Here is a 70032-nt window from a genome sequence, read left to right on the forward strand (position 1 = left end):
ACCCAGCCAGTGACAACCAAGGATCCATGTGCACATCATGAAGCTGCTTTATTCGTGGCAGTGTGTTTTTGTCTACTCGTTTATTGATACTTTGAATACGTCCAATTAACCACAGCATTAATATAAAGGCAGAATCTGTCATTATATGCCGTGGTTCCCAACCTTTAATGGATTGTGAGCTCAGTTTGACTTCACAAAGCTCTGGGGACCACAGACATCCAAAACACATAGAGCTTTTTGCTTGATGCTGGGCGCATCACGCATTAATGAGACACACCGAGATACTGCAAGTGTGATCGTTTTTAGCATGTGCTACAAGGAACTGGATACCGTCTTGTAGCTTAATTAAGGCATATTATTTATATATTTTATTTTGGTCAATAATTTAAAATTTCAGGGGACCCCATTTGGACTCCATGCGGTACCCCAAGGTTGGGAAAGCCTGCATTATCGAGTCGGACTCACTGAATATTCAACTCAGATGAATTTCAGTTGGCAGGCTGTCCTGTGTGAAAACAGCTTAAGAGACATCCATAACCAGAGAGATCAAATAGTGCTGCAATCACATGAACATTTGGTGCTTTAGTGCGCTTACGAGTCGGTTTTAAAGAAAAGGGAAGTGAAGAGAACGAGGAAGTGTGATGAATGCTTTGAATGGTCGTGAATAAATCAGATCTTGTGTGGCGATAAGCTGCTCTGTCATCAGATGAACATATAAGGGAAGAAGATGAAAATGGAAACGGGCCAAAACAAGACAACATGCCACCAACCGAGAGAGGAGCGGTGCGAAGTAGAATATCAGAGAGTGTGCAGATGTTTTCACACGGGGCTCCCTGACGAACATCAGGGAGTAAGAACAAGACAAGTGAGGATCTAGAGGGGAGGAAACGACGTCAATAAGTGCAAACAAACAGCTTTAAGCACCCACCTGGGGGAGGGGTTACTGCCCTTTGTGATGTCATGTAGGGAAAATCTCCAAAACGGCCTGTTTGAGCACACATTTTCTGAAAAGTGGAGCAGGCAAAAGACTTAGAGGATGGACTTTTCTCATAACTGGGGGGTGGTTTGTAGATGGCCTAGAGACACATTAGTGTTTAATTGTATTTTGGATAATGTGTGACCTTTAATACATCGTCATCAACAACTACATCAACAGCTGCACCACTTCTGCCTGAATGTATTTTTTATAGAGCTATCCTTCATGACACACAACATGAAACTTTATCACAGTGTTGTTTTATGTTTTTTTTATTTAGACTTTGTTTTATTACCATACAATCACAATTCACATTTTGTACAAGGTGCTAGTGCTAAAAAACACGATAAAAAAATAATTAAAAGAGTATACAGTTCATTTTACAAACACATACATGTATATAAACCTAATGTTCACGACACAGAATCTGAATGACTGACAGTAGTTTAAGGACGTTTGTCGTTGATTTCATAAACTCATCTATGTTACATTTATTGTGGCACTGCTTTTTCTCCAACCAGGTCAATGATTAACTGTGTGTTACAGAACAGTTAATCATTCACATATATGGATGTTGATAAGGAGTTTTGTTTTCCACTTTTGGCTTGTCTTCAGTACAGTAGAGAATATTTGGTCTGACAGGCTCAAGCTTGACATGCAGGCTCGATCAGAATTCAAGATTTTAAAGGCATGTGAGGCGGTTTCTCTGAGAACTCGGTTGTGAAAAAAGTTAAATAAACCAAACCTCACAAAAGGGCCTATCACAGCCTGATCTGTTGCCTCCGACCAGTTTGATGGATGTCTGGCATTCCTGAAATGTTTGTCTTATGACTGCATACTCTCACACAGTGAATGAAATTCCCAAACTTTTTTGTTCTCCTGATTGTGCCTGCGCAGACTGGCAGAGAGTGTCTGAAAGCACCATGGCAACAGCAAGCACGCCTGTTTTTATGCCTCTAACCCCTCCTAGCAAAACATATATGAATAAAAGAAACGTTGGCAGGAAATAGTTGCATTTCCTTAAAATACACACACATATACACACACACACACACACACATGGATTAAAAGTATTTCATGATTCTAACCCTTCACTAAAGACATGGAATGTGAAGAGGGAGTAAGAAGGAGGCTGATAAGCTGCCAAAAGCTACAGTTATTGCGTGGGCTAAATCATCACATTATACATGTTTGTCCTCCATAAATCAACATCAGAGACTCCGTGGTGTTGGAACGGTTCCCAATGTGGTTACTTTAAGACAACAGAGCCTGACCTGGACCCCTTTTACTCCTGTTGTCAGCGGTATATGAGTCTTTGTTGACATTTTAAACTTGATTGGAGCTTGTTTACTTGGTAGATTAAGGGTGAACAAAGCGCTTACAGTTTCTGTTAAATCACAGTGATACAAGCTTTACCTGGTTATGTACATGGATGTTTGCATTAGGAAAAGTTAAAATGCTGATGCGGGCTCAAGCAAACAAGAAGTGTTGATTTCAGTGGTCGTCTGTGAGAGTGGTCTTGGTTTCTCCTGCACAGAGAGAGGAAGAGAAAAAGAAAGGAAGAGGGAGGGTTAGTAACAAACTTATTACCATGTTTGGTTGTTTGAATTTGCAACAGTTTTTGATGCCACTTGTTTTAAAATAAGACAATCTGAGAATCCTTAATGATGCATTGTATCAAAAAGTATTGAAGCTTTAATAAAAACTAAAGACCTTCAGTCACAAGCTGTTTTCACATCTGCCTGAAAATCAATATGCACGGTGCAGCAGTCACAGTATATAAACGTCACTCCCCCCCTCCTATTGGCTTGAGCTGAATTCTCCTGATTATATCCTGCTGCGTTTTCACATCAGCTCACTCGGCTGTGGAGAAAAATGGGCTCTGGCAGGTGGCAAGTGTTGAAGCCCTAATATTTTGAACACAAAGCTGCAATGGCTCATTCAAATTCACACTCGTGTGTCATGAAGATGTGATGGTTTTTTATGTCTAACAAACAGACAGCAGAAGTGGTGACTGTCTAAATTGCACAAACACATTGCTGCCAATGTATTATGTGCAATTTCAGACAATGTGCAGGAGTTTGCTTGTACATTTTTGGCAATAAAAAATGGAAATTCAACCAAAATTGTGCACTTGGGACTAGGTATCGAAACTTTTTTTTTTAATGTCGTCTAATTCTTACTAGAATTATATTGACGTTTAAAAAGTGACAATCCAACTCAAATGTTTGAATTATATTTACCTGTAGTCAGACTTTCTTGAACATCCATCCTGAAAAACAGATGAAATGTCAGAGTGTGAATGAAGATTAAATCGTGACTTTAAACACAAAGACGTTCTCGAGACTCATCTTCCTCCATGTGTATCATGACTTGATGGTCACCTGGAAAAAACCCAATATATAATTATGGTGGAGGACAATGGGCTGTAAAAACAACACCATGTAAATTTATTGACATCACCCTACACAGCCAACTCATAAATCAGACACTAAAGGGAGCCCATCAAACACCTGGAGCCCAGTTAGAACACCGATGGTTGTACATGTAAGTCGTTATGTGACAGAAGTTATCAACAGTTGAAAACAAGGCAGGAGGACATGCATGGACAGGCCTCGGAATGACATGTGAAACCTATTTGTGGTGAGTTATTTGGTTACATGATGTTTCAGAAGATATAGCCCAGGAGGCCCCACATCGCCTCGTTGAATTAAAAAAAAAAAAACCCTCAAACTATTAAAGACACAGTCTGATTTAAGAGGTTTAAAATGTCTACCTGCGTAATGATTTCTCTTGTGTTCAGCCAAGTCCACAACGTGCAGTTTCTCTACAGCTTTCTGTTTTTGCTTTGTGTGGGTTTACACTCCTACTAGCTACACTAAGGTAGACTACGGTGAAAGTTGTGATGTTCTTGTTCTGAGTCCACTCTGATCAATCTGAGAGCTGGAGCTGAGGCGGGTTTTAAAGGTGACATATTGTCCTCCTCTTCAACCAGTTTAAATAAGTCTCAGAGCTCCTCAAAACATGTGTGAAGTTTCATGTTCTAAATCCACTCTGATCCTGTATTTGATCATGTCTATAAACCCCTCTATTACAGCCCTGCTCAGAACAGTCTGTTTCTGTGTCTGTACCTTTAAATATGTAAATGAGCTGTGTTTGACCACGCCCCCTCTCTGGAAGGGCTTGGGTGGCTCGGGCTTTCTCGCTCCATGTCCTATTGTTTACGGTGAGAAGGCAGACTCAGAGGGCAGAACAAACACCTAGCTGTGGGAGTGTCACCCACCTGGGGGAGGGGCTACTGCCCTTTGTGATGTCATGACGGGAAAATCTACAAACGGCCTGTTTGAGCACACACTTTCTGAAAAGTGGATTGACTTTTCTCTTAATTGGGGGGTTTGTAGACAAACTCGGGACAAAAATTAGTGTCTGACACCTTCAAAAGTTCTCGTGTTATCCATTGTCAGGAGTATTTATTTCCTTTTGGCTCTGACAGGAAACAAAGGGCACACTCACACTAGGCAAGCACGTTTTACCACAAAGGCCAGTTCGCTTTGACTAGTAGTGTGAGTGATCCGTTTCGTGCTTGATAATGGTACTTTAAAGAGGACATATTAGCCCCCCCCCCCCCATCCACCTTTTCAAACAGTCCCCTGTGGTCTAAATGAAACATCTGTGCTGTGCTTTGGTCAAAATATAACATGAATCAAGCACCAGAGGAGGTTTGTGACCCTGTATAAAACAGCTCTCTCAGAACGCTCCGTTTTGGTGTGTGTGTCTCTTTAAATGTAATGAGCCCCCGCTGAGTTTTCCCCGTAGACATCACTCCTCTGTAGAGAGAATAAAAATGGCCGACCTGTGCTAAAGTTTTGTTTTAGTCTGGGGGTGGAGTCCATGTGTGGAGATATTAGGGGAGGGTTTTATTTATATTTTACCAGAATCCCACTGTGACATCGCAAGGAGAGCACATTTGAAACAGAGCATTTTTCTCTGTGTTGTAAGACTTATGCAGACCACAAACAAAGAACTGGATGGGTTTATTTCACATTTTGTGGGTCAGTAGAAACTCAGGTTACCCAAATATATGTTCAAAAACACTGTACAAGTGGACTTTTCATAACACAGTATGTCCCCTTTAAGGTGTTACAACAATGCATTTGCAAAGTCCAGGATGCAGGACAGCATCCAACATCCTCCTCTGGTGCAAAATGACATAGGTTTCAATATATTAATACCATTTTGAATTTCAAGAGATTTAAAGTTAAGATGGCTAAATGTTAAATAAACAAGAATGCATTTTCAATGGTCAGTTTTTGGATTCAAGCTGCCATGTAAAATATACAGATATATATTTAATGGTACTCACGCCAAGATCGTCTTTTGTAAAGTAGCAACACTAGAGACCCCACGATCAGAGACCCGACGACCAACACAGAAGCCACTATCAAAATCATGTTTGAGTCTTCGGCGCCTTGTCCCAGCCCTGATTAAATCAAATAGAAGAAAATAAAAAGTTACAGATGTAATACTTCACATGGATATAAAGATAGAACATAGAAGAAGATATTTGGAACCAGGTTGGCGTGTCATGCAGTGGTGGGAAATTCCCCCTGTGATACTTTTAGCTGCAAACATTCACTTTCTCTTTCTCTCTAGGGGGGGAGGGGGGGGTCTGAGTTAATGATCTGCCCTCCCAGACAAAGTAGAAAGTAAAGACAACGCCTGGAGGGGATTTTGGTGTTGAAAACGCGCGACTGTCGACTGCAAAACAGATATTAATCAGCTGATGATAAGTGACCGTTTACTGCATTCAGCAGATGTGGGGACTTGTAACAGCTCGGCTAAGGTCACTGCACAGATATCAACGAACCAGTTCATGAGTTTTCCCATCAAAGAGTATGAACAATGGATCAAAACTTTCATGAAATCAAGAAGCTTGACCCCCCCATGGTTTAGAGAAAGTACTGGGTCACACTTGGAGACTTATTGATGTCTTACAAGATGGAAGGAAACAAAACTGAAGCAACGTGGGAGGAAAAGTTGCTCCGACTTGTTTTTTTAAGGAAGCTTCAGCCTCTTTGTGGTTTAATGTTTACAAGTTCAGTCTGAGCTGCCAAGATTTTCTTTTCCCCTGCATAATCAAAACACTCCTGGGGATATTTTGCTCTTTGGACTCAGCTCTCATAATTAAAATAACAGTTAGTGTTCAAATCAAGGGTGCTGCCAAATAAGCCCTAAGGTTCACCCAGGTTCTTCATATTCTAGAAACAAACAAACACCTGCAAATCCGATTTGATAACGCTGAATATTCACCCTTCTTTAACATCTTGATTTATAGAAATATGTCGTATTTCAGGAACGTCTTTATTCAGCTTCTGGCAGCCTGATTCTGTGTTTTGAGTTTGTATCGGACTCACACAGTTTCCATCTTCGACATCTATAGCCGCCTACAAACAGGGGCGTGTCTAAAAAGGGTTGGCGTGGGCCCCCCCTTGAAATCTGATTGGCCACCCCGTGGTGCCTGGTGAACGGCTAGGTCGGGAGAATCTCCGTAGCGGTCCTCCTGCAATTATCTAGATATCATCTGGAGTGCATATGTGAAAACAGCTTTAGTGAGTACAGCAAAGTCTGGACTGTTCAGTGTTTGTGCTGACGGGTGAGATAAGGCCGGGCCGGCTACCTGAATGAATAAATTAAAAAAAAAGGGAACCTACAAGTCACCATCATTCATGTCTTCAGTTACAAGATTTTGATTGCTAGGCCTCAATCATTTCCTCAGATCAATTCTATGTCCATATCGTACCCTGTTCCATTATTCACCATGTACCTTAATAACTTATCATTTAGTATTTGCCTACTTGCACATAGTTCTGTATATATATATTTATTTCTCGTTTACTGCATATAGTTCTGTTTACATCTGTTAGTCCGATCACTGTCCACTTATATCTACTTTTTTATATTTTGTGTTTTTAAGTTAAGTTTAAGCTTTAAGTTTTATTTAAATTGACACTTTCTATTTAGGTTAAAATGTTTCGTTTACTTGCACTGTTGTTAATTTACTGCTCTGTGTGCCTTTGAATTGCCCCCCGGGGACAAATAAAGTTTTTTGAATTGAATTGAATTGTACTTCTGATAAATCATCCTGGCGTTCCTCCCTCTATGACGGCCCCCTGGGTTCAAGTTCCTCTTAGTTGAGCGATCCTAAAAGAAGACCGTAACGATTGCGTAACGGCATTGACGTCGGTGTTGCTTCAAAAAAATGTTTTGCATGACATAACATGTGACTGTAGCGAAAAGAAATCTGACAAAAAGTACCGGTTGTTGTGTGAAGAAGGAAACGAGTATCATGTGTGGTGCTCGACAACGGATACCTCTGGCCGATGGTTTGTTCTGCACTGTGAAGGATTTCTCCGCCTCTTCGTCTCCTCTGGCGTTGAACACTTTGCAGGTGTAGTTGGAGAAGGCAGATCCTCCCTGTATTTTCAGCGTGCTTGAGAGGATAAACAGACCATTCTCTGTCTTCAGCACCTCCACCTCGGGTTGCTCTAACCAAGGCTTGTTGTCTTTATCAAACCAGCTGAGTCGGCCTTTTGGGTAGCCGGTGGACTTGCATGTCAGGGAACCGTTGGTGTCGAGATCAATGTCCTGAGGTTGAGGCTGAATAGTTGGCACTCCGTATTTGGCTTGAAGGAGAACATGGAGATGAAACATGATTATTAATCTGAACTTCAACCCTCGACATCAATCATCACACTATTATTTTACCACTGATATTTGATGTGTGATAAGCAAATGTACTTTATGACAGCAGACATCTTATATGTCATAAAGAAACAGAAAGTAGCAAAGACACCGAGCAAACATTGAACAGTCTCTGTTGAAGGTAAATACCAGCCTGATGGGGAAGGAAAGTCTCCCGTTCTCCACACAATCTACATTCCATCTAGCTCACTTTTACATCTTTCCTGCAGTCCATCTTCTGTCTTTAATCTTATAAATGTTTACACAAACAGACACAAAAATGAGCTCTCAGGGGCTGCTTCAGAGATTAATCATTCCCTCAAAATGATGTGTGTGTGTGTGTGTGTGTGTGTGTGTGTGTGTGTGTGTGTGTGTGTGTGTGTGCCAAAAAGCTGAGACAAAGTTTTATCTTAGAGCTCACCTGTGACGTTCAGTCTGGTTTGGTTGATGTTAAAACCATTGTTTGTGGACACATAACATGTATAAACTCCCTCGTCCTTAACAGCAGTTTTGTTAATGAGCAGGGATACGTCCGTGTTCTTGTTGTTCCAGGACGGTTCAGCAAATGAATATCCAGGCAACGATGTTAGTTTTCCATTTTCGTATTTAAGTACAGGTTCTTCAACCCCCTCTCTACTCCAAGTTACCACCACGATTTCAGGATCTTCTACCTCTTTTGAGTAGTGGATTACACAGTCAAGTCGTGACTCCTGCTCATACTGTCCGAAGTTTTGAGTCTTGCAGTGAATTTTCACAAAGGCTGTGAAGAAAGAATCACATGAATACCAAGAAGAATCAAATATTTTAAACTCCATACGACGGAGGAACTTACCAATACTCTTCACACTTCCTATACTGTTGAGGACAGCGAGCGTTAAGAGCAGAAAACCAGCGGAGGCCATGTTCCTTTACCTGAAATGAAAGTAAAATAATTGAATGCTTTATGCTGCATTCATGTGGTGTCGGCAGGGTTGGGAAGTAACGGATTACATGTAACGGCGTTACGTATTTAAAATACAAAATAAGAGTAATTGTATTCCGTTTTAGTTACAGTTTAAATTGGTGTATTCTGAATACAGTTACTTTCTCAAACAAAGGATTGCCGGTAGGGATTACTTTACGGCACTACACGCAGGTTGCACTGTGCAGATGCAGAAGCAGGTGGCATTATGTGCGCAGGTGCGCTGCAAGTCAGTGCGCGAGAGCACTTTCCACACAACCGAACGACAATGGCAGAGGATGAGAAAAACGACCAGGAGGAGGACAAAAATGCATTTTTGGCATGGAAATTCAGAGGTCAAGAAGGCCGCAACATCACAGTGTTTACATCTTTCAAATGACAGAAAAATAAATGGCATGCATTAATTTTTTAATTTGATTCAATATTCTAATCGTTAAGGAAGAGGAACACCTTGATTAAACTAAAGGCTATTGTTGCCATATAGCCAAACAAAACTGAACATTCACAGCCTCTGCATTGTATAGAATTTCAACATTGACATTTATGTCTTCCTATTTCCCTCTTTTCGCCAACATTATATTTTTTTTATATTTCCTTTTTCTCGGGTCGCGCGTCTCTCCCCCAGCTCGCCCCCTCCGGTGCGCTCCTCTCCATAATGCGCTCGTCTCCTTCTTCTAAAGCCCGCTGCTGAGCACTCTGTAGGACGCTTGGATTGGGGGACCTCACCACTGTTTGTACCCCCGTCTTCGATACCTCTTTCCAGGGCATTTATATCCGATCAGACACAGCGCTGGCCAGCTGTCCGGTGCGCAACAACGGCGAGTGTAGAGCGTCCGTGCCACAGAGGACACAGCTCACATCTCCTGCGCAATGTATGACACTTCATTCTTAAGATGAAGGGAAGAAAAGAGAGGCCCTGTTTAATGCCGAGGTTTTCTTATAACCAAAATATTCTTTGTAATATTGAGATTTATCTGCTATAACTCGAAAGTATTGTGCGTTTATTTGCCTCTCCCACTAATACCTATTTTGCGCTTGCAGTCATCCTGCTTTCTGTCCAAACGCTCCGTGATGTAAACCAGTAGAACACGCAAAAAAACTAACTTAAATATTACCGCCTCCACAAGGTTTGCACCTGATGTCATTCGCGCAAATCTTAGTAGATCACCCGCAAAACGCCCACCAACCAAACGTGCAAACTTTTGGAGTGAACACGCAATTTAGTACTCTTTACTTGGGAGCTTAGTTAAATCAGGCCCTTATAGTAGAGGAACTTGGGCCCCTAAAAGTTGAGAGACCCCTACCCGAGGTAGAACAAAGCACGACCATATTTTTTCATAACTTGAACATGTCTAGTTTATGAAACGGATTGTTGTATAAAAATATTTTACTGCAAAATAACTTTTTTTTGGTGTTTTATGCATCTTACCAAAAAACGAAAACAGGTCAAATTAGGGCTTCTCCAAAAGGGACAGCTCTAGCCTTATCACATGTATCTCTGGGAATCAGAATCAGAATTTCACCAAATATGGACAGGATGTTCACAGATAGTTATTAGTTACAATTATGCAAAGTTTTTATCAATACTATTTTCATTTTTTGAATTTTTCACACTTAAACACACATGTAGTTTAGGCGGAAATTGAAAATTGAAACAAATATTCAAAAGGTATGTATATCAAAGTCTGTCATTTTTTAAGTAAGGACACCAAACATTAAAATATGTCATTTTTATCTTCTTTAGACTGTTATCTCAACATAAAAGCAAGTTATGTGACTTCTCACTTGACCCTATGCTGTCACCAGCCCCTAACAGGAAACTAGTGCAGCCAGGATTTCAGGGCGACCTGGTACAATGGGGCCCTATGGATGTGTATGTGGGAGGAGGTGGCCACAAACAATAGATTAAGACTCAACAACAAGACACAATATAATTGTATTCTGTAATATATATATAATTAAACATTTTATAGTTATTTCTAATACATTTTGTCTCATATTTTCTATCTTGTATATGATTTATATGATGACACTCAGAGTCAACCTGCTGCTTTCAACAATATTATCACCTATGACATTGTTTCTATTTCATTCTAAAAAATTAAAGCATTGTCTTGACATCAGTTGTGAAATATTAATGATCTAAAAAACAGTATTGATATATATAAGCTTGAGTTCTTAGAAATTAAATATACTTCATATAGTCTATTTGTATATCGGCCATACAGCCTGTTGTAGTTTTTTTAATGTATTTCACTCATATAAAGATGGTGTGTCGTCACCATATCTCCTTCTTTTAAGAAGAACCCTAGTTACTCCAGAGGATACACTGGATGAAGGGATAGTTTTTATAATACCCTAAGTATGATAAAGTGTTAAAAAAAAAAGCTACAATAGTTATTTTTGTTGAATGATTTATCAGGCAACCAATGGAGCTGGGATACAAAACAATTCTTATGATGGCGTAAATGTGTGTAAGGTAAATTAGGATGACAATCATGCAGACATGTTTATAAAAAACGTCTTCAAACCTCATTATATATAATGACATTTGAGTTTTAAATGCTAATTACAAAGGACGATTTCCACGTTTAGACAAACTGACTGCGAACCTGAGAGCTTAACATCTTGCAACTAAAAACCTTTGTCTCACACTTAAGCATCCCCTGTGGACAAAGTTTGACCTCTTACCTCACAGGAGCTTTAAGAAAACAATTGCTGCAGAAAATAACCATCAACAAAGTCAACCAACCAAACATCACAAACAAATCAAGACACCATAACTAAATCAAGACACCATAACCAAATCAAGACACCACAACCAAATCAAGACACCATAACTAAATCAAGACACCACAACCAAATCAAGACACCATAACCAAATCAAGACACCACAACCAAATCAAGACACCACAACCAAATCAAGACACCATAACTACATCAAGACACCACAACCAAATCAAGACACCATAACTAGATCATCAATAGAAAAGATTGCAGATGGTTAAACCTTTCGCAGGCATCAAAATCACTTGTACACCCACTGGCTTTAGTCTGATGAGCATTTAGCGTCTGATCAACATTGCCCTGCCTCCAAAGATAATAGTCCCCTTCGGATTCTCCATTCATATAATCTATTCTAAGAAAAATGACAACATATAACCAAACTCACAACCTTTTTGTTTGAAAATACATTTAGCTATGTTCTATTGTCTGTGGCTGGATTGCCTGTAGATGGTAATGACTTTTCCTTGCATTTTGTTGTTTTGGCTGCATGTGGTTATTGTGTCAGTATTGTCTACTTTTTGTCGATTGCCTTTATTTTGCTGTATTTGATTGTGTTGAATGCATTTCTACAGTTCTACAATTTATATAGCAGACACTTTTATCCAAAGCAACATACATCAGAGAGTAAGTAAAACAAAAGCGAGGATCTAGAGAGGAGGAAAACAATGTCAGTAAATGCAAATTAACAGCTTTAAGTCAGATCGGACACTAATGCTGACAGGCAGTGCACAGAGGCAAAGCACAACATTGACAGCAGTTTCTTGGGAGCTCAATCAGTATAGAAACCATCTTATAAGTCGTCGTTATCAAACAAAAACTATCATCATCAATAATAATTAGGTTACGTTGTCTTGATTTGGTTGTGTTGTCTTTGGTTGTGGTGCCTTGATTTGGTTGTGTTGTCTTGATTTGGTTGTGTTGTCTTTGGTTGTGTTGTATTTGGTTGTGATGTCTTGATTTGGTTGTGTTGTATTTGGTTGTGTTGTCTTGATTTGGTTGTGTTGTCTTTGGTTGTGTTGTCTTTGGTTGTGTTGTCTTGATTTGGTTATGTTGTCTTGATTTGGTTGTGTTGCCTTTGGCTGTGTTGTCTTGATTTGGTTATGTTGTCTTGATTTGGTTGTGTTGTCTTTGGTTGTGTTGTATTTGGTTGTGTTGTCTTGATTTGGTTGTGTTGTCTTTGGTTGTGTTGTCTTTGGTTGTGGTGTCTTGATTTGGTTGTGTTGTCTTTGGTTGTGTTGTCTTGATTTGGTTGTGTTGATTTGATTTGGTTGTGTTGTCTTGATTTGGTTGTGGTGTCTTGATTTGGTTGTGTTGTCTTTGGTTGTGTTGTCTTTGGTTGTGTTGTCTTTGGTTGTGTTGTCTTGATTTGGTTGTGTTGTCTTGATTTGGTTGTGGTGTCTTGATTTGGTTGTGTTGTCTTGATTTGGTTGTGTTGTCTTGATTTGGTTGTGTTGTCTTGATTTGGTTGTGGTGTCTTGATTTGGTTGTGTTGTCTTGATTTGGTTGTGTTGTCTTTGGTTGTGTTGTCTTTGGTTGTGGTGTCTTGATTTGGTTGTGTTGTCTTGATTTGGTTGTGGTGTCTTGATTTGGTTGTGTTGTCTTTGGTTGTGTTGTCTTTGGTTGTGGTGTCTTGATTTGGTTGTGGTGTCTTGATTTGGTTGTGTTGTCTTGATTTGGTTGTGGTGTCTTGATTTGGTTGTGTTGTTTTTGGTTGTGTTGTCTTTGGTTGTGGTGTCTTGATTTGGTTGTGTTGTCTTTGGTTGTGTTGTCTTGATTTGGTTGTGTTGTCTTTGGTTGTGTTGTCTTGATTTAGTTATGATGTCTTGATTTGGTTGTGTTGTCTTTGGTTGTGTTGTCTTGATTTGGTTGTGATATTTTGATTTGGTTGTGTTGTCTTGATTTGGTTGTATTGTCTTGATTTGGTTGTGGTGTCTTGATTTGGTTGTGTTGTCTTTGGTTGTGTTGTCTTTGGTTGTGGTGTCTTGATTTGGTTATGTTGTCTTGATTTGGTTGTGTTGTCTTTGGTTGTGTTGTCTTTGGTTGTGTTGTCTTTGGTTGTGGTGTCTTGATTTGGTTGTGTTGTTTTTGGTTGTGTTGTCTTTGGTTGTGGTGTCTTGATTTGGTTGTGTTGTCTTTGGTTGTGTTGTCTTGATTTGGTTGTGGTGTCTTGATTTGGTTGTGGTGTCTTGATTTGGTTGTGGTGTCTTGATTTGGTTGTGTTGTCTTTGGTTGTGTTGTATTTGGTTGTGTTGTCTTTGGTTGTGGTGTCTTGATTTGGTTGTGTTGTCTTTGGTTGTGTTGTCTTGATTGGGTTGTGTTGTCTTTGGTTGTGTTGTCTTGATGTAGTTATGATGTCTTGATTTGGTTGTGTTGTCTTTGGTTGTGTTGTCTTGATTTAGTTGTGACGTTTTGATTTGGTTGTGTTGTCTTGATTTGGTTGTGTTGTCTTGATTTGGTTGTGGTGTCTTGATTTGGTTGTGTTATCTTTGGTTGTGTTGTCTTTGGTTGTGTTGTCTTTGGTTGTGGTGTCTTGATTTGGTTGTGTTGTCTTTGGTTGTGGTGTCTTGATTGGGTTGTGTTGTCTTTGGTTGTGTTGTGTTGTCTTGATTTGGTTGTGTTGTCTTTGGTTGTGTTGTCTTTGGTTGTGGTGTCTTGATTTGGTTGTGTTGTCTTTGGTTGTGTTGTGTTGTCTTGATTTGGTTGTGTTGTCTTTGGTTGTGTTGTCTTGATTTAGTTATGATGTCTTGATTTGGTTGTGGTGTCTTGATTTGGTTATGTTGTCCTGATTTGGTTGTGTTGTCTTGATTTGGTTGTGGTGTCTTGATTTGGTTGTGTTGTCTTTGGTTGTGTTGTCTTGATTTGGTTGTGTTGTCTTTAGTTGTGTTGTCTTGATTTAGTTATGATGTCTTGATTTGGTTGTGTTGTCTTTGGTTGTGTTGTCTTGATTTAGTTGTGATGTTTTGATTTGGTTGTGTTGTCTTGATTTGGTTGTGGTGTCATGATTTGGTTGTGTTGTCTTTGGTTGTGGTGTCTTGATTTGGTTGTGGTGTCTTGATTTGGTTGTGTTGTCTTTGGTTGTGTTGTCTTTGGTTGTGTTGTGATGTTTTGATTTGGTTGTGTTGTCTTGATTTCGTTGTGGTGTCTTGATTTGGTTGTGTTGTCTTTGGTTGTGGTGTCTTGATTTGGTTGTGGTGTCTTGATTTGGTTGTGTTATCTTTGGTTGTGTTGTCTTTGGTTGTGTTGTCTTTGGTTGTGGTGTCTTGATTTGGTTGTGTTGTCTTTGGTTGTGTTGTCTTTGGTTGTGGTGTCTTGATTGGGTTGTGTTGTCTTTGGTTGTGTTGTGTTGTCTTGATTTGGTTGTGTTGTCTTTGGTTGTGTTGTCTTGATTTAGTTATGATGTCTTGATTTGGTTATGTTGTCCTGATTTGGTTGTGTTGTCTTGATTTGGTTGTGGTGTCTTGATTTGGTTGTGTTGTCTTTGGTTGTGTTGTCTTGATTTGGTTGTGTTGTCTTTGGTTGTGTTGTCTTGATTTAGTTATGATGTCTTGATTTGGTTGTGTTGTCTTTGGTTGTGTTGTCTTGATTTAGTTGTGATGTTTTGATTTGGTTGTGTTGTCTTGATTTCGTTGTGGTGTCTTGATTTGGTTGTGTTGTCTTTGGTTGTGGTATCTTGATTTGGTTGTGGTGTCTTGATTTGGTTGTGTTGTCTTTGGTTGTGTTGTCTTTGGTTGTGTTGTGATGTTTTGATTTGGTTGTGTTGTCTTGATTTCGTTGTGGTGTCTTGATTTGGTTGTGTTGTCTTTGGTTGTGGTGTCTTGATTTGGTTGTGGTGTCTTGATTTGGTTGTGTTGTCTTTGGTTGTGGTGTCTTGATTTGGTTATGTTGTCTTGATTTGGTTGTGTTGTTTTTTGTTGTGTTGTCTTTGGTTGTGTTGTCTTGATTTGGTTATGTTGTCTTGATTTGGTTGTGTTGTCTTTGGTTGTGTTGTCTTTGGTTGTGGTGTCTTGATTTGGTTGTGTTGTCTTTGGTTGTGTTGTCTTTGGTTGTGTTGTCTTTGGTTGTGGTGTCTTGATTTGGTTGTGTTGTCTTTGGTTGTGTTGTCTTGATTTGGTTGTGTTGTCTTGATTTGGTTGTGTTGTCTTGATTTGGTTGTGGTGTCTTGATTTGGTTGTGTTGTCTTGATTTGGTTGTGTTGTCTTGATTTGGTTGTGGTGTCTTGATTTGGTTGTGTTATCTTTGGTTGTGTTGTCTTTGGTTGTGTTGTCTTTGGTTGTGGTGTCTTGATTTGGTTGTGTTGTCTTTGGTTGTGTTGTCTTTGGTTGTGGTGTCTTGATTTGGTTGTGTTGTCTTTGGTTGTGTTGTGTTGTCTTGATTTGGTTGTGTTGTCTTTGGTTGTGTTGTCTTTGGTTGTGGTGTCTTGATTTTTTTGTGTTGTCTTTGGTTGTGTTGTGTTGTCTTGATTTGGTTGTGTTGTCTTTGGTTGTGTTGTCTTGATTTAGTTATGATGTCTTGATTTGGTTGTGGTGTCTTTATTTAGTTATGATGTCTTGATTTGGTTACGTTGTCTTGATTTGGTTGTGTTGTCTTGATTTGGTTGTGGTGTCTTGATTTGGTTGTGTTGTCTTTGGTTGTGTTGTCTTGATTTGGTTGTGTTGTCTTTGGTTGTGTTGTCTTAATTTGGTTGTGGTGTCTTGATTTAGTTATGATGTCTTGATTTGGTTGTGTTGTCTTGATTTGGTTGTGGTGTCTTGATTTGGTTGTGGTGTCTTGATTTGGTTATGGTGTCTTGATTTGGTTGTGTTGTCTTGATTTGGTTATGTTGTCCTGATTTGGTTGTGTTGTCTTGATTTGGTTGTGTTGTCTTTGGTTGTGTTGTCTTGATTTGGTTATGTTGTCCTGATTTGGTTGTGTTGTCTTGATTTGGTTGTGTTGTCTTTCGTTGTGGTGTCTTGATTTGTTTGTGTTGTCTTTGGTTGTGGTGTCTTGATTTGGTTGTGGTGTCTTGATTTGGTTGTGGTGTCTTGATTTGGTTGTGTTGTCTTGATTTGGTTGTGGTGCCTTGATTTGGTTGTGGTGTCTTGATTTGGTTGAGTTATCTTTGGTTGTGTTGTCTTTGGTTGTGTTGTCTTTGGTTGTGGTGTCTTTATTTGGTTGTGTTGTCTTTGGTTGTGTTGTCTTTGGTTGTGGTGTCTTGATTTGGTTGTGTTGTCTTTCGTTGTCTTGTGGTGTCTTGAATTGGTTGTGTTGTCTTTGGTTGTGTTGTCTTTGGTTGTGGTGTCTTGATTTGGTTGTGTTGTCTTTGGTTGTGTTGTGTTGTCTTGATTTGGTTGTGTTGTCTTTGGTTGTGTTGTCTTGATTTAGTTATGATGTCTTGATTTGGTTGTGGTGTCTTGATTTAGTTATAATGTCTTGATTTGGTTACGTTGTCCTGATTTGGTTGTGTTGTCTTGATTTGGTTGTGGTGTCTTGATTTAGTTGTGTTGTCTTTGGTTGTGTTGTCTTGATTTGGTTGTGTTATCTTTGGTTGTGTTGTCTTGATTTGGTTGTGGTGTCTTGATTTAGTTATGATGTCTTGATTTGGTTGTGTTGTCTTGATTTGGTTGTGGTGTCTTGATTTGGTTGTGTTGTCTTGATTTGGTTATGTTGTCCTGATTTGGTTGTGTTGCCTTGATGTGGTTGTGTTGTCTTTGGTTGTGTTGTCTTGATTTGGTTGTGTTGTCTTTGGTTGTGTTGTCTTTGGTTGTGTTGTCTTTGGTTGTGGTGTCTTGATTTGGTTATGTTGTCTTGATTTGGTTGTGTTGTCTTTGGTTGTGTTGTCTTTGGTTGTGTTGTCTTGATTTGGTTATGTTGTCTTGATTTGGTTGTGTTGTCTTTGGTTGTGTTGTCTTTGGTTGTGTTATCTTTGGTTGTGGTGTCTTGATTTGGTTGTGTTGTCTTTGGTTGTGTTGTCTTTGGTTGTGTTGTCGTTGGTTGTGATGTCTTGATTTGGTTGTGTTGTCTTGATTTGGTTATGTTGTCCTGATTTGGTTGTGTTGTCTTGATTTGGTTTTGTTGTCTTTGGTTGTGTTGTCTTGATTTGGTTATGTTGTCCTGATTTGGTTGTGTTGTCTTGATTTGGTTGTGTTGTCTTTCGTTGTGGTGTCTTGATTTGTTTGTGTTGTCTTTGGTTGTGTTGTCTTTGGTTGTGGTGTCTTTATTTGGTTGTGTTGTCTTTGGTTGTGTTGTCTTTGGTTGTGGTGTCTTGATTTGGTTGTGTTGTCTTTGGTTGTGTTGTCTTTGGTTGTGGTGTCTTGATTTGGTTGTGTTGTCTTTGGTTGTGTTGTGTTGTCTTGATTTGGTTGTGTTGTCTTTGGTTGTGTTGTCTTGATTTAGTTATGATGTCTTGATTTGGTTGTGGTGTCTTGATTTAGTTATACTGTCTTGATTTGGTTACGTTGTCCTGATTTGGTTGTGTTGTCTTGATTTGGTTGTGGTGTCTTGATTTAGTTGTGTTGTCTTTGGTTGTGTTGTCTTGATTTGGTTGTGTTATCTTTGGTTGTGTTGTCTTGATTTGGTTGTGGTGTCTTGATTTGGTTGTGGTGTCTTGATTTGGTTGTGGTGTCTTGATTTGGTTGTGTTGTCTTGATTTGGTTATGTTGTCCTGATTTGGTTGTGTTGTCTTGATTTGGTTGTGTTGTCTTTGGTTGTGTTGTCTTTGGTTGTGTTGTCTTTGGTTGTGGTGTCTTGATTTGGTTATGTTGTCTTGATTTGGTTGTGTTGTCTTTGGTTGTGTTGTCTTTGGTTGTGTTGTCTTGATTTGGTTATGTTGTCTTGATTTGGTTGTGTTGTCTTTGGTTGTGTTGTCTTTGGTTGTGTTGTCTTGATTTGGTTGTGTTGTCTTGATTTGGTTGTGTTGTCTTTGGTTGTGTTGTCTTTGGTTGTGTTGTCTTTGGTTGTGGTGTCTTGATTTGGTTATGTTGTCTTGATTTGGTTGTGTTGTCTTTGGTTGTGTTGTCTTTGGTTGTGTTGTCTTGATTTGGTTATGTTGTCTTGATTTGGTTGTGTTGTCTTTGGTTGTGTTGTCTTTGGTTGTGGTGTCTTGATTTGGTTGTGTTGTCTTTGGTTGTGTTGTCTTTGGTTGTGTTGTCTTTGGTTGTGGTGTCTTGATTTGGTTGTGTTGTCTTTGGTTGTGTTGTCTTGATTTGGTTGTGTTGTCTTGATTTGGTTGTGGTGTATTGATTTGGTTGTGTTATCTTTGGTTGTGTTGTCTTTGGTTGTGGTGTCTTGATTTGGTTGTGTTGTCTTTGGTTGTGTTGTCTTTGGTTGTGGTGTCTTGATTTGGTTGTGTTGTCTTTGGTTGTGTTGTGTTGTCTTGATTTGGTTGTGTTGTCTTTGGTTGTGTTGTCTTTGGTTGTGGTGTCTTGATTTGGTTGTGTTGTCTTTGGTTGTGTTGTGTTGTCTTGATTTGGTTGTGTTGTCTTTGGTTGTGTTGTCTTGATTTAGTTATGATGTCTTGATTTGGTTGTGGTGTCTTGATTTAGTTATGATGTCTTGATTTGGTTACGTTGTCCTGATTTGGTTGTGTTGTCTTGATTTGGTTGGGGTGTCTTGATTTGGTTGTGTTGTCTTTGGTTGTGTTGTCTTGATTTGGTTGTGTTGTCTTTGGTTGTGTTGTCTTGATTTGGTTGTGGTGTCTTGATTTAGTTATGATGTCTTGATTTGGTTGTGTTGTCTTGATTTGGTTGTGGTGTCTTGATTTGGTTGTGGTGTCTTGATTTGGTTATGGTGTCTTGATTTAGTTATGATGTCTTGATTTGGTTGTGTTGTCTTGATTTGGTTGTGGTGTCTTGATTTGGTTGTGGTGTCTTGATTTGGTTATGGTGTCTTGATTTGGTTGTGTTGTCTTGATTTGGTTGTGGTGTCTTGATTTGGTTGTGTTGTCTTTGGTTGTGTTGTCTTGATTTGGTTATGTTATCCTGATTTGGTTGTGTTGTCTTGATTTGGTTGTGGTGCCTTGATTTGGTTGTGGTGTCTTGATTTGGTTGTGTTATCTTTGGTTGTGTTGTCTTTGGTTGTGTTGTCTTTGGTTGTGTTGTCTTTGGTTGTGGTGTCTTGATTTGGTTGTGTTGTCTTTGGTTGTGTTGTCTTGATTTAGTTATGATGTCTTGATTTGGTTTTGGTGTCTTGATTTAGTTATGATGTCTTGATTTGGTTACGTTGTCCTGATTTGGTTGTGTTGTCTTGATTTGGTTGTGGTGTCTTGATTTGGTTGTGTTGTCTTTGGTTGTGTTGTCTTGATTTGGTTGTGTTATCTTTTGTTGTGTTGTCTTGATTTGGTTGTGGTGTCTTGATTTAGTTATGATGTCTTGATTTGGTTGTGGTGTCTTGATTTAGTTATGATGTCTTGATTTGGTTACGTTGTCCTTATTTGGTTGTGTTGTCTTGATTTGGTTGTGGTGTCTTGATTTGGTTGTGTTGTCTTTGGTTGTGTTGTCTTGATTTGGTTGTGTTGTCTTTGGTTGTGTTGTCTTTGTTTGTGTTGTCTTTGGTTGTGGTGTCTTGATTTGGTTATGTTGTCTTGATTTGGTTGTGTTGTCTTTGGTTGTGTTGTCTTTGGTTGTGGTGTCTTGATTTGGTTGTGTTGTCTTTGGTTGTGTTGTCTTTGGTTGTGTTGTCTTTGGTTGTGGTGTCTTGATTTGGTTGTGTTGTCTTTGGTTGTGTTGTCTTGATTTGGTTGTGTTGTCTTGATTTGGTTGTGGTGTCTTGATTTGGTTGTGTTATCTTTGGTTGTGTTGTCTTTGGTTGTGTTGTCTTTGGTTGTGGTGTCTTGATTTGGTTGTGTTGTCTTTGGTTGTGTTGTCTTTGGTTGTGGTGTCTTGATTTGGTTGTGTTGTCTTTGGTTGTGGTGTCTTGATTTGGTTGTGTTGTCTTTGGTTGTGTTGTGTTGTCTTGATTTGGTTGTGTTGTCTTTGGTTGTGTTGTCTTGATTTAGTTATGATGTCTTGATTTGGTTGTGGTGTCTTGATTTAGTTATGATGTCTTGATTTGGTTGTGTTGTCTTTGGTTGTGGTGTCTTGATTTGGTTGTGTTGTCTTTGGTTGTGTTGTGTTGTCTTGATTTGGTTGTGTTGTCTTTGGTTGTGTTGTCTTGATTTAGTTATGATGTCTTGATTTGGTTGTGTTGTCTTGATTTGGTTGTGGTGTCTTGATTTGGTTGTGTTGTCTTTGGTTGTGTTGTCTTGATTTGGTTGTGTTGTCTTGATTTGGTTGTGTTGTCTTGATTTGGTTGTGGTGTCTTGATTTGGTTGTGGTGTCTTGATTTGGTTGTGTTGTCTTTGGTTGTGTTGTCTTTGGTTGTGTTGTCTTTGGTTGTGGTGTCTTGATTTGGTTGTGTTGTCTTTGGTTGTGTTGTCTTTGGTTGTGTTGTCTTTGGTTGTGGTGTCTTGATTTGGTTGTGTTGTCTTTGGTTGTGTTGTCTTGATTTGGTTGTGTTGTCTTGATTTGGTTGTGGTGTCTTGATTTGGTTGTGTTATCTTTGGTTGTGTTGTCTTTGGTTGTGTTGTCTTTGGTTGTGGTGTCTTGATTTGGTTGTGTTGTCTTTGGTTGTGTTGTCTTTGGTTGTGGTGTCTTGATTTGGTTGTGTTGTCTTTGGTTGTGTTGTCTTTGGTTGTGGTGTCTTGATTTGGTTGTGTTGTCTTTGGTTGTGTTGTGTTGTCTTGATTTGGTTGTGTTGTCTTTGGTTGTGTTGTCTTGATTTAGTTATGATGTCTTGATTTGGTTGTGGTGTCTTGATTTAGTTATGATGTCTTGATTTGGTTGTGTTGTCTTTGGTTGTGTTGTCTTTGGTTGTGGTGTCTTGATTTGGTTATGTTGTCTTGATTTGGTTGTGTTGTCTTTGGTTGTGTTGTCTTTCGTTGTGTTGTCTTGATTTGGTTATGTTGTCTTGATTTGGTTGTGTTGTCTTTGGTTGTGTTGTCTTTGGTTGTGTTATCTTTGGTTGTGGTGTCTTGATTTGGTTGTGTTGTCTTTGGTTGTGTTGTCTTTGGTTGTGTTGTCTTTGGTTGTGATGTCTTGATTTGGTTGTGTTGTCTTGATTTGGTTATGTTGTCCTGATTTGGTTGTGTTGTCTTGATTTGGTTTTGTTGTCTTTGGTTGTGTTGTCTTGATTTGGTTATGTTGTCCTGATTTGGTTGTGTTGTCTTGATTTGGTTGTGTTGTCTTTCGTTGTGGTGTCTTGATTTGTTTGTGTTGTCTTTGGTTGTGTTGTCTTTGGTTGTGGTGTCTTTATTTGGTTGTGTTGTCTTTGGTTGTGTTGTCTTTGGTTGTGGTGTCTTGATTTGGTTGTGTTGTCTTTCGTTGTCTTGTGGTGTCTTGAATTGGTTGTGTTGTCTTTGGTTGTGTTGTCTTTGGTTGTGGTGTCTTGATTTGGTTGTGTTGTCTTTGGTTGTGTTGTGTTGTCTTGATTTGGTTGTGTTGTCTTTGGTTGTGTTGTCTTGATTTAGTTATGATGTCTTGATTTGGTTGTGGTGTCTTGATTTAGTTATAATGTCTTGATTTGGTTACGTTGTCCTGATTTGGTTGTGTTGTCTTGATTTGGTTGTGGTGTCTTGATTTAGTTGTGTTGTCTTTGGTTGTGTTGTCTTGATTTGGTTGTGTTATCTTTGGTTGTGTTGTCTTGATTTGGTTGTGGTGTCTTGATTTAGTTATGATGTCTTGATTTGGTTGTGTTGTCTTGATTTGGTTGTGGTGTCTTGATTTGGTTGTGTTGTCTTGATTTGGTTATGTTGTCCTGATTTGGTTGTGTTGCCTTGATGTGGTTGTGTTGTCTTTGGTTGTGTTGTCTTGATTTGGTTGTGTTGTCTTTGGTTGTGTTGTCTTTGGTTGTGTTGTCTTTGGTTGTGGTGTCTTGATTTGGTTATGTTGTCTTGATTTGGTTGTGTTGTCTTTGGTTGTGTTGTCTTTGGTTGTGTTGTCTTGATTTGGTTATGTTGTCTTGATTTGGTTGTGTTGTCTTTGGTTGTGTTGTCTTTGGTTGTGTTATCTTTGGTTGTGGTGTCTTGATTTGGTTGTGTTGTCTTTGGTTGTGTTGTCTTTGGTTGTGTTGTCTTTGGTTGTGATGTCTTGATTTGGTTGTGTTGTCTTGATTTGGTTATGTTGTCCTGATTTGGTTGTGTTGTCTTGATTTGGTTTTGTTGTCTTTGGTTGTGTTGTCTTGATTTGGTTATGTTGTCCTGATTTGGTTGTGTTGTCTTGATTTGGTTGTGTTGTCTTTCGTTGTGGTGTCTTGATTTGTTTGTGTTGTCTTTGGTTGTGGTGTCTTGATTTAGTTGTGGTGTCTTGATTTGGTTGTGGTGTCTTGATTTGGTTGTGGTGTCTTGATTTGGTTGTGTTGTCTTGATTTGGTTGTGGTGTCTTGATTTGGTTGTGTTGTCTTGATTTGGTTGTGGTGTCTTGATTTGGTTGTGTTGTCTTGATTTGGTTGTGGTGCCTTGATTTGGTTGTGGTGTCTTGATTTGGTTGTGTTATCTTTGGTTGTGTTGTCTTTGGTTGTGTTGTCTTTGGTTGTGGTGTCTTTATTTGTTTGTGTTGTCCTTGGTTGTGTTGTCTTTGGTTGTGGTGTCTTGATTTGGTTGTGTTGTCTTTGGTTGTCTTGTGGTGTCTTGATTTGGTTGTGTTGTCTTTGGTTGTGTTGTCTTTGGTTGTGGTGTCTTGATTTGGTTGTGTTGTCTTTGGTTGTGTTGTCTTTGGTTGTGGTGTCTTGATTTGGTTGTGTTGTCTTTGGTTGTGTTGTGTTGTCTTGATTTGGTTGTGTTGTCTTTGGTTGTGTTGTCTTGATTTAGTTATGATGTCTTGATTTGGTTGTGGTGTCTTGATTTAGTTATACTGTCTTGATTTGGTTACGTTGTCCTGATTTGGTTGTGTTGTCTTGATTTGGTTGTGGTGTCTTGATTTAGTTGTGTTGTCTTTGGTTGTGTTGTCTTGATTTGGTTGTGTTATCTTTGGTTGTGTTGTCTTGATTTGGTTGTGGTGTCTTGATTTGGTTGTGGTGTCTTGATTTGGTTGTGGTGTCTTGATTTGGTTGTGTTGTCTTGATTTGGTTATGTTGTCCTGATTTGGTTGTGTTGTCTTGATTTGGTTGTGTTGTCTTTGGTTGTGTTGTCTTTGGTTGTGTTGTCTTTGGTTGTGTTGTCTTTGGTTGTGGTGTCTTGATTTGGTTATGTTGTCTTGATTTGGTTGTGTTGTCTTTGGTTGTGTTGTCTTTGGTTGTGTTGTCTTGATTTGGTTATGTTGTCTTGATTTGGTTGTGTTGTCTTTGGTTGTGTTGTCTTTGGTTGTGTTGTCTTGATTTGGTTGTGTTGTCTTGATTTGGTTGTGTTGTCTTTGGTTGTGTTGTCTTTGGTTGTGTTGTCTTTGGTTGTGGTGTCTTGATTTGGTTATGTTGTCTTGATTTGGTTGTGTTGTCTTTGGTTGTGTTGTCTTTGGTTGTGTTGTCTTGATTTGGTTATGTTGTCTTGATTTGGTTGTGTTGTCTTTGGTTGTGTTGTCTTTGGTTGTGTTGTCTTTGGTTGTGGTGTCTTGATTTGGTTGTGTTGTCTTTGGTTGTGTTGTCTTTGGTTGTGTTGTCTTTGGTTGTGGTGTCTTGATTTGGTTGTGTTGTCTTTGGTTGTGTTGTCTTGATTTGGTTGTGTTGTCTTGATTTGGTTGTGGTGTATTGATTTGGTTGTGTTATCTTTGGTTGTGTTGTCTTTGGTTGTGGTGTCTTGATTTGGTTGTGTTGTCTTTGGTTGTGTTGTCTTTGGTTGTGGTGTCTTGATTTGGTTGTGTTGTCTTTGGTTGTGTTGTCTTGATTTAGTTATGATGTCTTGATTTGGTTGTGGTGTCTTGATTTAGTTATAATGTCTTGATTTGGTTACGTTGTCCTGATTTGGTTGTGTTGTCTTGATTTGGTTGTGGTGTCTTGATTTAGTTGTGTTGTCTTTGGTTGTGTTGTCTTGATTTGGTTGTGTTATCTTTGGTTGTGTTGTCTTGATTTGGTTGTGGTGTCTTGATTTAGTTATGATGTCTTGATTTGGTTGTGTTGTCTTGATTTGGTTGTGGTGTCTTGATTTGGTTGTGTTGTCTTGATTTGGTTATGTTGTCCTGATTTGGTTGTGTTGCCTTGATGTGGTTGTGTTGTCTTTGGTTGTGTTGTCTTGATTTGGTTGTGTTGTCTTTGGTTGTGTTGTCTTTGGTTGTGTTGTCTTTGGTTGTGGTGTCTTGATTTGGTTATGTTGTCTTGATTTGGTTGTGTTGTCTTTGGTTGTGTTGTCTTTGGTTGTGTTGTCTTGATTTGGTTATGTTGTCTTGATTTGGTTGTGTTGTCTTTGGTTGTGTTGTCTTTGGTTGTGTTATCTTTGGTTGTGGTGTCTTGATTTGGTTGTGTTGTCTTTGGTTGTGTTGTCTTTGGTTGTGATGTCTTGATTTGGTTGTGTTGTCTTGATTTGGTTATGTTGTCCTGATTTGGTTGTGTTGTCTTGATTTGGTTGTGTTGTCTTTCGTTGTGGTGTCTTGATTTGTTTGTGTTGTCTTTGGTTGTGGTGTCTTGATTTGGTTGTGGTGTCTTGATTTGGTTGTGGTGTCTTGATTTGGTTGTGGTGTCTTGATTTGGTTGTGTTGTCTTGATTTGGTTGTGGTGTCTTGATTTGGTTGTGTTGTCTTGATTTGGTTGTGGTGTCTTGATTTGGTTGTGTTGTCTTGATTTGGTTGTGGTGCCTTGATTTGGTTGTGGTGTCTTGATTTGGTTGTGTTATCTTTGGTTGTGTTGTCTTTGGTTGTGTTGTCTTTGGTTGTGGTGTCTTTATTTGTTTGTGTTGTCTTTGGTTGTGTTGTCTTTGGTTGTGGTGTCTTGATTTGGTTGTGTTGTCTTTGGTTGTCTTGTGGTGTCTTGATTTGGTTGTGTTGTCTTTGGTTGTGTTGTCTTTGGTTGTGGTGTCTTGATTTGGTTGTGTTGTCTTTGGTTGTGTTGTCTTTGGTTGTGGTGTCTTGATTTGGTTGTGTTGGCTTTGGTTGTGTTGTGTTGTCTTGATTTGGTTGTGTTGTCTTTGGTTGTGTTGTCTTGATTTAGTTATGATGTCTTGATTTGGTTGTGGTGTCTTGATTTAGTTATACTGTCTTGATTTGGTTACGTTGTCCTGATTTGGTTGTGTTGTCTTGATTTGGTTGTGGTGTCTTGATTTAGTTGTGTTGTCTTTGGTTGTGTTGTCTTGATTTGGTTGTGTTATCTTTGGTTGTGTTGTCTTGATTTGGTTGTGGTGTCTTGATTTGGTTGTGGTGTCTTGATTTGGTTGTGGTGTCTTGATTTGGTTGTGTTGTCTTGATTTGGTTATGTTGTCCTGATTTGGTTGTGTTGTCTTGATTTGGTTGTGTTGTCTTTGGTTGTGTTGTCTTTGGTTGTGTTGTCTTTGGTTGTGTTGTCTTTGGTTGTGGTGTCTTGATTTGGTTATGTTGTCTTGATTTGGTTGTGTTGTCTTTGGTTGTGTTGTCTTTGGTTGTGTTGTCTTGATTTGGTTATGTTGTCTTGATTTGGTTGTGTTGTCTTTGGTTGTGTTGTCTTTGGTTGTGTTGTCTTGATTTGGTTGTGTTGTCTTGATTTGGTTGTGTTGTCTTTGGTTGTGTTGTCTTTGGTTGTGTTGTCTTTGGTTGTGGTGTCTTGATTTGGTTATGTTGTCTTGATTTGGTTGTGTTGTCTTTGGTTGTGTTGTCTTTGGTTGTGTTGTCTTGATTTGGTTATGTTGTCTTGATTTGGTTGTGTTGTCTTTGGTTGTGTTGTCTTTGGTTGTGTTGTCTTTGGTTGTGGTGTCTTGATTTGGTTGTGTTGTCTTTGGTTGTGTTGTCTTTGGTTGTGTTGTCTTTGGTTGTGGTGTCTTGATTTGGTTGTGTTGTCTTTGGTTGTGTTGTCTTGATTTGGTTGTGTTGTCTTGATTTGGTTGTGGTGTATTGATTTGGTTGTGTTATCTTTGGTTGTGTTGTCTTTGGTTGTGGTGTCTTGATTTGGTTGTGTTGTCTTTGGTTGTGTTGTCTTTGGTTGTGGTGTCTTGATTTGGTTGTGTTGTCTTTGGTTGTGTTGTGTTGTCTTGATTTGGTTGTGTTGTCTTTGGTTGTGTTGTCTTTGGTTGTGGTGTCTTGATTTGGTTGTGTTGTCTTTGGTTGTGTTGTGTTGTCTTGATTTGGTTGTGTTGTCTTTGGTTGTGTTGTCTTGATTTAGTTATGATGTCTTGATTTGGTTGTGGTGTCTTGATTTAGTTATGATGTCTTGATTTGGTTACGTTGTCCTGATTTGGTTGTGTTGTCTTGATTTGGTTGGGGTGTCTTGATTTGGTTGTGTTGTCTTTGGTTGTGTTGTCTTGATTTGGTTGTGTTGTCTTTGGTTGTGTTGTCTTGATTTGGTTGTGGTGTCTTGATTTAGTTATGATGTCTTGATTTGGTTGTGTTGTCTTGATTTGGTTGTGGTGTCTTGATTTGGTTGTGGTGTCTTGATTTGGTTATGGTGTCTTGATTTAGTTATGATGTCTTGATTTGGTTGTGTTGTCTTGATTTGGTTGTGGTGTCTTGATTTGGTTGTGGTGTCTTGATTTGGTTATGGTGTCTTGATTTGGTTGTGTTGTCTTGATTTGGTTGTGGTGTCTTGATTTGGTTGTGTTGTCTTTGGTTGTGTTGTCTTGATTTGGTTATGTTATCCTGATTTGGTTGTGTTGTCTTGATTTGGTTGTGTTGTCTATCGTTGTGGTGTCTTGATTTGTTTGTGTTGTCTTTGGTTGTGGTGTCTTGATTTGGTTGTGGTGTCTTGATTTGGTTGTGGTGTCTTGATTTGGTTGTGTTGTCTTGATTTGGTTGTGGTGCCTTGATTTGGTTGTGGTGTCTTGATTTGGTTGTGTTATCTTTGGTTGTGTTGTCTTTGGTTGTGTTGTCTTTGGTTGTGTTGTCTTTGGTTGTGGTGTCTTGATTTGGTTGTGTTGTCTTTGGTTGTGTTGTCTTTGGTTGTGGTGTCTTGATTTGGTTGTGTTGTCTTTGGTTGTCTTGTGTTGTCTTGATTTGGTTGTGTTGTCTTTGGTTGTGTTGTCTTTGGTTGTGGTGTCTTGATTTGGTTGTGTTGTCTTTGGTTGTGTTGTGTTGTCTTGATTTGGTTGTGTTGTCTTTGGTTGTGTTGTCTTGATTTAGTTATGATGTCTTGATTTGGTTGTGGTGTCTTGATTTAGTTATGATGTCTTGATTTGGTTACGTTGTCCTGATTTGGTTGTGTTGTCTTGATTTGGTTGTGGTGTCTTGATTTGGTTGTGTTGTCTTTGGTTGTGTTGTCTTGATTTGGTTGTGTTATCTTTTGTTGTGTTGTCTTGATTTGGTTGTGGTGTCTTGATTTAGTTATGATGTCTTGATTTGGTTGTGGTGTCTTGATTTAGTTATGATGTCTTGATTTGGTTACGTTGTCCTTATTTGGTTGTGTTGTCTTGATTTGGTTGTGGTGTCTTGATTTGGTTGTGTTGTCTTTGGTTGTGTTGTCTTGATTTGGTTGTGTTGTCTTTGGTTGTGTTGTCTTTGTTTGTGTTGTCTTTGGTTGTGGTGTCTTGATTTGGTTATGTTGTCTTGATTTGGTTGTGTTGTCTTTGGTTGTGTTGTCTTTGGTTGTGTTGTCTTGATTTGGTTATGTTGTCTTGATTTGGTTGTTTTGTCTTTGGTTGTGTTGTCTTTGGTTGTGGTGTCTTGATTTGGTTGTGTTGTCTTTGGTTGTGTTGTCTTTGGTTGTGTTGTCTTTGGTTGTGGTGTCTTGATTTGGTTGTGTTGTCTTTGGTTGTGTTGTCTTGATTTGGTTGTGTTGTCTTGATTTGGTTGTGGTGTCTTGATTTGGTTGTGTTATCTTTGGTTGTGTTGTCTTTGGTTGTGTTGTCTTTGGTTGTGGTGTCTTGATTTGGTTGTGTTGTCTTTGGTTGTGTTGTCTTTGGTTGTGGTGTCTTGATTTGGTTGTGTTGTCTTTGGTTGTGGTGTCTTGATTTGGTTGTGTTGTCTTTGGTTGTGTTGTGTTGTCTTGATTTGGTTGTGTTGTCTTTGGTTGTGTTGTCTTGATTTAGTTATGATGTCTTGATTTGGTTGTGGTGTCTTGATTTAGTTATGATGTCTTGATTTGGTTGTGTTGTCTTTGGTTGTGTTGTCTTTGGTTGTGGTGTCTTGATTTGGTTGTGTTGTCTTTGGTTGTGTTGTGTTGTCTTGATTTGGTTGTGTTGTCTTTGGTTGTGTTGTCTTGATTTAGTTATGATGTCTTGATTTGGTTGTGTTGTCTTTGGTTGTGTTGTCTTTGGTTGTGTTGTCTTGATTTGGTTATGTTGTCTTGATTTGGTTGTGTTGTCTTTGGTTGTGTTGTCTTTGGTTGTGTTATCTTTGGTTGTGGTGTCTTGATTTGGTTGTGTTGTCTTTGGTTGTGTTGTCTTTGGTTGTGTTGTCTTTGGTTGTGATGTCTTGATTTGGTTGTGTTGTCTTGATTTGGTTATGTTGTCCTGATTTGGTTGTGTTGTCTTGATTTGGTTTTGTTGTCTTTGGTTGTGTTGTCTTGATTTGGTTATGTTGTCCTGATTTGGTTGTGTTGTCTTGATTTGGTTGTGTTGTCTTTCGTTGTGGTGTCTTGATTTGTTTGTGTTGTCTTTGGTTGTGGTGTCTTGATTTGGTTGTGGTGTCTTGATTTGGTTGTGGTGTCTTGATTTGGTTGTGGTGTCTTGATTTGGTTGTGTTGTCTTGATTTGGTTGTGGTGTCTTGATTTGGTTGTGTTGTCTTGATTTGGTTGTGGTGTCTTGATTTGGTTGTGTTGTCTTGATTTGGTTGTGGTGCCTTGATTTGGTTGTGGTGTCTTGATTTGGTTGTGTTATCTTTGGTTGTGTTGTCTTTGGTTGTGTTGTCTTTGGTTGTGGTGTCTTTATTTGTTTGTGTTGTCTTTGGTTGTGTTGTCTTTGGTTGTGGTGTCTTGATTTGGTTGTGTTGTCTTTGGTTGTCTTGTGGTGTCTTGATTTGGTTGTGTTGTCTTTGGTTGTGTTGTCTTTGGTTGTGGTGTCTTGATTTGGTTGTGTTGTCTTTGGTTGTGTTGTCTTTGGTTGTGGTGTCTTGATTTGGTTGTGTTGTCTTTGGTTGTGTTGTGTTGTCTTGATTTGGTTGTGTTGTCTTTGGTTGTGTTGTCTTGATTTAGTTATGATGTCTTGATTTGGTTGTGGTGTCTTGATTTAGTTATACTGTCTTGATTTGGTTACGTTGTCCTGATTTGGTTGTGTTGTCTTGATTTGGTTGTGGTGTCTTGATTTAGTTGTGTTGTCTTTGGTTGTGTTGTCTTGATTTGGTTGTGTTATCTTTGGTTGTGTTGTCTTGATTTGGTTGTGGTGTCTTGATTTGGTTGTGATGTCTTGATTTGGTTGTGGTGTCTTGATTTAGTTATGATGTCTTGATTTGGTTGTGTTGTCTTTGGTTGTGTTGTCTTTGGTTGTGGTGTCTTGATTTGGTTGTGTTGTCTTTGGTTGTGTTGTGTTGTCTTGATTTGGTTGTGTTGTCTTTGGTTGTGTTGTCTTGATTTGGTTGTGTTGTCTTGATTTGGTTGTGTTGTCTTGATTTGGTTATGGTGTCTTGATTTGGTTGTGGTGTCTTGATTTGGTTATGGTGTCTTGATTTGGTTGTGTTGTCTTTGGTTGTGTTGTCTTTGGTTGTGTTGTCTTTGGTTGTGGTGTCTTGATTTGGTTGTGTTGTCTTTGGTTGTGTTGTCTTTGGTTGTGTTGTCTTTGGTTGTGGTGTCTTGATTTGGTTGTGTTGTCTTTGGTTGTGTTGTCTTTGGTTGTGGTGTCTTGATTTGGTTGTGTTGTCTTTGGTTGTCTTGTGTTGTCTTGATTTGGTTGTGTTGTCTTTGGTTGTGTTGTCTTTGGTTGTGGTGTCTTGATTTGGTTGTGTTGTCTTTGGTTGTGTTGTGTTGTCTTGATTTGGTTGTGTTGTCTTTGGTTGTGTTGTCTTGATTTAGTTATGATGTCTTGATTTGGTTGTGGTGTCTTGATTTAGTTATGATGTCTTGATTTGGTTACGTTGTCCTGATTTGGTTGTGTTGTCTTGATTTGGTTGTGGTGTCTTGATTTGGTTGTGTTGTCTTTGGTTGTGTTGTCTTGATTTGGTTGTGTTATCTTTTGTTGTGTTGTCTTGATTTGGTTGTGGTGTCTTGATTTAGTTATGATGTCTTGATTTGGTTGTGGTGTCTTGATTTAGTTATGATGTCTTGATTTGGTTTCGTTGTCCTTATTTGGTTGTGTTGTCTTGATTTGGTTGTGGTGTCTTGATTTGGTTGTGTTGTCTTTGGTTGTGTTGTCTTGATTTGGTTGTGTTGTCTTTGGTTGTGTTGTCTTTGTTTGTGTTGTCTTTGGTTGTGGTGTCTTGATTTGGTTATGTTGTCTTGATTTGGTTGTGTTGTCTTTGGTTGTGTTGTCTTTGGTTGTGTTGTCTTGATTTGGTTATGTTGTCTTGATTTGGTTGTTTTGTCTTTGGTTGTGTTGTCTTTGGTTGTGGTGTCTTGATTTGGTTGTGTTGTCTTTGGTTGTGTTGTCTTTGGTTGTGTTGTCTTTGGTTGTGGTGTCTTGATTTGGTTGTGTTGTCTTTGGTTGTGTTGTCTTGATTTGGTTGTGTTGTCTTGATTTGGTTGTGGTGTCTTGATTTGGTTGTGTTATCTTTGGTTGTGTTGTCTTTGGTTGTGTTGTCTTTGGTTGTGGTGTCTTGATTTGGTTGTGTTGTCTTTGGTTGTGTTGTCTTTGGTTGTGGTGTCTTGATTTGGTTGTGTTGTCTTTGGTTGTGGTGTCTTGATTTGGTTGTGTTGTCTTTGGTTGTGTTGTGTTGTCTTGATTTGGTTGTGTTGTCTTTGGTTGTGTTGTCTTGATTTAGTTATGATGTCTTGATTTGGTTGTGGTGTCTTGATTTAGTTATGATGTCTTGATTTGGTTGTGTTGTCTTTGGTTGTGTTGTCTTTGGTTGTGGTGTCTTGATTTGGTTGTGTTGTCTTTGGTTGTGTTGTGTTGTCTTGATTTGGTTGTGTTGTCTTTGGTTGTGTTGTCTTGATTTAGTTATGATGTCTTGATTTGGTTGTGTTGTCTTGATTTGGTTGTGGTGTCTTGATTTGGTTGTGTTGTCTTTGGTTGTGTTGTCTTGATTTGGTTGTGTTGTCTTGATTTGGTTGTGTTGTCTTGATTTGGTTGTGGTGTCTTGATTTGGTTGTGGTGTCTTGATTTGGTTATGGTGTCTTGATTTGGTTGTGTTGTCTTTGGTTGTGTTGTCTTTGGTTGTGTTGTCTTTGGTTGTGGTGTCTTGATTTGGTTGTGTTGTCTTTGGTTGTGTTGTCTTTGGTTGTGTTGTCTTTGGTTGTGGTGTCTTGATTTGGTTGTGTTGTCTTTGGTTGTGTTGTCTTGATTTGGTTGTGTAGTCTTGATTTGGTTGTGGTGTCTTGATTTGGTTGTGTTATCTTTGGTTGTGTTGTCTTTGGTTGTGTTGTCTTTGGTTGTGGTGTCTTGATTTGGTTGTGTTGTCTTTGGTTGTGTTGTCTTTGGTTGTGGTGTCTTGATTTGGTTGTGTTGTCTTTGGTTGTGTTGTCTTTGGTTGTGGTGTCTTGATTTGGTTGTGTTGTCTTTGGTTGTGTTGTGTTGTCTTGATTTGGTTGTGTTGTCTTTGGTTGTGTTGTCTTGATTTAGTTATGATGTCTTGATTTGGTTGTGGTGTCTTGATTTAGTTATGATGTCTTGATTTGGTTGTGTTGTCTTTGGTTGTGTTGTCTTTGGTTGTGGTGTCTTGATTTGGTTGTGTTGTCTTTGGTTGTGTTGTGTTGTCTTGATTTGGTTGTGTTGTCTTTGGTTGTGTTGTCTTGATTTAGTTATGATGTCTTGATTTGGTTGTGTTGTCTTGATTTGGTTGTGGTGTCTTGATTTGGTTGTGTTGTCTTTGGTTTTGTTGTCTTGATTTGGTTGTGTTGTCTTGATTTGGTTGTGTTGTCTTGATTTGGTTGTGTTGTCTTTGGTTGTGTTGTCTTGATTTGGTTATGTTGTCCTGATTTGGTTTTGTTGTCTTGATTTGGTTGTGTTGTCTTTCGTTGTGGTGTCTTGATTTGGTTGTGTTGTCTTTGGTTGTGGTGTCTTGATTTGGTTGTGGTGTCTTGATTTGGTTGTGGTGTCTTGATTTGGTTGTGGTGCCTTGATTTGGTTGTGTTGTCTTTGGTTGTGTTGTCTTGATTTGGTTGTGTTGTCTTGATTTAGTTATGATGTCTTGATTTGGTTGTGTTGTCTTGATTTTGTTGTGTTGTCTTGATTTGGTTGTGTTGTCTTGATTTAGTTATGATGTCTTGATTTGGTTGTGGTGTCTTGATTTGGTTGTGTTGTCTTGATTTGGTTATTATGTCTTGATTTGGTTGTGTTGTCTTGATTTGGTTGTGTTGTCTTGATTTGGTTATTATGTCTTGATTTGGTTGTGGTGTCTTGATTTGGTTATGATGTCTTGATTTGGTTATGTTATCTTTGTTTGGTTGGTTGACTTTGTTGATGGTTATTTTCTGCAGCAGCTGTTTTTTTTTTAAAGCTCCTGGGAGGATTGTTTTTGTTGGTTATGGAGCTCACTTAAACTTATACTGATATCGTGAAATGGTTTACAAAAACAAACAAGACCTTAAGATAGAATATATTTTCTTCTGTGAAGTTATTCTTATTCGTTACTGCTTTCAGCGGGTTGCTGTCATTTTCTACAGCCAAGATTCAGAGTTAGGGATATATTTGACGGTTCAAACTTGGCAGAAGGAGATTTTTCATCAGTAAACACAACTTACACAAGCACAGGACAAGATCAGCGAAGAGATAAGAGGTCAAACTTTGTCTCCAGGGGATGTTTAGTGTGACACAAAGGTTTTTAGTTGTACGGTGTTAAGCTCTCAGGTTCACAGCCATATTGTCTGAAGTGGAAATCATCCTTTGTAATTAGCATTTAAAACTCAAATGTCATTATATATAATGAGGTAAAATAAGTGTATAAAGACGTTTTTTATAAACATGTCTGCATGATTGTTATCCTAATTTACCTTACACACATTTACGCCATCATAAGAATTGTTTTGTATCCCAGCTCCATTGGTTGCCTGATAAATCATTCAACAAAAATAGCTATTGTAGCTTTTTTTTTTTAACACTTTATCATACTTAGGGTATTATAAAAACAATCCCTTCATCCAGTGTATCCTCTGGAGTAACTAGGGTTCTTCTTAAAAAGCAGGAGATATGGTGACTACACACCATCTTTATATGACTGAAATACATTAAAAAAAACTACAACAGGCTGTATGGCCGATATACAAATAGACTATATGAAGTATGTTTAATTTCTAAGAACTCAGGGTTATATATATCAATACTGTTTTTTAGATCATTAATATTTCACAACTGATGTCAAGACAATGCTTTAATTTTTTAGAATGAAATAGAAACAATGTCATAGGTGATAATATTGTTGAAAGCAGCGGGTTGAGTGTCATCATATAAATCATCAAGATAGAAAATATGAGACAAAATGTATTAGAAATAACTATAAAATGTTTAATTATATATATATCTTACAGAATACAATTATATTGTGTCTTGTTGTTGAGTCTTAATCTATTGTTTGTGGCCACCTCCTCCCACATACACATTCATAGGGCCCCATTGTACCAGGTCGCCCTGAAATCCTGGCTGCACTAGATTCCTGTTTGGGGCTGGTGACAGCATAGGGTCAAGTGAGAAGTCACATAACTTGCTTTTATGTTGAGATAACAGTCTAAAGAAGATAAAAATGACATATTTTAATGTTTGGTGTCCTTACTTAAAAAATGACAGACTTTGATATACATACCTTTTGAATTTTTGTTTCAATTTTCAATTTCCGCCTAAACTACATGTGTGTTTAAGTGTGAAAAATTCAAAAAATGAAAATAGTATTGATAAAAACTTTGCATAATTGTAACTAATAACTATCTGTGAACATCCTGTCCATATTTGGTGAAATTCTGATTCTGATTCCCAGAGATACATGTGATAAGGCTAGAGCTGTCCCTTTTGGAGAAGCCCTAATTTGACCTGTTTTCGTTTTTTGGTAAGATGCATAAAACATCCAAAAAAAGTTATTTTGCAGTAAAATATTTTTATACAACAATCCGTTTCATAAACTATACATGTTCAAGTTATGAAAAAATATGGTCGTGCTTTGTTCTACCTCGGGTAGGGGTATCTCGAAAACTAAAGCCTTTTTGGGGGGTTTGTTCCTCTACTATTAGAGTTTAACAAGTGGCAAAATGAATGCTGAATGATGAAGGAAAGCACATTTGGCAGAATTAAAAACAATCCACTAGTGGTGGAACATGCCAGCAGCCTACCATTTAGTCCATAAATGTATTGGCACCACTAGGGTTGCAGGACAAAATTGACCACATTGGTGTTTTGTGTACTTGCATAAGAAGGCAGTAATTAGATCGTTCTCTAAAAACTGCCAAATGCTTTATTGACTGCGGTCAAGCCATCCGCTCCTCGAGTTTACATGGTGAAGTGAGTAAAGATCAGAATACGTGGGCACTTCAAATTTAGGGGCGGCTCACTTCACCATGTAAACTCGAGGAGCGGCTGGTTTGACTGCAGTCAATAAAGCATTTGGCAGTTTTTTCGAGCTCTGCGGGAGAAAGTCCACTTCTAGAGGAGCAGGGAGAAAAGGCGACAGCAGCTTAGTGTAATCTGAAAAGGAGAAGATGTGCTGTTTCATCATATAGGGTGAAGTCAGGTAAAATTGGCCAGATAAGGTTGGAGCATCATAGACCTTCGACAATGTACAACCAATCACAATAAATGATCTTGCACTCATGCTACTTGTTGGAGCCAAATTAGGTGTTTGTTTTGTGTGATGCTATTTTCCTTGTGCTTGTGTGTGTTGGCCCTCTACTGGGCACTATGTGTAGCCTGGGCGGATGCTGTGGTTAAGGCAAGGCTCCAGGTGAGGTGGGACAGGTGATTGAATGGAGGCAAACAGTTTTTTTTTACCGTGTCAGCCTGTCGGAGTTAAACGCATCCAACGCGGATTTGTTTGTTTTATTTATAGACAGTGGTTCGTCTTATTTTCCTTTATTTGATAAGAAGTGTTTAAAAAGAAATGGATTGAAATATCCAAATCAAATCATCAATGGACTGTGTTCATTTCTTCGAGCTAAGCACGCGTCAGAAAGCTTCCACATTCATCCCTCAAGTGACTTTTCTAAACCATATTGGGTTTGTTAAAATTGGTCACTGCACTACATTATTTTTTTACATTATTGTATTTTTTTTACATTATTGTATTTTTTTATTTAAATGATGTAAATATGTTTGATCTGTTTTTAACTTCTATTTTTATTTTTTATAAGTATATTCCCGTCCCTTGTTTTCTGGAGCTGCTGTAATGCACAAATTTCCCCCACGGGGATCAATAAAGTTTATCTTTATCTTTATCTTCCAAGAATAAGGTAAATACACAATAACTAATTACAGGGAAAGACTATTGTCTTCTCATTATTTAAAAAAAAAATAGTAAGGCTTTGTAGATCACAATCAAAAGGCTAGCAAAAGAAACCCTTTATTAAAAGGGAATCAAATACTTAGATTTCTTCATTCTACTTTATTTTTAAGTTGTTTTCTCAGAATCAAGCCTGTCAACAAATAATGTGGTTCATTTTTTTGTAAATTCTGTATTAAGCTCAGGTTATTAAATGGTGAAACAACAGTCCGCTTGTTTGCAAAAATTGTGCCTAGGTTTATTTTCATAGTTGACAAAAAATGTGGAAAATAGTAAAAGCAGTCGAAAAAAAAAGAAAAAACATACATTGTACAGAACATTTTCTATTTTAGCATGAAAAAAAAAAAAATATATGACAATCTGAATGAGGCCTTGGGCCAAAATCTGTTCTGATTCTTTTCTAAGTGTTAAAACTAATAACTAATGTATAAGAGAAATACTTAAGAGGGACACCTGTAGTAAACCTGCATCTATGTTTGGAATAATCTGTACACTGGCATTGACTGGAAAAACACTTTGTTATTACCAAGGAAATATTTTGTGTCAATTAAGGGTCCAGAAGTGTCTTTGAAGATTCTGCACAAGTGCTATCCATCCATCTGCACTTCCTGCAAGAGAGTGTATGCTGTCCTCCAATGCTGCCCTCTTCTGGTAATCGTCTGAACTGAAGCTCTGAGGCTTCCATTGTAAAGGAGGAAAATAAAGGATATAGAATTACAGCGTTGCTGTGATTTTAAGCATATTCTTCAGAGCTCCAAGCACCTTTCTGAAAACAGACTGCTCCCTTCTCCTAGGGCCCTAATTAATCTCCTCCTCCTCCCCATAACCTGCCATGCCCAAGCTGTCCACCAGGTGTCCTCAAATACTTTCAACAGACTCTAGCCCTCACCTGCTCTCACTCCTCTCCTGTTGATTCCAGCTATGTGCCTCATGAGGACACATAAATATCATCTATGTATTTTATAAATATTTGTATTAGTGTGAATGCTCGTGCATTGCACACTTCATGTTTTACAGAAAAGCACTTCATGAAAACATGCACATGCTTTACAGGTTTTCTTTGAAACAATTATGACAACATATCAAGCAGTAACCTAACAAGCTAACAGTGAAGCTAACAGGAAGTGCAAAACAACTGCACTTCTTCAAGTGGCCACATGGGGCACAAAACAGCAACAAAACAAAAGAAGAGCTTTGGTCTTCAAAGCTTTCTTTATTCATGACAAGAAGGATGCATTGTGGTTAAACTCAAAATCAAAGCTATCAAAGATTGACAGAAGGAGGCTGCTGGCTGTCTGCTGTGTCAACTAAGACCTAAGGGGCCAACAACAACAACCTACAAATGGACCCAATAAAGCACATAAAACACCTTAAAGTCAAAGTGATGGGATTTTTATGAGTCACAAAAATTAATTTAAAAAAGTCAAAAAATTACTGAGGGAGGCTCCCGCAGCAGCCGCCACTCCAAAACTCTTTGGGGCGGCAGTAGCTCAGTCTGTGGAGACTTGGTTTGGGAACCTGAAGGGTTGCTGGTTCAAGTCCTGGTGAAGACCAAAATATGGAAGCTGGAGAGGTGCCAGGTCACTACCCGAGTACTGCCCTTGAGCAAGGCTTCAACAGCTCCAGCGTGCATCCTGCAAAGCAACGTGTAGGAGCGCTAAGCAACATTTAGCAAATTTATAGTGGCAAGAAAACAGACAGAAACCTCGAAAAGGACCAGACTCATGTTGAACTCGTACACTGTAAATATGAATATACGAAGCCTGAGTGATTTCACCCATCTGTTCCTGCAGGGGGCGCTGGAGTAACACTGATGGCGGTCTCCATGCTGGAAATCACGTCTCAGCCTAACTTTCATTCAACCTAACGAGCTGAGGCGGATTTTAAGCCTCCTGACAAACTGTTACACCGTGTCCGCTTGTCATTTAGGTCAGCTACGCTCCTTATTTTGAATAACGCTCATCCTTCATAAAATCAAAACAGCTGAGTTGTTAAAAAAAAATCACCCCTCTTACAGTGTGTGCCGATCGAGACATGAGCTAACCAGACCTATTTAGTTATTTAAACCAGGTTGAAAACGTGTTTATTTATACTGTAGCGTTTTTAAAATGGGTGTGTGTGTGTGACTTCTGGTGCTTCTGCAGCCAGCCTCTAGTGGACACTTTTTTTTCCCACATTTTTCGACACCAGAGGTTTCTGCTTGGTTGAGGGGCCATCTGTCACAATGGTGTTGGGCTTGTAAAGTGAGATAGACAGACAGATGGAAAGAAAAAGACAGACAGAGACAAACAGAGCAGTAATACTTTGAAAACTTGTGTTGTCTGCACGGCAGTACTCTTTGTCAGAAAGTGGACTTTATTTCAACAGAGCTGATCTGGATCTGTTCTATTTATGGAAGCATTCTTCTTTCTCTGTTCACCACAAAACAGGAGCTTATCTCACTTGTTCTGCAGGCTGGATTTAGATGCAGGCAGAACCAACAAACCAAACTGAAACAGTAACTGCAGGAGATATCTAGAGCAGATTTTAAACTTGGTATTCTGTTGACCATTGTGGGAATGATTTAAGTCAACAGCAAAGTGATTTATTTGGATTATGGCAAACTGGAAAAGGAACCTTATTGTTTACATGCTCATATTGTCCTTGAAACGTGGAAACTACAGCTCAGGTTTCCATTGAAATGATTTTTGTCTGTTTAAAACAAATAGTAAATAAAAAAATGCTCTACTAAAAAACAGCATCATATAGTGAGCTCTGTTATGATCATCAACCTGTTGTGTTGCTGTTTGTCCAGTTGATGGCAGCATTCCAGTCTATAATGATTTACTGGAATTGAATCTTGACTTATTGAAGTTTGATCTGGAGGAAAGTGATACTGATATGATATGATGAGGAAGGTATTTAATGCTGATATGAAAAACAAACAAATTCAGCCATATCATGATTTTTTGGAATTTTTAGTTAAAAAGATCCCAGCTCATCTTAGCTCACATTTATTCATATTACCCGGCCAGTGACAACCAAGGATCCATGTGCACATCATGAAGCTGCTTTATTCGTGGCAGTGTGTTCTTGTCTACTCGTTTATTGATACTTTGAATACGTCCAATTAACCACAGCATTAATATAAAGGCAGAATCTGTCATTATATGCCGTGGTTCCCAACCTTTAATGGATTGTGAGCTCAGTTTGACTTCACAAAGCTCTGGGGACCACAGACATCCAAAACACATAGAGCTTTTTGCTTGAGACCGGGGCAGACAGGCCGGGGTGAGATTGGTGCACAAAGGGGGATTTTATGTTTCTCAGTGTCTGATGTGTACAGCCAGGTGAGCTTGTATTTTACAATGCTGGATCGTTTTTAGCATGTGCTACAAGGAACTGGATACCGTCTTGTAGCTTAATTAAGGCATATTATTTATATATTTTATTTTGGTCAATAATTTGAAATTTCAGGGGACCCCATTTGGACTCCATGTGGTACCCCAAGATTGGGAAATCCTGCATTATCGAGTCGGACTCACTGAAAATGCAACTCAGATGGATTTCAGTTGGCAGGCTGTCCTGTGTGAAAACAGCTTAAGAGACATCCATAACCAGAGAGATCAAATAGTGCTGCAATCACATGAACATTTGGTGCTTTAGTGCGCTTATGAGTCGGTTTTAAAGAAAGTGAAGAGAACGAGGAAGTGTGATGAATGCTTTGACAGGTCATGAATAAATCAGATCTTGTGTGGCGATAAGTTGCTCTGTCATCAGATGAACATATAAGGGAAGAAGATGAAAATGGAAACGGGCCAAAACAAGACAACATGCCACCAACCGAGAGAGGAGCGGTGCGAAGTAGAATATCAGAGAGTGTGCAGATGTTTTCACACGGGGCTCCCTGACGAACATCAGGGAGTAAGAACAAGACAAGTGAGGATCTAGAGGGGACGAAACGACGTCAGTAAGTGCAAACAAACAGCTTTAAGCACCCACCTGGGGGAGGGGTTACTGCCCTTTGTGATGTCATGAAGGGAAAATCTCCAAAATGGCCTGTTTGAGCACACATTTTCATGCACATATTTTCTGAAAAGTGGAGCAGGCAAAAGACTTAGAGGATGGACTTTTCTCATAACTGGGGGGTGGTTTGTAGACGGCCTAGAGACACATTAGTGTTTAATTGTATTTTGGATAATGTGTGACCTTTAATACATCGTCATCAACAACTACATCGACAGCTGCACCACTTTTGCCTGAATGTATTTTTTATTTTCATTAAACAAGAGCTATCCTTCATGACACACAACATGAAACTTTATCACAGGGCTGTTTTATGTTTTTTTTATTTAGACTTTGTTTTATTACCATACAATCACAATTCACAGTTTGTACAAGGTGCTAGTGCTAAAAAACACGATAAAAAAATAATTAAGAGTATACAGTTCATTTTACAAACACATACATGTATATAAACCTAATTTTCACGACACACAGAATCTGAATGACTGACAGTAGTGTAAGGACGTTTGTCGTTGATTTCATAAACTCATAAACTTCATAAACTGCTTTTTCTCCAACCAGGTCAATGATTAACTGTGTGTTACAGAACAGTTAATCATTCACATTTATGATTGATTAGGAGTTTTGTTTTCCACTTTTGGCTTGTCTTCAGTACAGTAGAGAATATTTGGTCTGACAGGCTCGAGCTTGACACGCAGGCTTGATCAGAATTCAAGATTTTAAAGGCATGTGAGGCGGTTTCTCTGAGAACTCGGTTGTGAAAAAAGTTAAATAAACCAAACCTCAAAAAAAGGGCCTATCACAGCCTGCTCTGTTGCCTCCGACCAGTTTGATGGATGTCTGGCATTCCTGAAATGTTTGTCTTATGACTACATACTCTCACACAGTGAATGAAATTCCCAAACTTTTTTGTTCTCCTGATTGCGCCCGCGCAGACTGGCAGAGAGTGTCTGAAAGCACCATGGCAACAGCAAGCACGCCTGTTTTTATGCCTCTAACCCCTCCTAGCACAACATATATGAATAAAAGAAACGTTGGCAGGAAATAGTTGCATTTCCTTAAAATACACACACACACACACACACACACACACACACACACACACACACACACGAATTAAAAGTATTTCATGATTCTAACCCTTCACTAAAGACATGGAATGTGAAGAGGGAGTAAGAAGGAGGCTGATAAGCTGCCAAAAGCTACAGTTATTGCGTGGGCTAAATCATCACATTATACACTTTTGTCCTCCATAAATCAACATCAGAGACTCCGTGGTGTCGGAACGGTTCCCAATGTGGTTACTTTAAGACAACAGAGCCTGACCTGGACCCCTTTTACTCCTAGAGATTAAGTAGACAGGTAGATTAAGGGTGAACAAAGCGCTTACAGTTTCTGTTAAATCACAGCTTTACCTGGTTATGTACATGGATGTTTGCATTAGGAAAAGTTAAAATGCTGATGCAGGTTCAAGCAAACAAGAAGTGTTGATTTCAGTGGTCGTCAGTAAGAGTGGTCTTGGCTTCTCCTGCACAGAGAGATGAAGAGAAAAAGAAAGGAAAAGGGAGGGTTAGTAACAAACTTATTACCATGTTTGGTTGTCTGAATTTGCAACAGTTTTTGATGCCACTTGTTTTAAAATAAGACAATCTGAGAATCCTTAATGATGCATTGTATCAAAAAGTATTGAAGCTTTAATAAAAACTAAAGACCTTCAGTCACAAGCTGTTTTCACATCTGCCTGAAAATCTATATGCACGGTGCAGCAGTCACAGTATATAAACGTCACTCCCCCCCTCCTATTGGCTTGAGCTGAATTCTCCTGATTATATCCTGCTGCGTTTTCACATCAGCTCACTCGGATGTGGAGAAAAATGGGCTCTGGCAGGTGGCAAGTGTTGAAGCCCTAATATTTTGAACACAAAGCTGCAATGGCTCATTCAAATTCACACTCGTGTGTCTTGAAGATGTGATGATTTTTTATGTCTAACAAACAGACAGCAGAAGTGGTGACTGTCTAAATTGCACAAACACATTGCTGCCAATGTATTATGTGCAATTTCAGACAATGTGCAGGAGTTTGCTTGTACATTTTTGGCAATAAAAAATGGAAATTCAACCAAAATTGTGCACTTGGGACTAGGTATCGAAACTTTTTTTTTTAATGTCGTCTAATTCTTACTAGAATTATATTGACGTTTAAAAAGTGACAATCCAACTCAAATGTTTGAATTATATTTACCTGTAGTCAGACTTTCTTGAACATCCATCCTGAAAAACAGATGAAATGTTAGAGTGTGAATGAAGATTAAATCGTGACTTTAAACACAAAGACGTTCTCGAGACTCATCTTCCTCCATGTGTATCATGACTTGATGGTCACCTGGAAAAAACCCAATATATAATTATGGTGGAGGACAATGGGCTGTAAAAACAACACCATGTAAATTTATTGACATCACCCTACACAGCCAACTCATAAATCAGACACTAAAGGGAGCCCATCAAACACCTGGAGCCCAGTTAGAACACCGATGGTTGTACATGTAAGTTGTTATGTGACAGAAGTTATCAACAGTTGAAAACAAGGCAGGAGGACATGCATGGACAGGCCTCGGAATGACATGTGAAACCTATTTGTGGTGAGTTATTTGGTTACATGATGTTTCAGAAGATATAGCCCAGGAGGCCCCACATCGCCTCGTTGAATTAAAAAAAAAAAAAAACCCTCAAGCTATTAAAGACACAGTCTGATTTAAGAGGTTTAAAATGTCTACCTGCGTAATGATTTCTCTTGTGTTCAGCCAAGTCCACAACGTGCAGTTTCTCTACAGCTTTCTGTTTTTGCTTTGTGTGGGTTTACACTCCTACTAGCTACCCTAAGGTAGACTACGGTGAAAGTTGTGATGTTCTTGTTCTAAGTCCACTCTGATCAATCTGAGAGCTGGAGCTGAGGCGGGTTTTAAAGGTGACATATTGTCCTCCTCTTCAACCAGTTTAAGTCTCAGAGCTCCTCAAAACATGTGTGAAGTTTCATGTTCTAAATCCACTCTGATCCTGTATTTGATCATGTCTATAAACCCCTCTATTTCAGCCCTGCTCAGAACAGGCTGTTTCTGTGTCTGTACCTTTAAATATGTAAATGAGCTGTGTCTGACCACGCCCCCTCTCTGGAAGGGCTTGGGTGGCTCGGGCTTTCTCGCTCCATGTCCTATTGTTTACGGTGAGAAGGCAGACTCAGAGGGCAGAACAAACACCTAGCTGTGGGAGTGTCACCCACCTGGGGGAGGGGCTACTGCCCTTTGTGATGTCATGACGGGAAAATCTACAAACGGCCTGTTTGAGCACACACTTTCTGAAAAGTGGATTGACTTTTCTCTTAATTGGGGGGTTTGTAGACAAACTCGGGACAAAAATTAGTGTCTGACACCTTCAAAAGTTCTCGTGTTATCCATTGTCAGGAGTATTTATTTCCTTTTGGCTCTGACAGGAAACAAAGGGCACACTCACACTAGGCAAGCACGTTTGACCACAAAGGCCAGTTCGCTTTGACTAGAAGTGTGAGTGATCCATTTTGTGCATCAAGAAATGGAACATAGAAGGAAAAATAAAAGTGAACGCTCCCTCACTGCAAACATCTACTTCAGTTGACCGCCGTTTTTTTAAAAACAAAGCTCATGTCCTCACTCTACTGTTAAAAACAAACGTCACATTTATAGTAAATACACTAATGAACCCAACCCGACAACAAAGGAGAGCGTACTTTCCCAGCGTGCATAACGTGGCTGCATGCCAAGTGCTGATCAGGTTTGTCCACCTTTAAAAGTCCCCGTGTTATCCATTGTCAGGAGTATTTATTTCCTTTTGGCTCTGACAGGAAACAAAGGGCACACTCACACTAGGCAAGCACGTTTGACCACAAAGGCCAGTTCGCTTTGACTAGTAGTGTGAGTGATCCGTTTCGTGCTTGATAATGGTACTTTAAAGAGGACATATTAGCCCCCCCCCCCCCACGCCCCCCCCCCATCCACCTTTTCAAACAGTCCCCTGTGGTCTAAATGAAACATCTGTGCTGTGCTTTGGTCAAAATATAACATGAATCAAGCACCAGAGGAGGTTTGTGACCCTGTATAAAACAGCTCTCTCAGAACGCTCCGTTTTGGTGTGTGTGTCTCTTTAAATGTAATAAGCCCCCGCTGAGTTTTCCCCGTAGACATCACTCCTCTGTAGAGAGAATAAAAATGGCCGACCTGCGCTAAAGTTTTGTTTTAGTCTGGGGGTGGAGTCCATGTGTGGAGATATTAGGGGAGGGTTTTATTTATATTTTACCAGAATCCCACTGTGACATCGCAAGGAGAGCACATTTGAAACAGAGCATTTTTCTCTGTGTTATAAGACTTATGCAGACCACAAACAAAGGACTGGATGGGTTTATTTCACATTTTGTGGGTCAGTAGAAACTCAGGTTACCCAAATATATGTTCAAAAACACTGTACAAGTGGACTTTTCATAACACAATATGTCCCCTTTAAGGTGTTACAACAATGCATTTGCAAAGTCCAGGATGCAGGACAGCATCCAACATCCTCCTCTGGTGCAAAATGACATAGGTTTCAATATATTAATACAATTTTGAATTTCAAGAGATTTAAAGTTAAGATGGCTAAATGTTAAATAAACAAGAATGCATTTTCAATGGTCAGTTTTTGGATTCAAGCTGCCATGTAAAATATACAGATATATATTTAATGGTACTCACGCCAAGATCGTCTTTTGTAAAGTAGCAACACTAGAGACCCCACGATCAGAGACCCGACGACCAACACAGAAGCCACTATCACGGTGGCCAAAATCATGTTTGAGTCTTTGGTGTCTTGTCCCAGCCCTGAAAAAATCAAATAGAAGAAAATAAAAAGTTACAGATGTAATACTTCACATGGATACAAAGATAGAACATAGAAGAAGATATTTGGAACCAGGTTGGCGTGTCATGCAGTGGTGGGAAATTCCCCCTGTGATACTTTTAGCTGCAAACATTCACTTTCTCTTTCTCTCTAGAGGGGGAGGGGGGGGGTCTGAGTTAGTGATCTGCCCTCCCAGACAAAGTAGAAAGTAAAGACAACGCCTGGAGGGGATTTTGGTGTTGAAAACGCGCGACTGTCGACTGCAAAACAGATATTAATCAGCTGATGATAAGTGACCGTTTACTGCATTCAGCAGATGTGGGGACTTGTAACAGCTCGGCTAAGGTCACTGCACAGATATCAACGAACCAGTTCATGAGTTTTCCCATCAAAGAGTATGAACAATGGATCAAAACTTTCATGAAATCAAGAAGCTTGACCCCCCCATGGTTTAGAGAAAGTACTGGGTCACACTTGGAGACTTATTGATGTCTTACAAGATGGAAGGAAACAAAACTGAAGCAACGTGGGAGGGAAAGTTGCTCCGACTTGTTTTTTTAAGGAAGCTTCAGCCTTGTTGTGGTTTAATGTTCACAAGTTCAGTCTGAGCTGCCAAGATTTTCTTTTCCCTGCATGAACACTCCTGGGGATATTTTGCTCTTTGGACTCAGCTCTCATGGTTAAAATAACAGTTAGTGTTCAAATCAAGGGTGCTGCCAAATAAGCCCTAAGGTTCACCCAGGTTCTTCATATTCTAGAAACAAACAAACACCTGCAAATCCGATTTGATAACGCTGAATATTCACCCTTCTTTAACATCTTGATTTATAGAAATATGTCGTATTTCAGGAACGTCTTTATTGAGCTTCTGGCAGCCTGATTCTGTGTTTTGAGTTTGTGTCAGACTCACACAGTTTCCATCTTCGACATTTATAGTCGCCTACAAACAGGGGCGTGTCTAAAAAGGGTTGGCGTGGGCCCCCCCTTGAAATCTGATTGGCCACCCCTGGTGCCAATCCCAAAATAACCTAAATATTATTGGCTAATTGATTTGCCAAGGGCGTACTATTTGAACTGATTTGCATCAGGCTGCTAGTAACATTCTTTGCGGGCCGATTTGTCTCGTTTCCTCTTGTTAGTTCTTCAAACCGCAACTTTAGACTTAATTCTCTTTTTTTGAAGAAATTTGAATGTTTCCTCTCTGTTTCCTCCCAGATTTGTAAAGCAGAACTTTCTTAACACGGGAGCACGTTGGTAACGTTTGAGCATTTGAAGAAAAGGCCATGATGAATGGCTCATCTTTGACCTTCACCTTAACCGTCCATGCTTTGACTTTTCTTTCATTTCCATTTCTAATCCCTCGCCTTAAAACCTCTTCATCATCTTCTCTCCTTCGCTTTTGTTTCTTCCTCTGCCTCGGCCACTAAACAACGGAGCAGACTCTTTACTATACAAAAACATATTACTATAGTAACCACGCTACACACTGTCTATTCACTATGTTCCTTTAAAGCCAACCCCCCAAAAAATATGGCTTGAATTCAGATTTTTGATGTCACATTTTGAGTTTTATCATATATTTATCATATTACCTGTGACGTTCAGTCTGGTGTGGTTCTTGTTAAAACCACTGTCTGTGGACACATAACATGTATAAACTCCCTCGTCCTTAACAGCATTTTTGTGAATGAGCAGGGATATGTTCACGTTCTTGTTGTTCCAGGATCGCTCAGCAGCAAATGAATAGCCAGGCAATGGTGTAAGTTCTCCATGGTCTCTAATTGTACGATGGGAGGTAGAGCCTTCGACTATCAGGCCTGCTCGTGGTACCTGCAGTTTCTAAATGTACAACGGTAAGTGCTCATGATGGATTAAGCGGGGTCTATGTAATATAGCCAAGAAGAATCAAATATTTCATGAAATTCCTGCACTGATGAAAGAATTCCTCGCCTCTTCGTCTACTCTGGCGTTGAACACTTTGCAGGTGTACTTGGACAAGGCGGATCCTCGCTGTATATTCAGCGTGCTTAAGAGGGTAAACAGACCATTTTGATCTAACAAAGCATTATTGTCTTTGTCAAACCAGCTGAGTCGGCCTTTTGGGTAGCCGGTGGACTTGCATGTCAGGGAACCGTTCGTGATGAGATCAATGTTCTGAGATTGCGACTGAAAAGTAAGCTCTCCGTATTTGGCTTGAAGGAGAAGATGGAGATGAAACATGATTATTAATCTGAACTTCAACCCTCGACATCAATCATCACACTATTATTTTACCACTGATATTTGATGTGTGATAAGCAAATGTACTTTATGACAGCAGACATCTTATATGTCATAAAGAAACAGAAAGTAGCAAAGACACCGAGCAAACATTGAACAGTCTCTGTTGAAGGTAAATACCAGCCTGATGGGGAAGGAAAGTCTCCCGTTCTCCATACAATCTACATTCCATCTAGCTCACTATTACATCTTTCCTGCAGTCCATCTTCTGTCTTTAAGTAGATCTTATAAATGTTTACACAGACGCACACAACTCATGACTTAAAAAATGAGCTCTCAGGGGCTGCTTCGGAGATTAATCATTTCCTCAAAATGATCCATATGTGTGTGTGTGTGTGTGTGTGTGTGTGTGTGTGTGTGTGTGTGTGTGTGTGTGCCAAAAAGCTGAGACAAAGCTTTATCTTAGAGCTCACCTGTGACGTTCAGTCTGGTGTGGTTGGTGTTAAAACCACTGTTTGTGAACACATGACATGTATAATCTCCCTCGTCCTTAACAGCAGTTTTGTGAATGAGCAGGGATACGTTCACGTTCTTGTTGTTCCAGGACGGTTCAGCAAATGAATATCCAGGCAATGATGTAAGTTTTCCATTTTCGTATTTAAGTATGGGTTCTTCAACCCCCTCTCTACTCCAAGTTACCACCACGATTTCAGGATCTTCTAGGTCTTCAGCATGGTGGATTACACAGTCAAGTCGTGACTGCTGGTCATACTGTCCAACATTTTGAGTCTTGCAGTGAATTTCCACAGAGGACTGAGCATGACTCTGTGAACTTCCTCCACTGATGAAAGATTCCTCCGCCTCTTCGTCTCCTCTGGCGTTGAACACTTTGCAGGTGTACTTGGAGAAGGCAGATCCTCGCTGTATTTTCAGCGTACTTGAGAGGGTAAACAGACCATTCTCTGTCTTCAGCACCTTCACCTCGGGTTGCTCTAACCAAGGCTTGTTGTCTTTATCAAACCAGCTGAGTCGGCCTTTTGGGTAGCCGGTGGACTTGCATGTCAGGGAACCGTTGGTGTCGAGATCAATGTCCTGAGGTTGAGGCTGAATAGTTGGCACTCCGTATTTGGCTTGAAGGAGAAGATGGAGATGAAACATGATTATTAATCTGAACTTCAACCCTCGACATCAATCATCACACTATTATTTTACCACTGATATTTGATGTGTGATAAGCAAATGTACTTTATGACAGCAGACATCTTATATGTCATAAAGAAACAGAAAGTAGCAAAGACACCGAGCAAACATTGAACAGTCTCTGTTGAAGGTAAATACCAGACTGATGGGGAAGGAAAGTCTCCCGTTCTCCACACAATCTACATTCCATCTAGCTCACTTTTACATCTTTCCTGCAGTCCATCTTCTGTCTTTAATCTTATAAATGTTTACACAAACAGACACAAAAATGAGCTCTCAGGGGCTGCTTCAGAGATTAATCATTCCCTCAAAATGATGTGTGTGTGTGTGTGTGTGTGTGTGTGTGTGTGTGTGTGTGTGTGTGTGTGTGTGTGCCAAAAAGCTCAGACAAAGTTTTATCTTAGAGCTCACCTGTGACGCTCAGTCTGGTGTGGTTCTTGTTAAAACCACTGTCTGTGGTCACATGACATATATAATCTCCCTCATCCTTAACAGCAGTTTTGTGAATGAGCAGGGATACGTTCACGTTCTTGTTGTTCCAGGACGGTTCAGCAAATGAATATCCAGGCAACGATGTTAGTTTTCCTTGGTCGTATTTAAGTGCAGGTTCTTCAACCCCCTCTCTACTCCAAATTACCAACATGATTTCAGCATCTTCTACCTCTCCCGAGTAGTGGATTACACAGTCAAGTCGTGACTCCTGCTCATACTGTCCGATGTTTTGAGTCTTGCAGTGAATTTTCACAAAGGCTGTGAAGAAAGAATCACATGAATACCAAGAAGAATCAAATATTTCAAAATCTGATACGACGGAGGAACTTACCATTACTCTTCACACTTCCTATACTGTTGAGGACAGCGAGCGTTAAGAGCAGAAAACCAGCGGAGGCCATGTTCCTTTACCTGAAATGAAAGTAAAATAATTGAATGCTTTATGCTGCATTCATGTGGTGTCGGCAGGGTTGGGAAGTAACGGATTACATGTAACGGCGTTACGTATTTAAAATACAAAATAAGAGTAATTGTATTCCGTTTTAGTTCCAGTTTAAATTGGTGTATTCTGAATACAGTTACTTTCTCAAACAAAGGATTGCCGGTAGGGATTACTTTACGGCACTACACGCAGGTTGCACTGTGCGGATGCAGAAGCAGGTGGCATTATGTGCGCAGGTGCGCTGCAAGTCAGTGCGCGAGAGCACTTTCCACACAACCGAACGACAATGGCAGAGGATGAGAAAAACGACCAGGAGGAGGACAAAAATGCATTTTTGCCATGGAAATACAGAGGTCAAGAAGGCCGCAACATCACAGTGTTTACATCTTTCAAATGACAGAAAAATAAATGGCATGCATTCATTTTTTAATTTGATTCAATATTCTAATCGTTAAGGAAGAGGAACACCTTGATTAAACTACAGGCTATTGTTGCCATATAGCCAAACATTCACAGCCTCTGCATTGTATAGAATTTCAACATTGACATGTATGTCTTCCTATTTCCCTCTTTTCGCCAACATTATATTTTAAACTGGGGGTTTCCTTTTTCTCGGGTCGCGCGTCTCTCCCCCAGCTCGCCCCCTCCGGTGCGCTCCTCTCCATAATGCGCTCGTCTCCTTCCTCTAAAGCCCGCTGCTGAGCACTCTGTAGGACGCTTGGATTGGGGGACCTCTCCACTGTTTGTACCCCCGTCTTCGATACCTCTTTCCAGGGCATTTATATCCGATCAGACACAGCGCTGGCCAGCTGTCCGGTGCGCAACAACGGCGAGTGTAGAGCGTCCGTGCCAAAGAGGACACAGCTCACACCTCCTGCGCAATGTATGACACTTCATTCTTAAGATGAAGGGAAGAAAAGAGAGGCCCTGTTTAATGCCGAGGTTTTCTTATAACCAAAATATTCTTTGTAATATTGAGATTTATCTGCTATAACTCGAAAGTATTGTGCGTTTATTTGCCTCTCCCACTAATACCTATTTTGCGCTTGCAGTCATCCTGCTTTCTGTCCAAACGCTCCGTGATGTAAACCAGTAGAACACGCAAAAAAACTAACTTAAATATTACCGCCTCCACAAGGTTTGCACCTGATGTCATTCGCGCAAATCTTAGTAGATCACCCGCAAAACGCCCACCAACCAAACGTGCAAACTTTTGGAGTGAACACGCAATTTAGTACTCTTTACTTGGGAGCTTAGTTAAATCAGGCCCTTATAGTAGAGGAACTTGGGCCCCTAAAAGTTGAGAGACCCCTACCCGAGGTAGAACAAAGCACGACCATATTTTTTCATGACTTGAACATGTCTAGTTTATGAAACGGATTGTTGTATAAAATATTTTACTGCAAAATAACTTTTTTTTGGATGTTTTATGCATCTTACCAAAAAATGAAAATAGGTCAAATTAGGGCTTCTCCAAAAGTGACAGCTCTAGCCTTATCACATGTATCTCTGGGAATCAGAATCAGAATTTCACCAAATATGGACAGGATGTTCACAGATAGTTATCAGTTACAATTATGCAAAGTTTTTATCAATACTATTTTCATTTTTTGAATTTTTAACACTTAAACACACATGTAGTTTAGGTGGAAATTGAAAATTGAAACAAAAATTCAAAAGGTATGTATATCAAAGTCTGTCATTTTTTAAGTAAGGATACAAAAATATGTCATTTTTATCTTCTTTAGACTGTTATCTCAACATAAAAGCAAGTTATGTGACTTCTCACTTGACCCTATGCTGTCACCAGCCCCTAACAGGAAACTAGTGCAGCCAGGATTTCAGGGCGACCTGGTACAATGGGGCCCTATGAATGTGTATGTAGGAGGAGGTGGCCACAAACAATTGATTAAGACTTAACAACAAGACACAATATAATTGTATTCTGTAATATATATATAATTAAACATTTTATAGTTATTTCTAATACATTTTGTCTCATATTTTCTATCTTGTATATGATTTATATGATGACACTCAGAGTCAACCCGCTGCTTTCAACAATATTATCACCTATGACATTGTTTCTATTTCATTCTAAAAAATTAAAGCATTGTCTTGACATCAGTTGTGAAATATTAATGATCTAAAAAACAGTATTGATATATATAACCTTGAGTTCTTAGAAATTAAACATACTTCATATAGTCGATTTGTATATCGGCCATACAGCCTGTTGTAGTTTTTTAATGTATTTCACTCATATAAAGATGGTGTGTCGTCACCATATCTCCTTCTTTTAAGAAAAACCCTAGTTACTCCAGAGGATACACTGGATGAAGGGATAGTTTTTATAATACCCTAAGTATGATAAAGTGTTAAAAAAAAAAAGCTACAATAGTTATTTTTGTTGAATGATTTATCAGGCAACCAATGGAGCTGGGATACAAAACAATTCTTATGATGGCGTAAATGTGTGTAAGGTAAATTAGGATAACAATCATGCAGACATGTTTATAAAAAACGTCTTTATACACTTATTTTACCTCATTATATATAATGACATTTGAGTTTTAAATGCTAATTACAAAGGACGATTTCCACGTTTAGACAAACTGACTGCGAACCTGAGAGCTTAACATCTTGCAACTAAAAACCTTTGTCTCACACTTAAGCATCCCCTGTGGACAAAGTTTGACCTCTTACCTCACAGGAGCTTTAAGAAAACAATTGCTGCAGAAAATAACCATCAACAAAGTCAACCAACCAAACATCACAAACAAATCAAGACACCATAACTAAATCAAGACACCATAACCAAATCAAGACACCACAACCAAATCAAGACACCATAACTAAATCAAGACACCACAACCAAATCAAGACACCATAACCAAATCAAGACACCACAACCAAATCAAGACACCACAACCAAATCAAGACACCATAACTAAATCAAGACACCACAACCAAATCAAGACACCATAACTAGATCATCAATAGAAAAGATTGCAGATGGTTAAACCTTTCGCAGGCATCAAAATCACTTGTACACCCACTGGCTTTAGTCTGATGAGCATTTAGCGTCTGATCAACATTGCCCTGCCTTCAAAGATAATAGTCCCCTTCGGATTCTCCATTCATATAATCTATTCTAAGAAAAATGACAACATATAACCAAACTCACAACCTTTTTGTTTGAAAATACATTTAGCTATGTTCTATTGTCTGTGGCTGGATTGCCTGTAGATGGTAATGACTTTTCCTTGCATTTTTTTGTGTTGGCTGCATGTGGTTATTGTGTCAGTATTGTCTACTTTTTGTCGATTGCCTTTATTTTGCTGTATTTGATTGTGTTGAATACATTTCTACAGTTCTACAATTTATATAGCAGACACTTTTATCCAAAGCAACATACATCAGAGAGTAAGTAAAACAAAAGCGAGGATCTAGAGAGGAGGAAAACAATGTCAGTAAATGCAAATTAACAGCTTTAAGTCAGATCGGACACTAATGCTGACAGGCAGTGCACAGAGGCAAAGCACAACATTGACAGCAGTTTCTTGGGAGCTCAATCAGTATAGAAACCATCTTATAAGTCGTCGTTATCAAACAAAAACTATCATCATCAATAATAATTATGTTACGTTGTCTTGATTTGGTTGTGTTGTCTTTGGTTGTGTTGTCTTGATTTGGTTATGTTGTCTTGATTTGGTTGTGTTGTCTTTGGTTGTGTTGTCTTTGGTTGTGGTGTCTTGATTTGGTTGTGTTGTCTTTGGTTGTGTTGTCTTTGGTTGTGTTGTCTTTGGTTGTGGTGTCTTGATTTGGTTGTGTTGTCTTTGGTTGTGTTGTCTTGATTTGGTTGTGTTGTCTTGATTTGGTTGTGGTGTCTTGATTTGGTTGTGTTGTCTTGATTTGGTTGTGGTGTCTTGATTTGGTTGTGGTGTCTTGATTTGGTTCTGTTGTCTTTGGTTGTGTTGTCTTTGGTTGTGTTGTCTTTGGTTGTGGTGTCTTGATTTGGTTGTGTTGTCTTTGGTTGTGTTGTCTTTGGTTGTGGTGTCTTGATTTGATTGTGTTGTCTTTGGTTGTGTTGTGTTGTCTTGATTTGGTTGTGTTGTCTTTGGTTGTGTTGTCTTTGGTTGTGGTGTCTTGATTTGGTTGTGTTGTCTTTGGTTGTGTTGTGTTGTCTTGATTTGGTTGTGTTGTCTTTGGTTGTGTTGTCTTGATTTAGTTATGTTGTCCTGATTTGGTTATGTTGTCTTGATTTGGTTGTGTTGTCTTGATTTGGTTGTGTTGTCTTTGGTTGTGTTGTCTTGATTTGGTTGTGTTGTCTTTGGTTGTGTTGTCTTGATTTAGGTATGATGTCTTGATTTGGTTCTGTTGTCTTTGGTTGTGTTGTCTTGATTTAGTTGTGATGTTTTGATTTGGTTGTGTTGTCTTGATTTGGTTGTGTTGTCTTGATTTGGTTGTGGTGTCTTGATTTGGTTGTGTTGTCTTTGGTTGTGTTGTCTTTGGTTGTGGTGTCTTGATTTGGTTATGTTGTCTTGATTTGGTTGTGTTGTCTTTGGTTATGTTGTCTTTGGTTGTGTTGTCTTTGGTTGTGTTGTCTTGATTTGGTTATGTTGTCTTGATTTGGTTGTGTTGTCTTTGGTTGTGTTGTCTTTGGTTGTGTTGTCTTTGGTTGTGGTGTCTTGATTTGATTGTGTTGTCTTTCGTTGTGTTGTCTTTGGTTGTGTTGTCTTTGGTTGTGGTGTCTTGATTTGGTTGTGTTGTCTTTGGTTGTGTTGTCTTGATTTGGTTGTGGTGTCTTGATTTGGTTGTGTTGTCTTGATTTGGTTGTGGTGTCTTGATTTGGTTGTGTTATCTTTGGTTGTGTTGTCTTGATTTGGTTGTGTTGTCTTTGGTTGTGTTGTCTTTGGTTGTGTTGTCTTTGGTTGTGGTGTCTTGATTTGGTTGTGTTGTCTTTGGTTGTGTTGTCTTGATTTGGTTGTGTTGTCTTTGGTTGTGGTGCCTTGATTTGGTTATGTTGTCTTGATTTGGTTGTGTTGTCTTTGGTTGTGTTGTATTTGGTTGTGTTGTCTTGATTTGGTTGTGTTGTCTTTGGTTGTGTTGTCTTGATTTGGTTGTGTTGTCTTTGGTTGTGTTGTCTTGATTTGGTTATGTTGTCTTGATTTGGTTGTGTTGTCTTTGGTTGTGTTGTCTTGATTTGGTTATGTTGTCTTGATTTGGTTGTGTTGCCTTTGGTTGTGTTGTCTTGATTTGGTTATGTTGTCTTGATTTGGTTGTGTTGTCTTTGGTTGTGTTGTATTTGGTTGTGTTGTCTTGATTTGGTTGTGTTGTCTTTGGTTGTGTTGTCTTTGGTTGTGGTGTCTTGATTTGGTTGTGTTGTCTTTGGTTGTGTTGTCTTGATTTGGTTGTGGTGTCTTGATTTGGTTGTGTTGTCTTGATTTGGTTGTGTTGTCTTGATTTGGTTGTGTTGTCTTTGGTTGTGTTGTCTTTGGTTGTGGTGTCTTGATTTGGTTGTGTTGTCTTGATTTGGTTGTGGTGTCTTGATTTGGTTGTGTTGTCTTTGGTTGTGGTGTCTTGATTTGGTTGTGTTGTCTTGATTTGGTTGTGGTGTCTTGATTTGGTTGTGGTGTCTTGATTTGGTTGTGTTGTCTTGATTTGGTTGTGGTGTCTTGATTTGGTTGTGGTGTCTTGATTTGGTTGTGTTGTCTTTGGTTGTGTTGTCTTTGGTTGTGTTGTCTTTGGTTGTGTTGTCTTGATTTGGTTGTGTTGTCTTTGGTTGTGTTGTCTTGATTTAGTTATGATGTCTTGATTTGGTTGTGTTGTCTTTGGTTGTGTTGTCTTGATTTAGTTGTGATGTTTTGATTTGGTTGTGTTGTCTTGATTTGGTTGTGTTGTCTTGATTTGGTTGTGGTGTCTTGATTTGGTTGTGTTGTCTTTGGTTGTCTTTGGTTGTGTTGTCTTTGGTTGTGGTGTCTTGATTTGGTTATGTTGTCTTGATTTGGTTGTGTTGTCTTTGGTTGTGTTGTCTTTGGTTGTGTTGTCTTTGGTTGTGTTGTCTTGATTTGGTTATGTTGTATTGATTTGGTTGTGTTGTCTTTGGTTGTGTTGTCTTTGGTTGTGTTGTCTTTGGTTGTGGTGTCTTGATTTGGTTGTGTTGTCTTTGGTTGTGTTGTCTTTGGTTGTGTTGTCTTTGGTTGTGGTGTCTTGATTTGGTTGTAGTGTCTTTGGTTGTGGTGTCTTGATTTGGTTGTGGTGTCTTGATTTGGTTGTGGTGTCTTGATTTGGTTGTGTTGTCTTGATTTGGTTGTGTTGTCTTTGGTTGTGTTGTCTTTGGTTGTGGTGTCTTGATTTGGTTGTGTTGTCTTTGGTTGTGTTGTCTTTGGTTGTGGTGTCTTGATTTGATTGTGTTGTCTTTGGTTGTGGTGTCTTGATTTGGTTGTGTTGTCTTTGGTTGTGTTGTGTTGTCTTGATTTGGTTGTGTTGTCTTTGGTTGTGTTGTCTTGATTTAGTTATGTTGTCCTGATTTGGTTATGTTGTCTTGATTTGGTTGTGGTGTCTTGATTTGGTTGTGTTGTCTTTGGTTGTGTTGTCTTGATTTGGTTGTGTTGTCTTTGGTTGTGTTGTCTTGATTTAGGTATGATGTCTTGATTTGGTTCTGTTGTCTTTGGTTATGTTGTCTTGATTTAGTTGTGATGTTTTGATTTGGTTGTGTTGTCTTGATTTGGTTGTGTTGTCTTGATTTGGTTGTGGTGTCTTGATTTGGTTGTGTTGTCTTTGGTTGTGTTGTCTTTGGTTGTGGTGTCTTGATTTGGTTATGTTGTCTTGATTTGGTTGTGTTGTCTTTGGTTGTGTTGTCTTTGGTTGTGTTGTCTTTGGTTGTGTTGTCTTGATTTGGTTATGTTGTCTTGATTTGGTTGTGTTGTCTTTGGTTGTGTTGTCTTTGGTTGTGTTGTCTTTGGTTGTGGTGTCTTGATTTGATTGTGTTGTCTTTCGTTGTGTTGTCTTTGGTTGTGTTGTCTTTGGTTGTGGTGTCTTGATTTGGTTGTGTTGTCTTTGGTTGTGTTGTCTTGATTTGGTTGTGTTGTCTTGATTTGGTTGTGGTGTCTTGATTTGGTTGTGTTGTCTTGATTTGGTTGTGGTGTCTTGATTTGGTTGTGTTATCTTTGGTTGTGTTGTCTTGATTTGGTTGTGTTGTCTTTGGTTGTGTTGTCTTTGGTTGTGTTGTCTTTGGTTGTGGTGTCTTGATTTGGTTGTGTTGTCTTTGGTTGTGTTGTCTTGATTTGGTTGTGTTGTCTTTGGTTGTGGTGCCTTGATTTGGTTATGTTGTCTTGATTTGGTTGTGTTGTCTTTGGTTGTGTTGTATTTGGTTGTGTTGTCTTGATTTGGTTGTGTTGTCTTTGGTTGTGTTGTCTTGATTTGGTTGTGTTGTCTTTGGTTGTGTTGTCTTGATTTGGTTATGTTGTCTTGATTTGGTTGTGTTGTCTTTGGTTGTGTTGTCTTGATTTGGTTATGTTGTCTTGATTTGGTTGTGTTGCCTTTGGTTGTGTTGTCTTGATTTGGTTATGTTGTCTTGATTTGGTTGTGTTGTCTTTGGTTGTGTTGTATTTGGTTGTGTTGTCTTGATTTGGTTGTGTTGTCTTTGGTTGTGTTGTCTTTGGTTGTGGTGTCTTGATTTGGTTGTGTTGTCTTTGGTTGTGTTGTCTTGATTTGGTTGTGGTGTCTTGATTTGGTTGTGTTGTCTTGATTTGGTTGTGTTGTCTTGATTTGGTTGTGTTGTCTTTGGTTGTGTTGTCTTTGGTTGTGGTGTCTTGATTTGGTTGTGTTGTCTTGATTTGGTTGTGGTGTCTTGATTTGGTTGTGTTGTCTTTGGTTGTGGTGTCTTGATTTGGTTGTGTTGTCTTGATTTGGTTGTGGTGTCTTGATTTGGTTGTGTTGTCTTGATTTGGTTGTGTTGTCTTGATTTGGTTGTGGTGTCTTGATTTGGTTGTGTTGTCTTTGGTTGTGTTGTCTTTGGTTGTGTTGTCTTTGGTTGTGTTGTCTTGATTTGGTTGTGTTGTCTTTGGTTGTGTTGTCTTGATTTAGTTATGATGTCTTGATTTGGTTGTGTTGTCTTTGGTTGTGTTGTCTTGATTTAGTTGTGATGTTTTGATTTGGTTGTGTTGTCTTGATTTGGTTGTGTTGTCTTGATTTGGTTGTGGTGTCTTGATTTGGTTGTGTTGTCTTTGGTTGTCTTTGGTTGTGTTGTCTTTGGTTGTGGTGTCTTGATTTGGTTATGTTGTCTTGATTTGGTTGTGTTGTCTTTGGTTGTGTTGTCTTTGGTTGTGTTGTCTTTGGTTGTGTTGTCTTGATTTGGTTATGTTGTATTGATTTGGTTGTGTTGTCTTTGGTTGTGTTGTCTTTGGTTGTGGTGTCTTGATTTGGTTGTGTTGTCTTTGGTTGTGTTGTCTTTGGTTGTGGTGTCTTGATTTGGTTGTGGTGTCTTTGGTTGTGGTGTCTTGATTTGGTTGTGGTGTCTTGATTTGGTTGTGGTGTCTTGATTTGGTTGTGTTTTCTTGATTTGGTTGTGGTGTCTTGATTTGGTTGTGTTGTCTTTGGTTGTGTTGTCTTGATTTGGTTGTGTTGTCTTTGGTTGTGTTGTCTTGATTTAGTTATGATGTCTTGATTTGGTTGTGTTGTCTTTGGTTGTGTTGTCTTGATTTAGTTGTGATGTTTTGATTTGGTTGTGTTGTCTTGATTTGGTTGTGTTTTCTTGATTTGGTTGTGGTGTCTTGATTTGGTTGTGTTGTCTTTGGTTGTCTTTGGTTGTGTTGTCTTTGGTTGTGGTGTCTTGATTTGGTTATGTTGTCTTGATTTGGTTGTGTTGTCTTTGGTTGTGTTGTCTTTGGTTGTGTTGTCTTTGGTTGTGTTGTCTTGATTTGGTTATGTTGTCTTGATTTGGTTGTGTTGTCTTTCGTTGTGTTGTCTTTGGTTGTGTTGTCTTGAGTTGTGGTGTCTTGATTTGGTTGTGTTGTCTTTGGTTGTGTTGTCTTTGGTTGTGTTGTCTTTGGTTGTGTTGTCTTTGGTTGTGTTGTCTTTGGTTGTGGTGTCTTGATTTGGTTGTGTTGTCTTTGGTTGTGTTGTCTTGATTTGGTTGTGTTGTCTTGATTTGGTTGTGGTGTCTTGATTTGGTTGTGGTGTCTTGATTTGGTTGTGTTGTCTTGATTTGGTTGTGGTGTCTTGATTTGGTTGTGGTGTCTTGATTTGGTTGTGTTGTCTTTGGTTGTGTTGTCTTTGGTTGTGTTGTCTTTGGTTGTGGTGTCTTGATTTGGTTGTGTTGTCTTTGGTTGTGTTGTCTTTGGTTGTGGTGTCTTGATTTGATTGTGTTGTCTTTGGTTGTGTTGTGCTGTCTTGATTTGGTTGTGTTGTCTTTGGTTGTGGTGTCTTGATTTGGTTGTGTTGTCGTTGGTTGTGTTGTGTTGTCTTGATTTGGTTGTGTTGTCTTTGGTTGTGTTGTCTTGATTTAGTTATGATGTCTTGATTTGGTTGTGGTGTCTTGATTTAGTTATGATGTCTTGATTTGGTTATGTTGTCCTGATTTGGTTGTGTTGTCTTGATTTGGTTGTGGTGTCTTGATTTGGTTGTGTTGTCTTTGGTTGTGTTGTCTTGATTTGGTTGTGTTGTCTTTGGTTGTGTTGTCTTGATTTAGTTGTGATGTTTAGATTTAGTTGTGTTGTCTTGATTTGGTTGTGTTGTCTTGATTTGGTTGTGGTGTCTTGATTTGGTTGTGTTGTCTTTGGTTGTGTTGTCTTTGGTTGTGGTGTCTTGATTTGGTTGTGTTGTCTTGATTTGGTTGTGGTGTCTTGATTTGGTTGTGTTGTCTTTGGTTGTGTTGTGTTGTCTTGATTTGGTTGTGTTGTCTTTGGTTGTGTTGTCTTTGGTTGTGGTGTCTTGATTTGGTTGTGTTGTCTTTGGTTGTGTTGTGTTGTCTTGATTTGGTTGTGTTGTCTTTGGTTGTGTTGTCTTGATTTAGTTATGATGTCTTGATTTGGTTGTGGTGTCTTGATTTAGTTATGATGTCTTGATTTGGTTATGTTTTCCTGATTTGGTTGTGTTGTCTTGATTTGGTTGTGGTGTCTTGATTTGGTTGTGTTGTCTTTGGTTGTGTTGTCTTGATTTGGTTGTGTTGTCTTTGGTTGCGTTGTCTTGATTGGGTTGTGTTGTCTTGATTTAGTTATGATGTCTTGATTTGGTTGTGTTGTCTTTGGTTGTGTTGTCTTGATTTGGTTGTGTTGTCTTGATTTGGTTGTGGTGTCTTGATTTGGTTGTGTTGTCTTGATTTGGTTGTGTTGTCTTGATTTGGTTGTGTTGTCTTTGGTTGTGTTGTCTTTGGTTGTGGTGTCTTGATTTGGTTGTGGTGTATTGATTTGGTTGTGTTGTCTTGATTTGGTTGTGGTGTCTTGATTTGGTTGTGTTGTCTTTGGTTGTGGTGTCTTGATTTGGTTGTGGTGTCTTGATTTGGTTGTGGTGTCTTGATTTGGTTGTGTTGTCTTGATTTGGTTGTGTTGTCTTTGGTTGTGTTGTCTTTGGTTGTGGTGTCTTGATTTGGTTGTGTTGTCTTTGGTTGTGTTGTCTTGATTTGGTTGTGTTGTCTTTGGTTGTGTTGTCTTGATTTAGTTATGATGTCTTGATTTGGTTGTGTTGTCTTTGGTTGTGTTGTCTTGATTTAGTTGTGATGTTTTGATTTGGTTGTGTTGTCTTGATTTGGTTGTGTTGTCTTGATTTGGTTGTGGTGTCTTGATTTGGTTGTGTTGTCTTTGGTTGTCTTTGGTTGTGTTGTCTTTGGTTGTGGTGTCTTGATTTGGTTATGTTGTCTTGATTTGGTTGTGTTGTCTTTGGTTGTGTTGTCTTTGGTTGTGTTGTCTTTGGTTGTGTTGTCTTGATTTGGTTATGTTGTCTTGATTTGGTTGTGTTGTCTTTGGTTGTGTTGTCTTTGGTTGTGTTGTCTTTGGTTGTGTTGTCTTTGGTTGTGGTGTCTTGATTTGGTTGTGTTGTCTTTGGTTGTGTTGTCTTTGGTTGTGTTGTCTTTGGTTGTGGTGTCTTGATTTGGTTGTGTTGTCTTTGGTTGTGTTGTCTTGATTTGGTTGTGTTGTCTTGATTTGGTTGTGTTGTCTTGATTTGGTTGTGGTGTCTTGATTTGGTTGTGTTGTCTTTGGTTGTGTTGTGTTGTCTTGATTTGGTTGTGTTGTCTTTGGTTGTGTTGTCTTTGGTTGTGGTGTCTTGATTTGGTTGTGTTGTCTTTGGTTGTGTTGTGTTGTCTTGATTTGGTTGTGTTGTCTTTGGTTGTGTTGTCTTGATTTAGTTATGATGTCTTGATTTGGTTGTGGTGTCTTGATTTAGTTATGATGTCTTGATTTGGTTATGTTTTCCTGATTTGGTTGTGTTGTCTTGATTTGGTTGTGGTGTCTTGATTTGGTTGTGTTGTCTTTGGTTGTGTTGTCTTGATTTGGTTGTGTTGTCTTTGGTTGTGTTGTCTTGATTGGGTTGTGTTGTCTTGATTTAGTTATGATGTCTTGATTTGGTTGTGTTGTCTTTGGTTGTGTTGTCTTGATTTGGTTGTGTTGTCTTGATTTGGTTGTGGTGTCTTGATTTGGTTGTGTTGTCTTGATTTGGTTGTGTTGTCTTGATTTGGTTGTGTTGTCTTTGGTTGTGGTGTCTTGATTTGGTTGTGGTGTCTTGATTTGGTTGTGTTGTCTTGATTTGGTTGTGGTGTCTTGATTTGGTTGTGTTGTCTTTGGTTGTGGTGTCTTGATTTGGTTGTGGTGTCTTGATTTGGTTGTGGTGTCTTGATTTGGTTGTGTTGTCTTGATTTGGTTGTGTTGTCTTTGGTTGTGTTGTCTTTGGTTGTGGTGTCTTGATTTGGTTGTGTTGTCTTTGGTTGTGTTGTCTTGATTTGGTTGTGTTGTCTTTGGTTGTGTTGTCTTGATTTAGTTATGATGTCTTGATTTGGTTGTGTTGTCTTTGGTTGTGTTGTCTTGATTTAGTTGTGATGTTTTGATTTGGTTGTGTTGTCTTGATTTGGTTGTGTTGTCTTGATTTGGTTGTGGTGTCTTGATTTGGTTGTGTTGTCTTTGGTTGTCTTTGGTTGTGTTGTCTTTGGTTGTGGTGTCTTGATTTGGTTATGTTGTCTTGATTTGGTTGTGTTGTCTTTGGTTGTGTTGTCTTTGGTTGTGTTGTCTTTGGTTGTGTTGTCTTGATTTGGTTATGTTGTCTTGATTTGGTTGTGTTGTCTTTGGTTGTGTTGTCTTTGGTTGTGTTGTCTTTGGTTGTGGTGTCTTGATTTGGTTGTGTTGTCTTTGGTTGTGTTGTCTTTGGTTGTGTTGTCTTTGGTTGTGGTGTCTTGATTTGGTTGTGTTGTCTTTGGTTGTGTTGTCTTGATTTGGTTGTGTTGTCTTGATTTGGTTGTGTTGTCTTGATTTGGTTGTGGTGTCTTGATTTGGTTGTGTTGTCTTGATTTGGTTGTGGTGTCTTGATTTGGTTGTGGTGTCTTGATTTGGTTGTGTTGTCTTTGGTTGTGATGTCTTTTGTTGTGTTGTCCTGATTTGGTTGTGTTGTCTTGATTTGGTTGTGTTGTCTTTCTTTGTGGTGTCTTGATTTGGTTGTGTTGTCTTTGGTTGTGTTGTCTTGATTTGGTTGTGGTACCTTGATTTGGTTGTGTTGTCTTTGGTTGTGTTGTATTTGGTTGTGTTGTCTTTGGTTGTGGTGTCTTGATTTGGTTGTGTTGTCTTTGGTTGTGTTGTCTTGATTGGGTTGTGTTGTCTTGATTTAGTTGTGATGTTTTTATTTGGTTGTGTTGTCTTGATTTGTTGTGTTGTCTTGATTTTGTTATGATGTCTTGATTTGGTTGTGTTGTCTTTGGTTGTGTTGTCTTGATTGGGTTGTGTTGTCTTGATTTAGTTGTGATGTTGTGATTTGGTTGTGTTGTCTTGATTTGGTTGTGTTGTCTTGATTTGGTTGTGGTGTCTTGATTTGGTTGTGTTATCTTTGGTTGTGTTGTCTTTGGTTGTGTTGTCTTTGGTTGTGGTGTCTTGATTTGGTTGTGTTGTCTTTGGTTGTGTTGTCTTTGGTTGTGTTGTCTTTGGTTGTGGTGTCTTGATTTGGTTGTGTTGTCTTTGGTTGTGTTGTGTTGTCTTGATTTGGTTGTGTTGTCTTTGGTTGTGTTGTCTTGATTTAGTTATGATGTCTTGATTTTGTTATGTTGTCCTGATTTGGTTGTGTTATCTTTGTTTGGTTGGTTGACTTTGTTGATGGTTATTTTCTGCAGCAATTGTTTTCTTAAAGCTCCTGGGAGGATTGTTTTGGTTGGTTATGGAGCTCACTTAAACTGATATCGTGAAATGGTTTACAAAAGCAAACAAGACCTTAAGGTAGAATATATTTTCTTCTGTGAAGTTATTCTTATTCGTTACTGCTTTCAGCGGGTTGCTGTCATTTTCTACAGCCAAGATTCAGAGTTAGGGATATATTCGACGGTTCAAACTTGGCAGAAGGAGATTTTTCATCAGTAAACACAACTTACACAAGCACAGGACAAGATCAGCGAAGAGATAAGAGGTCAAACTTTGTCTCCAGGGGATGCTTAGTGTGACACAAAGGTTTTTAGTTGTACGGTGTTAAGCTCTCAGGTTCACAGCCATATTGTCTTAAGTGGAAATCATCCTTTGTAATTAGCATTTAAAACTCAAATGTCATTATATATAATGAGGTAAAATAAGTGTATAAAGACGTTTTTTATAAACATGTCTGCATGATTGTTATCCTAATTTACCTTACACACATTTACGCCATCATAAGAATTGTTTTGTATCCCAGCTCCATTGGTTGCCTGATAAATCATTCAACAAAAATAGCTATTGTAGCTTTTTTTTTAACACTTTATCATACTTAGGGTATTATAAAAACAATCCCTTCATCCAGTGTATCCTCTGGAGTAACTAGGGTTCTTCTTAAAAGCAGGAGATATGGTGACGACACACCATCTTTATATGAGTGAAATACATTAAAAAACTACAACAGGCTGTATGGCCGATATACAAATAGACTATATGAAGTATGTTTAATTTCTAAGAACTCAGGGTTATATATATCAATACTGTTTTTTAGATCATTAATATTTCACAACTGATGTCAAGACAATGCTTTAATTTTTTAGAATGAAATAGAAACAATGTCATAGGTGATAATATTGTTGAAAGCAACGGGTTGAGTGTCATCATATAAATCATCAAGATAGAAAATATGAGACAAAATGTATTAGAAATAACTATAAAATGTTTAATTATATATATATCTTACAGAATACAATTATATTGTGTCTTGTTGTTGAGTCTTAATCTATTGTTTGTGGCCACCTCCTCCCACATACACATCCATAGGGCCCCATTGTACCAGGTCGCCCTGAAATCCTGGCTGCACTAGATTCCTGTTTGGGGCTGGTGACAGCATAGGGTCAAGTGAGAAGTCACATAACTTGCTTTTATGTTGAGATAACAGTCTAAAGAAGATACAAATGACATATTTTAATGTTTGGTGTCCTTACTTAAAAAATGACAGACTTTGATATACATACCTTTTGAATTTTTGTTTCAATTTTCAGTTTCCGCCTAAACTACATGTGTGTTTAAGTGTGAAAAATTCAAAAAATGAAAATAGTATTGATAAAAACTTTGCATAATTGTAACTAATAACTATCTGTGAACATCCTGTCCATATTTGGTGAAATTCTGATTCTGATTCCCAGAGATACATGTGATAAGGCTAGAGCTGTCCCTTTTGGAGAAGCCCTAATTTGACCTATTTTCGTTTTTTGGTAAGATGCATAAAACATCCAAAAAAAGTTATTTTGCAGTAAAATATTTTTATACAACAATCCGTTTCATAAACTAGACATGTTCAAGTTATGAAAAAATATGGTCGTGCTTTGTTCTACCTCGGGTAGGGGTATCTCGAAAACTAAAGCCTTTTTGGGGGGTTTGTTCCTCTACTATTAGAGTTTAACAAGTGGCAAAATGAATGCTGAATGATGAAGGAAAGCACATTTGGCAGAATTAAAAACAGTCCACTAGTGGTGGAACATGCCAGCAGCCTACCATTTAGTCCATAAATGTATTGGCACCACTAGGGTTGCAGGACAAAATTTACCACATTGGTGTTTTGTGTACTTGCATAAGAAGGCAGTAATTAGATCGTTCTCTAAAAACTGCCAAATGCTTTATTGACTGCGGTCAAGCCATCCGCTCCTCGAGTTTACATGGTGAAGTGAGCCTCCAGTCCGGAGCATTTACCATAAAGATCAGAATACGTGGGCACTTCAAATTTAGGGGCGGCTCACTTCACCATGTAAACTCGAGGAGCGGCTGGTTTGACCGCAGTCAATAAAGCATTTGGCAGTTTTTTCGAGCTCTGCGGGAGAAAGTCCACTTCTAGAGGAGCAGGGAGAAAAGGCGACAGCAGCTTAGTGTAATCTGAAAAGGAGAAGATGTGCTGTTTCATCATATAGGGTGAAGTCAGGTAACATTGGCCAGGTAAGGTTGGAGCATCATAGACCTTCGACAATGTACAACCAATCACAATAAATGATCTTGCACTCATGCTACTTGTTGGAGCCAAATGAGGTGTTTGTTTTGTGTGATGCTATTTTCCTTGTGCTTGTGTGTGTTGGCCCTCTACTGGGCACTATGTGTAGCCTGGGCGGATGCTGTGGTTAAGGCAAGGCTCCAGGTGAGGTGGGACAGGTGATTGAATGGAGGCAAACAGTTTTTTTTACCGTGTCAGCCTGTCGGAGTTAAACGCATCCAACGCGGATTTGTTTGTTTTATTTATAGACAGTGGTTCGTCATATTTTCCTTAATTTGATAAGAAGTGTTTAAAAAGAAATGGATTGAAATATCCAAATCAAATCATCAATGGACTGTGTTCATTTCTTCGAGCTAAGCACGCGTCCGAAAGCTTTCACATTCATCCCTCAAGTGACTTTTCTAAACCATATTGGGTTTGTTAAAATTGGTCACTGCACTACATTATTTTTTTACATTATTGTATTTTTTTTATTTAAATGATGTAAATATGTTTGATCTGTTTTTAACTTCTATTTTTATTTTTTATAAGTATATTCCCGTCCCTTGTTTTCTGGAGCTGCTGTAATGCACAAATTTCCCCCACGGGGGATCAATAAAGTTTATCTTTATTTTTATCTTTATCTTTATCTTTATCTTTATCTTCCAAGAATAAGGTAAATACACAATAACTAATTACAGGGAAAGACTATTGTCTTCTCATTATTTAAAAAAAAAAATAGTAAGGCTTTGTAGATCACAATCAAAAGGCTAGCAAAAGAAACCCTTTATTAAAAGGGAATCAAATACTTAGATTTCTTCATTCTACTTTTTTTTAATTTGTTTTCTCAGAATCAAGCCTGTTAACAAATAATGTGGTTCATTTTTTGTAAAAGCTTTCTGTATTAAACTCAGGTTATTGAATGGTGAAACAACAGTCCGCTTGTTTGAAAAAATTGTGCCTAGGTTTATTTTCATAGTTGACAAAAAATGTGGAAAATAGTAAAAGCAGTCGAAAAAAAAAGAAAAAACATACATTGTACAGAACATTTTCTATTTTAGGAATATTTTTCAGCCCTTGCTAACATGAAAAAAATAAATATATATGACAATCTGAATGAGGCCTTGGGCCAAAATCTGTTCTGATTCTTTTCTAAGTGTTAAAACTAATAACTAATGTACAAGAGAAATAGTTCAGAGGGACACCTGTAGTAAACCTGCATCTATGTTTGGAATAATCTGTACACTGGCATTGACTGGAAAAACACTTTGTTATTACCAAGGAAATATTTTGTGTCAATTAAGGGTCCAGAAGTGTCTTTGAAGATTCTGCACAAGTGCTATCCATCCATCTGCACTTCCTGCAAGAGAGTGTATGCTGTCCTCCAATGCTGCCCTCTTCTGGTAATCGTCTGAACTGAAGCTCTGAGGCTTCCATTGTAAAGGAGGAAAATAAAGGATATAGAATTACAGTGTTGCTGTGATTTTAAGCATATTCTTCAGAGCTCCAAGCACCTTTTCGAAAACAGACTGCTCCCTTCTCCTAGGCCCCTAATTAATCTCCTCCTCCTCCCCATAACCTGCCATGCCCGAGCTGTCCACCAGGTGTCCTCAAATACTTTCAACAGACTCTAGCCCTCACCTGCTCTCACTCCTCTCCTGTTGATTCCAGCTTTGTGCCTCATGAGGACACATAAATATCATCTATGTATTTTATAAATATTTGTATTAGTGTGAATGCTCGTGCATTGCACACTTCATGTTTTACAAAAAAGCACTTCATGAAAACATGCACATGCTTTACAGGTTTTCTTTGAAACAATTATGACAACATATCCAGCAGTAACCTAACAAGCTAACAGTGAAGCTAACAGGAAGTGCAAAACAACTGCACGTCTTCAAGTGGCCACATGGGGCACAAAACAGCAACAAAACAAAAGAAGAGCTTTGGTCTTCAAAGCTTTCTTTATTCATGACAAGAAGGATGCATTGTGGTTAAACTCAAAATCAAAGCTATCAAAGATTGACAGATGGAGGCTGCTGGCTGTCTGCTGTGTCAACTAAGACCTAAGGGGCCAACAACAACCTACAAATGGACCCAATAAAGCACATAAAACACCTTAAAGTCAAAGTGATGGGATTTTTATGAGTCACAAAAAATAATTTAAAAAAGTCAAAAAATTACTGAGGGAGGCTCCCGCAGCAGCCACCACTCCAAAACTCTTTGGGGCGGCAGTAGCTCAGTCTGTGGAGACTTGGTTTGGGAACCTGAAGGGTTGCTGGTTCAAGTCCTGGTGAAGACCAAAATATGGAAGCTGGAGAGGTGCCAGGTCACTACCCGAGTACTGCCCTTGAGCAAGGCTTCAACAGCTCCGGCGTGCATCCTGCAAAGCAACGTGTAGGAGCGCTAAGCAACATTTAGCAAAGTTATAGTGGCAAGAAAACAGAAAGAAACCTCGAAAAGGACCAGACTCATGTTGAACTCGTACACTGTAAATATGAATATACGAAGCCTGAGTGATTTTACCCATCTGTTCCTGCAGGGGGCGCTGGAGTCCCACTGATGGCGGTCTCCATGCTGGAAATCACGTCTCAGCCTAACTTTCATTCAACCTAACGAGCTGAGGCGGATTTTAAGCCTCCTGACAAACCGTTGCACCGTGTCCGCTTGTCATTTAGCTCAGCTACGCTCCTTATTTTGAATAACGCTTATCCTTCATAAAATCAAAACAGCTGAGTTGTTAAAAAAAATCACCCATCTTACAGTGTGTGCTGATCGAGACATGAGCTAACCAGACCTATTTAGTTATTTAAACCAGGTTGAAAACGTGTTTATTTATACTGTAGCGTTTTTAAAATGGGTGTGTGTGTGTGACTTCTGGTGCTTCTGCAGCCAGCCTCTAGTGGACACTTTTTTTCCCCACATTTTTCGACACCAGAGGTTTCTGCTTGGTTGAGGGGCCATCTGTCACAATGGTGTTGGGCTTGTAAAGTGAGATAGACAGACAGATGGAAAGAAAAAGACAGACAGAGACAAACAGAGCAGCAGCAACAACAACAGAAATGAATGAATGTTGTTTATGCTACGGGTAATACTTTGAAAACTTGTGTTGTCTGCACGGCAGTACTCTTTGTCAGAAAGTGGACTTTATTTCAACAGAGCTGATCTGGATCAGTTCTATTTATGGAAGCATTCTTCTTTCTCTGTTCACCAAAACAGGAGCTTATCTCACTTGTTCTGCAGGCTGGATTTAGATGCAGGCAGAACCAACAAACCAAATTGAAACAGTAACTGCAGGAGATATCTAGAGCAGATTTTAAACTTGGTATTCTGTTGACCCTTGTGGGAATGATTTAAGTCAACAGCAAAGTGATTTATTGTTTACATGCTCATATTGTCCTTGAAACGTGGAAACTACAGCTCAGGTTTCCATTGAAATGACTTTTGTCTGTTTAAAACAAATAGTAAATAAAAAAATGCTCTACTAAAAAACAGCATCATATAGTGAGCTCTGTTATGATCATCAACCTGTTGTGTTGCTGTTTGTCCAGTTGATGGCAGCATTCCAGTCTATAATGATTTACTGGATTTGAATCTTGACTTATTGAAGTTTGATCTGGAGGAAAGTGATACTGATATGATATGATGAGGAAGGTATTTAATGCTGATATGAAAAACAAACAAATTCAGCCATATCATGATTTTTTGGAATTTTTAGTTAAAAAGATCCCAGCTCATCTTAGCTCACATTTATTCATATTACCCGGCCAGTGACAACCGAGGATCCATGTGCACATCATGAAGCTGCTTTATTCGTGGCAGTGTGTTCTTGTCTACTCGTTTATTGATACTTTGAATACGTCCAATTAACCACAGCATTAATATAAAGGCAGAATCTGTCATTATATGCCGTGGTTCCCAACCTTTAATGGATTGTGAGCTCAGTTTGACTTCACAAAGCTCTGGGGACCACAGACATCCAAAACACATAGAGCTTTTTGCTTGAGACCGGGGCAGACAGGCCGGGGTGAGATTGGTGCACAAAGGGGGATTTTATGTTTCTCAGTGTCTGATGTGTACAGCCAGGTGAGCTTGTATTTTACAATGCTGGATCGTTTTTAGCATGTGCTACAAGGAACTGGATACCGTCTTGTAGCTTAATTAAGGCATATTATTTATATATTTTATTTTGGTCAATAATTTGAAATTTCAGGGGACCCCATTTGGACTCCATGTGGTACCCCAAGATTGGGAAATCCTGCATTATCAAGTCGGACTCACTGAAAATGCAACTCAGATGGATTTCAGTTGGCAGGCTGTCCTGTGTGAAAACAGCTTAAGAGACATCCACAACCAGAGAGATCAAATAGTGCTGCAATCACATGAACATTTGGTGCTTTAGTGCGCTTATGAGTCGGTTTTAAAGAAAGTGAAGAGAACGAGGAAGTGTGATGAATGCTTTGAATGGTCGTGAATAAATCAGATCTTGTGTGGCGATAAGCTGCTCTGTCATCAGATGAACATATAAGGGAAGAAGATGAAAATGGAAACGGGCCAAAACAAGACAACATGCCACCAACCGAGAGAGGAGCGGTGCGAAGTAGAATATCAGAGAGTGTGCAGATGTTTTCACACGGGGCTCCCTGACGAACATCAGGGAGTAAGAACAAGACAAGTGAGGATCTAGAGGGGAGGAAACGACGTCAGTAAGTGCAAACAAACAGCTTTAAGCACCCACCTGGGGGAGGGGTTACTGCCCTTTGTGATGTCATGAAGGGAAAATCTCCAAAACGGCCTGTTTGAGCACACATTTTCTGAAAAGTGGAACAGGCAAAAGACTTAGAGGATGGACTTTTCTCATAACTGGGGGGTGGTTTGTAGACGGCCTAGAGACACATTAGTGTTTAATTGTATTTTGGATAATGTGTGACCTTTAATACATCGTCATCAACAACTACATCGACAGCTGCACCACTTTTGCCTGAATGTATTTTTTATTTTCATTAAACAAGAGCTATCCTTCATGACACACAACATGAAACTTTATCACAGGGCTGTTTTATGTTTTTTTTATTTAGACTTTGTTTTATTACCATACAATCACAATTCACAGTTTGTACAAGGTGCTAGTGCTAAAGTGCT

The 70032-nt window shown here is 38.9% G+C and overlaps 2 protein-coding genes across 4 annotated transcripts; both read right to left on the reverse strand.

Moving 5' to 3' along the window:
* Positions 1–1230: 1230 nt before the first annotated feature.
* Positions 1231–48329, reverse strand: LOC136180338 (titin-like). 3 transcript variants are annotated; one of them, XR_010667010.1, is made up of 5 exons: positions 47630–48329; positions 44792–44917; positions 42274–42302; positions 40486–41559; positions 1231–1382 (listed from the first exon to the last, which is right to left on the reverse strand). XR_010667010.1 is itself a non-coding variant. In XM_065959342.1 (4 exons), exons 1-3 carry the CDS (start codon positions 48312–48314, stop codon positions 42280–42282), a joined length of 834 nt encoding a protein of 277 aa, XP_065815414.1. In that variant the 5' UTR covers positions 48315–48329; the 3' UTR covers positions 40337–41559; positions 42274–42279. The 3 variants fall into 3 exon arrangements, 1 of the variants encoding a protein (XP_065815414.1); XR_010667011.1 differs by lacking the exons at positions 1231–1382; positions 47630–48329 and adding an exon at positions 46529–47122 and having other exon boundaries at positions 40337–41559; XM_065959342.1 differs by lacking the exon at positions 1231–1382 and having other exon boundaries at positions 40337–41559.
* LOC109979067 (programmed cell death 1 ligand 1-like) lies at positions 1392–9224 on the reverse strand. The gene is made up of 6 exons (XM_065959334.1): positions 8550–9224; positions 8139–8477; positions 7348–7659; positions 5340–5456; positions 3220–3248; positions 1392–2505 (listed from the first exon to the last, which is right to left on the reverse strand). The coding sequence occupies exons 1-5, from the start codon at positions 8617–8619 to the stop codon at positions 3226–3228; spliced, it is 861 nt and encodes a 286-aa protein (XP_065815406.1). The 5' UTR covers positions 8620–9224; the 3' UTR covers positions 1392–2505; positions 3220–3225.
* Positions 48330–70032: the final 21703 nt, after the last annotated feature.

Source organism: Labrus bergylta, chromosome 1, assembly GCF_963930695.1.
Source record: "Labrus bergylta chromosome 1, fLabBer1.1, whole genome shotgun sequence".
Classification (NCBI taxonomy): domain Eukaryota; kingdom Metazoa; phylum Chordata; class Actinopteri; order Labriformes; family Labridae; genus Labrus; species Labrus bergylta.

Coding starts and splice junctions, on each gene's coding strand:
- LOC109979067 (XM_065959334.1), bottom strand. CDS start 8,619: ATGGCCTCCGCTGGTTTTCTGCTCTTAACGCTCGCTGTCCTCAACAGT. Junction 8,478..8,549: donor AGGAAGTGTGAAGAGTATTG/GTAAGTTCCTCC, acceptor CTTTCTTCACAG/CCTTTGTGAAAATTCACTGC. Junction 3,249..5,339: donor TTACAAAAGACGATCTTGGC/GTGAGTACCATT, acceptor TCTGTTTTTCAG/GATGGATGTTCAAGAAAGTC.
- LOC136180338 (XM_065959342.1), bottom strand. CDS start 48,314: ATGTTTCATCTCCATCTTCTCCTTCAAGCCAAATACGGAGTGCCAACT. Junction 44,918..47,629: donor CACCAGACTGAACGTCACAG/GTGAGCTCTAAG, acceptor TGATTTTTTCAG/GGCTGGGACAAGACACCAAA. Junction 42,303..44,791: donor TTACAAAAGACGATCTTGGC/GTGAGTACCATT, acceptor TCTGTTTTTCAG/GATGGATGTTCAAGAAAGTC.